A 72089-nucleotide genomic window follows, 5' to 3' on the forward strand; every position below is an offset into this window, starting at 1 on the left:
CGAAAATAAAATAACGAAAGATGAACTTCATGGTCACTATCTAAAAAAATTTATCTTTCCCTACTTTATCTACCCATATTTGGAATTTCGATATACCAATTCATCATTCCAAATATTGATCCTTTCAGGTTTTGAACCCAACCCCACAAAACTCGCGATCGGAGTATCGAGTCATGCGCAATAAAGCTTCGGGCCTTCGGGGTCCCCCTACCCCCCCGGAAATGGGAATTTTCGATGGTTATCCCGAATCGAGACGCGCTGCAGGTCGGCCGATAACCGACGCCATGGGGTGCAGGGCGCGTAACGGGCTCCCGAGGGTGTCGAGTCGCGCATGAGGGCAGACTTATGGCGAGGCGTAGCCGCGGTTTGGCAATCGGCGGTGCTCGCGGTCGCAGTAAACCCACGCTTACAATCTCCGCCGCCATGTGTCAGGCTAATCTTTTGCTGGCGCTGCGCCGCCACCCCGAAACGATCCAGGGTTCTGGACCCGGAGACCTCGTCGAGGTCCCCCGTGTTTCCCACCCTCCTCGAGGGTGTCAACCTCGGATTCAATAAGCGCTGCAACTTCACGTTACCGAGAAAAATGCAATCGATATTTTCCATTTTTACGATAGTTGAAAAATTTTTGGGTAGAGTATAAAATGAAAATTTTGAAATAATCATACTGTCAACTATTTGCCTCTATTTGACGATATGAAACTTGTAAATTGAAAATACAATTAATGCAAATTAGTTGTCTACCCGAGTGAATATATATATATATATATATATATATATAGAAGATCTTTTCGCTAGAAAATCCAATCACCAAAAATCAAGAAACAAAATTAAAGAAGGACGAATAAGGTTTGCCCGATAAGCGCAGTTGAGCGAAAGTTGGAAAAAATTTTGGTAATACTTGAAGTTGTGGGTTAGCGGTTGATGCTGGGGGTGGGGGTGGGGGGTGGTAAGTTTTCTTAAAGAAAAGAGCAAACTTTTCCCCAGGGGTGGTGGGCTGAGGGGAGGACATAACGCTAGATTTACATTTCGCCGAAGGATTAACCCAGGAAGAGATCCAGCCTCGAGAAAGTTTGTATTTAATCTTAAAGGAGGTTTAAATCTTTGAATACGGTTCGCCGGTTCCTGCGCAGCATATAACCCGTTAAAGAGGCAGTCGTTCGGCAATCGTTTCCCCCTTCACCCGGTTTCCATAAATGTTACGCTCGCGAAACTCCGCGGAAAGAACTTGGAATTATTCAAAGCTCTGTCCCACTCTTGGTTCACCGGATTTCCTCGCTCCCTTCGCAGAGAAATTTTTATCGTTGTACAGGCTGCTACGCACTCCTTGACTATTTTCATTTTCTGTGTAACCTTTGTTTTAAGGATAATATGTAGGAACCTATTCATTTTACTGAAATTTTCGAGTAACCCTTACAAATCAGGCTTTTCTTAGTGTGACAGACTTCGCAGTTTCGACTTCTGTATACCCGTACAAAAATATTTCTTTTCACAACTCGTCACGTATTGCGAATGCCCCGAGGATTTCGTGCCGCATCGCGGAAACCATGATTGGACGACGGTTCAAAGCTTTTCCCCGATATTAATGCTTCTTCAAAGTCATTGTCGGTGGAGACCAAAGAAAACAATGCGAAATAGGAACTCGCATGGGCTTGTAGGGTCGTCCGATTGTCTTGGAATAGGAATCGCCATTTCCTCCGTCGAACCCTCCTTTCCTCGGGAACGCCAATGAACGTCGGTGGGATCAAAGGACTCCGACCCCGTCTTTGCAAGACCTCAACACGAACGCCTAACCCCTTTTCCACATCCAGACGCTGGTATTACCGCTTTTTACACGCCAGAAAAAACTGGGTACCTAATCATTATCTGCAGTAACAATTAGGGCTTTGACTTTTAAGTCAAGTTTCAATATTTGTTATCGATACGAGAAGGTTTGCAAACCACCAACCGCAAGTAACCAATGATCATACATTTTTTGTTTCAAACTTTGAGATTTTTAAAATTGTCTCTCGCATGCTTTTCACATAGTAACGAAAGACATAAAATTTTGTAAACATTCTATTCTGATACGGATAATAGGCTTTCAAGTTGATTTTAAAATCATACCCAAGGGGATGACTTGCAGCTAAAGGTTGAGTTGGTGATCAACGTTAAATACACGGAAGAAAAGGAGAAGCTTTCGCCAAACAACATATCCAAGCACGTCTATAATGCCGATAAAGAAAAGACCGAAAACGTCGGTCAAACATTGGGGAGCAACGCTCTATTTGTGAGTCGGCTCTACCCGCATTTCAGGGTTAAAGGAACAAAAATGATTGCTCGGGTAAGCGAGGGATCGGCTTAGACCCTGCAGCAGATATACGGGTGACTTGTTCTTTGACTTTGGGAAAATTCTTTGGGGAGAATTCGGGACCAGGAAGAATCGACCTGTTCCATAGCTGAGAGCCTGCAGGGAGCGGATAAATTCGACGGTTGTTTTACCGCCTTATCGGACTTGACGCAGTCGTGTTTGCGGCAGCCGCAAATCCGCAAACCAACACAACTTCGATCCGAGCAATTGCAGGTACGAATCGACGCCCCTCTTTTTCGCTCTTCCCAATCATGTTTTCAGATTTTATTTTAAAAAATTCCGATTGTTTGTCAAATCTCGATCGATTTCTTTTTTTTTACCACCCGGTAAGCATTATATTGAGAAATCGATGATCTTGTTTGTTGAATACGTGATTCTAGAAATTTCCGACGAATAATTTGTTCTTCGCGAGATGAAATATTATCTTTTAGATTGTTTTTTTTTTTCAGGTTTAGAAAAATTTTTAATATCTCTTCAATAAATTCGATTAACTATATAACGGAGTGTAGAAGATATGCCGTTTCTCATGCAGGCGACGGTCGAACGAAAAACGCTTATTGGAAAGACTAGAAATGAAAACAATATCGTGTGAATCACAGCAGAGCGTTCGTTGATGAATACCGTAATCAACGGGCGAGAAGACGCGCATGAATTGTCTGAAAGACGTGAACGTGCGGATAGCGCGAATCCAATTTTCTGTCGTTTTTGTCTCAGCTAATTGGAAGGTTAACCGTTTGTAACTGATCCATGGAATATCGAAGCCGCGAGTCAGAGATGCGTTGAAGTATCGTTATTATACCGGGGCAGATATCTATAATTATATAGGCTGGTTCGAAGCTCGTTTCTTGTTGTATAACCGATGATTTGGCGCAAGAGAGCAGACTGAAGTCTCATAGTTTTTGCGGTAATCCTCTATACAGCGGTGCATGATTCTCGCTTCGGTTGGACACACGAAAGGAACGATTATTCGTGGAAAAAACGACCCGTCTCTCGAATCATCTCCACGGCGACAAGTGCAACGGATCGAGCCGAGTGATCGTTGATCGTTGATCGTTGATCGCCCCTTTGCCCTTTCGCCGAAATCCCTCGCGGCGCATAAATTATAACTGAAATCTTAAATCTTCCATAAGATTTTTTTAATTCGCGTTCCGACCGCTCGCTGATCCGAAATTCAGGCTACCGACATCTGAAATACCGCAGTTGTGTAACCAGCTCGAGGATATTTAGTCTCCATTAACAATTCAATTATTATCGAAACTCCAGTTATCACGGAACTTGACGCACAGCGAGAGGGAGAATTAATTCTCATGCTAATCGACCAAAATCATCTTTAATACATACGTACAAGCGCATCGAACTTTTTCGGGACGAATCGCTGCAGGCTTTGGAACAAATTTATCGCACACCCACACAACCGATTTAATCATTATTCATCAAGCTCCGAACCGCCTGATAATAATTCCCAAAAAATCGAATCAACGTTTTGCTAATTAATTTATTCGTTTGATCATTATCGCGATTTTATTCTAATCAAAATCTCGTACAGCATTGAAATTTACGAGTGAGATAGCCATCTTATACCTACCGAGAAATATTTCCGGTTGTGGTTACTTATACAAAGTCCTTGCGAATTTTTATTTGTACGAGTTTCCTTGTTATTGGAACTCGAAACGATACTCATACGTTATACACAACCACACACGGATGATGTTTTCTAGCGAGCCAAAGTCAATAGAAGGTTAATTTAGGGTCAAGGGTTATTCCCGTTTCGAAGAAGGACTGCATGTAGAATCGACGCCGCCACTGTGCGGTTACAATATATTTCACCATAAGAATTTCAACAGTTATAGATGATGCTTCGGATGATCACTATAATCAACCTTTGCCATGTTGTGTTTCAGTGAGCTATGCGTTTCCCTTCGAAGAGGCTTTTCAACTCCGACGGTCCGTTGGAATCGAATCACGTGTCAAATAACCCCCATTCGGAGGTTTTGACGAGACGTGTGTCGTGCCAAAGGGGACGGAACCGATCCGTCAATTGCGTAAGCAGAAACATGTCGTGAGATGGTGTCTCGGCCGTATTCCGTGGGGATCGTTGCTTCTGGCTGGGTTGGAATGGAACGGAACGGAATGGAAAGGAATAAATCGGAACGGAACGGAACAGAACGGAACGGAACGGAACGGAACGGAACGGAACGGAACGGAACGGAATGAAATGGAATGCAATGGAACGGAATGGAATGGAATGGAATGGAATGCAATGGAACGGAACGAAATGGAACAGAACGGAATGGAATGAAATGGAATGGAATAGAATGAAATGGAATGCAGTGAAATGGAATGGAACGGACTGGAACGGAACAGAACGGATCGGAACGGATCGGAACGGACCGAAATGAAATGAAATGGGCGTGGGCATCCAAGGTTTCGAATTTCGATTGCAGCGAAGCGGCGGGCCAATCAGCGGAGAAGAATGTCCCAATGAAGGAAGGAAGGTTGAACGCGTTTGGCCGAATAGGAAAAAGAGGAACCGGCTGAGTCACGTTCATATACCTTGTACGTTACACTGACGAGGGATCTCGCGTTTAAAATTGCAAATTGACCGGTTTAAAATGCCAGGCTAATCTCAACAGTTAATGTCCAGAGTTAAACGGCTGTTAATACCTATAAAACTTTTGCCTCGATCAGCTTCTCTGACAGCCTTTAAAATATCTAATTACTATTTTTCGAACGGATCATTCCTCGTCTACCGGACCACCTTCGTAACCTCGAAAGCCGGCGTGTCTCCCCATTATATACCGGGTGTCGATCTACTTCACGGATATATATTCAAAATTCATACGAAAAAAAAATATGATACGTGATCCGGACAAGAGAACTCGAACGAATTCCGCAGAGTAATCTCGTCGAGTCGCTTCGACGATAGGCAGAAAGTGCATCTTTATCTTGGCGAGTTTATGAGAACCGAAGACTGTACGCAGAGACGCTCTGTAAAATACAGGCCTCGGTCTATGTTGCCAATATGTATATGTGTATATATGTATATACATGTGTGTACGCAATATGTGTAACTGCACCGACACGCGTAATTAAAGGCTCGGTTTCGTTTCAAATTACAAGCTCGAGTCTCGCGTCTGGAGCCGTGCAAAACGGCCGGCTAATATAAACATCGTGTATTTATATCAATAAGTTATCTGGCGGACGTCGATCCACGGCCGAGTCGAAGCACCGGCTATGAAACAACAAAAACCATTTAGCAGAATTGTGAATTACACATATAAGCTCTTCCAACATTATGATGATAGATAAAAGTGAACGCGGACTGACAAGCGGAGGAGGAAGGTTGCACATATCTGCGATACCTTTTTTCCCCTTTTTCGCCCCGATTCCCAGCCACCACGGCATATATACATATAACGAGTATAACGTACCTTTTTTACCGTGCCGCGTTTCGACGCCTATCTCTCTTATTTTTTGACTTCGCGGAATTATGTTTATTCGGTGTGTATGCAAGCGTGTACACATGTAACCTGTACCTTTGTGTACCCGCGGCTTTCGAGGCTAAATTCGCGAGGAGAGTCCTCCTCCCGCCTAGCTATGCCTTCCGAGAACTTTGTCTGACTTAATTAGGTTCGCGTACAGCTCTTGTATTTGTCACTGTTTTTCTCTTTGTCGGCACGGAAACCGGCTACACGGATGAATTAAAGGCCAGACCCGATCTGACCAATAACCTTTAATTTATTGATTTAGCATCGATTTTGGGCCACGGAATTGCGATTCCAAATTCCTATTCTCAACGGCATCAGGCCACCGTGGGAGCCAAACTTCACACGACAGACTTCGGACGTCTCAAAGCGGGTCGTTTCATCTCGAAATCCCCCCAAGGCTGGCCTCGACTTACGATTCTCTTATCCGAGTGAAAGTCCGTCGTCTTCTCGTCGTTTCTTACCTGTAATCAAAAATTGTATTGCTATTTAATCAATCATCTCCCAAATTCTTATCAGAAAATTACCGAGAAGAATAATTGTTGGCAATTATTTTTTTTTTTTTTTTTTTTTTCCCTTCAAATATGTATGATTATGCATAAAATATTTCATTTTTCGACCAAAATTGTTTTAAAGAAGCCACGAAGTTGAATCGATAAACTAGTTTCAAAGATTGGGTCAAAATTTCAAGTCGATCGGATGAAATATTGATCGATGGTGGCGCCACCGGATTCAAAACGTTGTCGTTGGCTACTTATATACCTGATACCGTTATTATTTTTATTAATGTCAGTGAAAAAATTCCAAAAGATTCTTCAAACTATAAATAATAAAATCCTCAAAGTCAAATTACTCCAAGTATTTTCATTCTCTTGAGAGAAAAGAAACTCCTGATGAAAAATGATTATGATTTTAGACCTGATGACAAGACGTGGATGATGATCAGGTGTCGTTGATACAGCAACAGACGGCGAAAGGCGTGTAAACGGTAAATGATGAATTGCATTGAGGATAAGCGACGTGCCGCCAAGGGATCCCCAGGGGAAATAATTTCGCATTGGTATAAAGTCTAATTACAGGCGCGGCAGACCGCGGCAGAAGTCCAGGTACATAAAGGTAATAAATGACGGTGTATCGATGATACGTGATCTCTCAATTAAACTTAATTAATCACAATATACGGTCAATTAGCGCTGCTGCGGCAGTTGGTCGGTGGGCATTTTCTGCCGTACGAAGTCGTCTCGCAAGCAACGCGAAGCGGCAACCGGAACCCGGGTTTCTTGGCACCTTGACAGCCACGAAAGGAAGTCCTCGAGGCTGTCGCGACGCTCGTCAGCCTTTGAATTCCATATAGGTATAGGAGGCCCCCGATTAACGGCCACAGAAGCCGGTACCATACTCGATTTTCCTAGAGATATATAACCATAAAATTTTTCTCACACACGAGTTCTCAGCATTTTTATATATAATCCTGTCAACTTCCTGAAGATAACGAACCGATTCACGCTGCATCACGGTGATCGCGTCGAAACTCGATGGGTAATTTGTTGTTGCATTTATTATACGACAAGTGCAGTCTCCAAGGTCAAGATTTTAATCTCCTTGATCGTCGGGAAAGTCTGCGAATATCCGAAGCTCCGTTTCCTCAAATGGAAGAGCCATTATAGTCAACGTATCAACACTTACGACTATGTTTTATTCACATGTATGTACACGTTAGAACGGTTGATGCGTAACTTATTTCAAGGAATTACCGCTGATAAATAACTTCGTTTGATACGTTTACTGTATTACAGTACAGCTGTATTATGTAGGAATATACGTAGTTACAACGTCAACGAACTGCGCATCTTTCCGCTGATAAAATATTTATTCCTCGTTATGTTTTATTATTCCGGGAACATATAACACATGTGCTACTGCAGCGTGGCAGGATGTGTTCACAACATCCGCAGAAATTGTCTCATTTGCTTTTTTTCCTTTAACCTTTTTTTTTTCCCCCACTGCAGATAATCTGTGGCCTTGAGTAAACGTTACAAGGTAGAATGATAACGTCGTAATGTTCTTTCGGAAAAGTAGTTTAAAGTTCATTCAAATCTTTTAAATTTTTACAAAGTCTTGTAAATGGAAACCGAAAAATTTCGGTGTCAGCTTGATCGCATGACGGAAACACTTCTTTTTCTATTTCTTCTATTCCTTAATTGCATTGCAGAAATACCAACTCGATGTATAATGAATTGCTTCCAACAACGGAGAGTAAAGTGGATCAAAGTATTGCACTATCGCATGACAGCAACCACTCAACAGCCGACGTAAGTTCTCACGAATAAATGAAATACTAGCATAAAATTTTAACGAACTTGCAAAGCAACCGTGTCGGCAGATATCGCGACGCTATAAACGTGGCCGATGTGTCTGATCATGGTTAACATAAGTTCAGAACATGATATTTCATCGGTATAAAATTGCTCTCTAAGTGTGTATTGAGATTTTCGAAACGATTCGTCCCCTCTTCCAAACCTTAATGGATTCCAAAGGTGAGACCGACTCGTCGACAAATTTTTTTCGACCACTTGTCCACTCCGTCCGATCATCCACCCTCCTCGAAACGTCGTGGGTCAGTGTCAGACCCACAGCCTCGCTATCTTCCCTACGCGTGTTTACAAGATATTTATGTGCGCGGCGGGTCCGCAGCGTATTAATTAGCACCTCGAGAGTCCCAATCCGACTTACACCTCCAGACGGTGCTCAAGAGGCCCAGACAAGACCCGCAGCGGTGGCTCGACCTGTCATTTCGGTAACCACAAATAAAACCGTACGGCTAAATGCTGGAGCAGAACTCCGGAGTCTCGGGTCTCGGGTATCAAATGTCTGCGATCCAGCCTCCCCCCCTTCCCTTCCTCTCTCGACCTGTTTTACGGGGTCCAATCTCTTCGGCATATTTAGCATCGATTATGAGACGACAATAGACCTACCGGATTGTCCCGGGTCTCGTAGCCCCTCGAAAAACTCACCGGTTTCGTGTTACCCGCACGGTGGGCCTGCCACGCGGGTGGACCTGCCAAAATCACTCAGGCACACCTCGGGAGCCACGAATTCGTTGGTCCCGAGTCCGTCTCTTGAACATGAACCATTTATCCACAGCTTTTGGTCAGTTGCACCGAATAATATGGATACACGACACCTGGAAGAACGATCGGATCGTTGCTGCTGATGTTGTCACGGTTTCTGATGTCATCCAACTATAGCTGCTAGCTGCTCTATAGTCTTCGATCATTACACATATACGGCTTTCGAAAGTCTCGATAGACTTTACGATAAGCTTTTTAATGCATGAGGGAAGGCGACGTTCTTATCTAAAAGCGTTGAATTTGTTAGGCCACTCGTTTAACAAGTGCGTCAAGTGCCAAGCCGAATGTTTTCAGAATGATATTATCGACTTTCAGACAATCTTTTTTACACCTTGATATATTCTTTGGTTGTTGTAGCTCGTTTTCCGCTCTCCTTTGCAGCGAGACTTGCAATTATCTCTTTACTATGTGTAACCTTATCAGTTCCTGCAGCTGCAGAACAAGAGTCTTCTTGCGACGCGAAGAAATCGAACCTGAATTCAGTTGCATAATCACCGTTTACACTCGTGCCCATCTGATCTCGAGGCGAAAAAGGAAAAGAAAATTGTTTTCACAGAAGATGATCAATCGGGAACCGCGGCTCGGTTATCGAACAGTCGATATTCCATGTGGCGGCTGTTCATGGCTCCAGGTATCGACCGATATTGTGAGAGCTTGAATAAAGATATCCACTCGGGTATTTATCAGCTGCTGGCCTTTCCGTTACGACATCAAAGACCTCTGCCGCCTCTTCCTGCCGTAATATACCTTCATCTTTGAATCATTTATAATTGTGCGGCACTTGTGAACTGCAGGTATACAAAAACCCATTCCGATTTTTCGGGTTAGACATTACTTACGCTTTTTCTTCTCTCTCTCTCTCTCTTTCTCTTTTTGTATTCCTTAATCATTATTATTCATACCATCCATATATCGGTGAAATTTTTTATTCTCCTTTACGTCGAAAATATTTGCAGAAAAAAAAAAACGAATCACAGATCGATTCTTGCGATAAGAATTCTTCATTCGTATACCCGGAATAGCAATATTTCATCACTCGCTAATTGTCTTTCGGTGAACATATTTTTTCATATCCGCAATTCCATGAAACAGCTTGTCGGAATCAGATGAAAGTCTGATAAGCAATTACGTCAAATTTTTCTTCCACTCAATATTTCCGGTCTTTATAGCAATTTTGTCTGCAGTTTGTTGACTATATCTGGTCAATCTTGAAGTTATTCGGAAGATGAGGTCTTCCGAATGTTTTCATAATAAAAAGATTCCTCTTTCACGTTTATATACCTAACAACGGACCAGGATAACAACTGTCGTAAATCCCTGCGGATAAAACGAGAGGCCACTCACTCAAGAAAGTCATAAATTTAACCGTTGGAAATGGAATTGTAAATCAAATAAATTCAAACTGAAATATATCGAGGAATCAATCTAGATAACTGAAATCGTTGGAAACGATTCCGAATCACTCGAAAACGTTGAATGATAGCGTTGAAGAAATATTGTTGGGAGAAGCCTTACGGCAATCATGAAAATCATTGTAACTTCTCTCACCTCATTAGTAGAATTTCAAAATGTGGAATATTGAAGTACAGAAAATTGAAAACATGGAAATTCGAAATACAGAAAGACAAAACATACAAAGATCACGACATGGAACAACAAACTCAAGAATCTGTATACGATTCTATATTATCTAGAAGAATTCTGACGATTCTACAATTTCACATTCACAATTTTTGACCCTTCCATTTTTCGACTTTCAAAAATTTTCCAATTTCTAAACTATATCGAGTTTTTGTTTCTTCAAGGATTCGATATTGTGGCCCTTCGATTTTCGATCTTTCTATATTTTATTTCACCCCCACCCTCGCCGAAGTATAACGATCATCGGTGTGCAGCATGCAGCGTGTAAGGCTTGCGGGTATAAGGTAGGTACACACAATGCGTGTTTATTGACGCGTGCAGGTATCAGCTGGCGGCATGCGGCGAAGAAAGCACACCGCACGCGTGAATTACGCACACGCAGGCACGCAGGCACGCACGCAACGAAACCTGCGCTCCCAGCTACATCGCTATCTCGGCCGATAGGCAGCGACGCGATTACTTCGTCGTTCGTTTCTCGTTCCTATCCTCCTTCATCCTGCAGGCGGCCGAGACCAGACCTCAAATATTACTACGCCTTGGCACAACCTCTTCGTGTCCTCCGCAGAGCTCTTTAAACTCACCGCAACGGCTCCTCCTCCTCCTCCTCCTCCTCCTCCTCCTCCACCTCCACCATCTGTTTAACCTTATTTTCTATTTCTCAGGGCGACCGGTGTGAACTTGTCGAAGAATAAACAAAGTCGGATGCGACGGGATGGAGAATTCTCTTGCGCCACTCGAACCGCGAGCATGCATGCTTATAGTGTGTGTAAACGGCATTACGCGTGCCAAGTAAAAGAGCTTTTCGAACTCCGTTTTTTTTTTTTTTATTTTTTTTTTTTTTTTGTTGGTTGATTGATTTTTTTTTAGGTCATATACTATATGCAGCGTCCAAAAGTTTTTCATTTTTTTCTGCTTTTATGGAGGTTTGAATATATCCAAATATGTTTGTTTATACTTTGTCCATTTCTTACGGTTCTCAAAAAAGTTTCAACCGTTCGACATTTCAATCATTTGAAAAAGGCATCAAAGTATGAGAAACAAAATATAATTTCGTTGCAAAAGCAATCTCGAAATTATCGGGATTAAGAAAAATTCTTTTTATAAGTAATTTATTTCAAAATTTACAAAATTATTGATAAACTATGTGTGACAATCGTTTGAATGTTTCTGTCTCAAAGACCTTTGCATGGAATAAAATAACTTGATGAAAAAAACTCGCGATGGTTCAGGCGTGTTTAATCTAATAATCCAAAATATTAAATCGGTTCTTCAAAAATCGGTTATTCGGCATTGAATTCCCAGTAATCAGAACTCAACAGTAGTTTCACGGTGCGTTTGATACGCTTTTTTAACGAAACATCGTTTAATGCTGTTCGATTGATATGAATTTGAAAATTTGGGATCGATGGTAGCCAATATATAATATTCAATATTTGACGATTTCAAGCAATTGTTGTATCAATGTTTTCCAACGTCATACATACATATATATGTATATATAACGTATCCAAGCAGAGTGTAAACAACTAATCCTTTCGGATATCATGGAAATCATACGAGTTTTTTACTGACGGATCGAATGCTCCGGGTTTCATTTTAATCGAACGGCATATAATTCTCTCTCTTTTTAGCCTTACATAATTGTTATTTACCGCTTTTATTATTCAGGGCTGATACTCGAGCAGGATTGGACCCTGCCTCAGACGCAGGAACGAGTGCAACACACGTTCATGATGAATGCGTTGAGTAACTGCATCGCAGCGACCTTCCAGCCTAACTTGAGCTCTTTGTGCCGTGAGTAATAACGCAACTGAACACGTTCGAAACGCGGCGTTTTGTTCTTTCGAGCGCAGCTGCTTTTATTTTTCTCGTTTATGCTTCTGTTCCTTTTTTCTCAACTCCGTATCGTTCTTGATTTAATTACGTGTCGGTGCAACGTGAAAGAAAAACTGTTGCTACCTACTTCGCGAGAAATCGGAGACGACGAGATCGGTGATTCGGCTTTGCGGAAAGTTACGCGTGATTTTTAAACTCGAAATTGGAGAAAAAAATATGAGACTAACAAAAAAGCTTCAAAGACCGTAACGAACTCGAGACACGAGTAAAATGTCCCTGAGTTATTCGAGAACGAGTGACATGACGCAGGTAAAATTCATAAACAGATGATAACGAGAAGAGAGAAACGATATAGAAGAAGAAAAAAACGAAGAAGAAAAAGTGGCAGCAGAGAAATAAAGTTAAAATGATGTACGATAATAATAGGGTGAAAATATTTTTCTCAACTATATATACAAAGACGAAAAGAAAAAGTAGGAAAAATCAGGTCGTATAAACACGAGGCACGATAATATATAACCTCTTCGAAAAAAGTTGCCGCTTTTCTACGGTGAGGAAATCTTCACCTGCGTACGATGGTTTCAGGGACCGAAGACTTGGCGTCCAATTGTCACTCCGCAGGTAACTTAAGTGCAGGCTATGGAAAACGTTGCGAGAGAAGAAGAGAAGGCAAATAAAAGAAAGAAAAACGGTTCAACTATAACGGCCCTAGTCGAGTTTTACGATTGCCATTTCGTTCCACCACGGTATGTTACGGCGACATTTCTGGAGGGTTTCCCTTAGTCGAAGGGACGACGATAATTACCGCACAAATGATTCTTCCTTCCTTTCTTTCTTTCTTTCGTTCGTTCGTTCTTTCATTCTTTCTTGCCTTTCAGACCCTCCAGGATCTTCTTTACTCCAGCTTCATGGCTCGAGCTACGGAATTTCAAACCTGGCAACCACCGATCAACCGACAAACGGATAGCTATTATATCCGTGCAACTAACAGCAGCGGTAACGCACTGACGTCCAGCTTTCACGAAACACGTGTCGGATTACATATCTCACGCTACACGTGCTCGAATTCTAGCTGCAGTTGCACCATGTGCTCTCCAAAGAGGAGTATGGTGGCTTATGGTTATAAGCATACGACACGAAGACCAAGAGAAGGAACAAGCCGCGGCTGCTTGGCTACGGAATCCCTACCCGGGATCTGGGTCAAGTCGAATTATTATTCTACAGAGAGAAACTCCTTTCGGTAAATCGTATCCGTTCGCAAGAGCTTTGCACTCAACTTTGAGGCTTTGATTTTTATAGTCAAAAACGTCTTTTTACATATGGTTTGCCATCTTTGGGTTCCATTGAAATCATCAAACGCTGGGACCATGAGAAATCATGCAATTTCTAATGGAACGAATCAGTACCGAATCAAATTCAAACGAAATGTTAGATTCATCAAACTTTCAAGTTTCGATCAGCCAAAACTGTGGAAAGAATCTATCGATGCATGTGATTTTTTCCAAAGTTGTGCATAATTTCATAAGCTTTTAGAAAAATCCAGTTTTATCAAGATTGTGAGAAAGACAGGTTAAATTTAGGTAAGAAGAAAAACTGAAATTTTTTAAAAGATTGAAATTGAATTGCTTAACATTATCGTAAATATCTGCACTGATTATAAACCAATATTTTTGAAAAAAATTGTATACATATTTTCAAAGCTTATGAAATATCGTATACCTTGTGAAAAAAGTCACAGGGAATCCGTGATGTTCTTCCTTAGTTGAGACCGATCGAAATAAAAAACTTGTATATCCGGTGAAAAATTTGAACACTAGATCTGTTCAACGTTTCCAATTTTGTGCGTATGCAGCCTGTAACTACTCAGAATCCACGAACGTCAAGTAAGCTGGTAAGAAACCGGCGTGTGGATCGCGTGAGACGTGATTCGCAGAGTGAAAAACGCGCTTTGAAAGACAGTCGGTCCAATTGGCGATGGAAAAGGGTCGTGGAAAAGAGGCAAGTGTAAGTACACGCTTGTGAAATAGCGTAACAAGCGTATACGGATGCGCACCTTGACGTTGAGGATAGTGTGAACGGCTTCCTCGACGCGGGCGAAGTTCCCCTTGCCAAGGACCCTGAGCATCTGATACCTGCCGACGCTGATCAGCGACTTTTTGCTCGAGGGATGAACGGGGCCCGACTCGGATCTCGTCATCGCTGCCGACGCCGACGAAGGACGTAAGCCGGTCGCAGGTGCGGATCAGAGGCGTTCAAACTGGCAGGTGATATCCTTGGAGAGACGAGGAATGAAGACGAGGAGGAGGAAGGAGGGGAGAAGATGCCGAGCGATGATTTCCTCTCAACGGTCTAACGAAGCCGGAGAAACGATGCCGAAGATCTGCAAACGCGGGGCGCGAACGAAAAACGAAGTTAACCGGGACTTTGACATTTTATCGCTTCTAGACGGTAAGGATCAATGGCCGATATCGGGGGAGGTACTTTTTCTACCCACCACGAAACAAAAGAGAGCGTTTGCTTTGGGGAACAGTTGAGTTCTTTCTGAATTTCGACGGGTCCTCATCAACTTTTATTCCCCTAGTTTTCAAGCAATACGATTAACGAAAACCTAGGGAACACGCTGCACTGAGTGCATAGAGTTAAGAACTCTAGATCAGTAGCGATCATTAATGATTCCCTACCTTACCGACGGTGCTGCGGCTAGCGGCTAAAAATCGAACTATTGTCCTTATTAAACTTCTTGTGGCCATGACGCCTGGGCTCTTCAACTCGTGACTCTCGCTTTTCACGCTTTCCACTCTGGCAGCTCCTATTTTCGTTTCTTCTTCTTCTTCTTCTTCTTCGTCGTCGTTAATCGTCTTCCTCTTTTTGCCTGGCAAACATGCATGTACACCATTAATAATATTGGCCAAGAACGCGAGGAAGCTGGCCTCTTCTCGAGGCAGTGAAACACACGTGCGAAGCACATGTCCGCCATCGGTTCGCAGCTTCAGAGAGCCGAAGCTTCTTGCTCCGCAACTACGACGACGACGACGACGACGACGACGACGACGAGCTCGTTTTCCACAGGCCATCTCTACTGTGCCTTCTTCGCAGCATCCAATGATCCTATCTACGCGTTCCTCTCGATGCTCACGGACGCTAACGCGACGTCAGTGTTTGAGTGTATATCAAAGGGCAGTCGGGCTCGGAAATGTCATCGTGTATGCTGCGTCGACAGAGTGGCGCTTGAAACGAAACGAAACGAAACGAAACAAGAAGAGGGAAAAACCAACCCGGGACGAAAAATATACGAGATGAAAAACGCCGAGGAGCATAAGTAATAATAAGCAGAACGCGCCTCATTCTCGACAACGTTGCATCTTGATCCACGAATCGTATGTCGTTTGAGGTGCTGCGCGAATTGTAGATCAAGTTTCCACTTGCAGGATATCGTGCGGTGATTGGCATCCCTGTAGAAACTTTAGGGAATCTGAAACGATCTGCGGTTCTCCCGACGTCGTCAAAGTCAAAGGCGTTCCGAAGTTCGACGTAGAATCGAAAATCAATGCGGGCAGGATGCAATCCTTGTCAAACTAACTTAGTTCGAATCTCCGAGAGAGATTTGAAATCAAACATGGTGGTCTTCCACAGGTAGAAGAACGCTCTAAACTGTACAAATAATACGACAGGACGAGGAGGAGGGAAAAAATATGTCGACACAACTGAAGGTGAAGAAATATCTGTGACTCGTCACATTGCGTGTAATTTACAATGAATAAGGACTCGTTAAATCCACACCGGATAATGAATTTGGTCTGAGAGAGAAAAACAAAAACAAAAAAAACAGTCATCATTTGCCTCAAATATTTTTCAGTCAAATCAAACAATTATCACCTCGTTTCGTGGAAAACGAAAATTGTTGCTCGTACCGCTGTTTTTACTTTCAAGGTATATGTTTATTTTATTTCATTCTTTTCCCTTTCTTTTGGTAAACCGTGTTTTTCCCAAGCAAGGAAACACCCGTTTCGTCATGTTTGATCAGTAACCGGGTAAACATCGGTTGCCTCAGAAAACCTCTTCGTTCTCCGTACGCTTAGGCGTGGGTGCAGCTTAGTATGTATTTACAAGAAACAGTGCGACCGATGCATGGTGACATAAACCACCGATAAAAGTGATTAGACAATTGGCAATGGAAACACGTAGGCCTAAATAGACTGAAAAGAGAAAAAAAAATAAAAAATAAGAAGACAGAAAAAAAGAAATTTCCAAAACATGTTTTTCCCAATTACAATCCAATTTGGTAAAAAAAAACTTTTAAAACTCCCAATAAACCGTAACTACGCTGCGTCTAATCGTGCAAAGTCGCATAATCCCTTCATCATCGTAAAACTATGAGATGTAGAAGAAGATAAGGAGGAGAATCCCGACAAAGTCAGTAGGTATCGCTGGGCTTGGCTTCCACGTATCGCAATATAATAATATTAACAAATTATACACTTTATGTACTTATAATACTTTCCAAGCGTTCTCCAACCTCTCTTCCATACGGATCGTGCGAGGTTTTTAAAAAGCATGGTCAAGCAGCGCGATGACAGACGGACGGACAGACAGACAAGCGGGCGACAGCGGCAACGACTCTCGAGGTCACCAGGAAGCTGCTATCTAATGTACAACTCAGATAGCGTATTCGCTCGCATTCGCTCGCGTTCGCGCATGTACGCGCAGAGAGACACGCGCACCTCGCGTTGAACAGCTGTTCTCCGGTCCCAAAGAGGGACGTGGGCCTTCGGCCCATGAGGGGGAAAGAGGGGGAGGGGGGCGGAGTCAGGCCCAGAACGCGGCCTTGATGGAGCCGTGCGAGAAGATTGACTAGAGTTTTGCATCGCGGCTTGTAATTTATATTATACATATATATGTATAGATGTGAGTGTGTGTGATGTGTTAATATATACATTTAACATTATACCTACACACAGAGATTGGAACAAGTGTGCGGAGTATGCGTATTAAATATATGTATATTATAGCCAACTTGTACGTGCAATGTATCATTACCAATCCTTAAGTGTGGCTGGAGATAAAATTTATCTCGCAAACTGAATCGCTCTGCACGTGCAGTGCAGCCAACCCCGTGCATGTGAAATTTTAAAGGCTGTAACTTATATGTTGTATTATGTATGCAGGAATACGTTTTTTACATAATTAATATTTTCTTTTTAGTACTTTGACATAAGTTTTCTGTACGATTTTGCGAAAGTAATAATCAAATTCTAAACTATAGATGAAATATTGGTTTGTTTATTTTTTTTAATTTTTATTGAATATTTGTTGATTCGTAGTGTTTAGTGTTACATGCGATGGTTTGTTTTGATGAGAATATAAATTTTCACAAATTTACTGAAACAGATTTTTGTCAAACAGTGAATTTAATACTGATTATTTATTGATCAAAATCGTTATTGATCAGTGCAATACTAAACTATTTAATATTTGACAATGATTTAGCGATGCGATGTATCAATTTAATCACAAATCAGAATTTCAAAAACTGTATAATTCTCGGTGAACTTTTAATATTTGTCGAAGATGTGACTCAGTGTCAGAAATAATGAGAAACAGACGATCAAATTGGCTGATCAATTTACATAACTTTACGAAATGAGTGAAAAAATTACAGAGAAATTCATCGTCATAATTAATTCGTCAATTTGACACCGATTTGCAATTGCAAATAATTAAAATTATTATCCAGGAGTGCAATTGAATGCACAACTTGTCACCCATGTTTGTGTTTGTAGCAAAAGCGACCGCGATGCATGCATTTCCAGCCAGGTACTAAAAAGAGACGCACTTTTTATTACCGCAGGTACGGTTCAAGTACAAGGCCAGGCAAGCAGCAGTCAGCGCGCTGTGTGCATGGCGATTACATTTCGCAACACGGCGGCAAAGTCAGTCGTAACTGTTCGCGATTTCTCAAGGTGTGTGGAAATCGCCGTGAATTTTATATATTCGCAAGGTCACTCTTGCGGTTTTCACATTGACTATAGATATATGTATAACGCATTTACCACCTGGCGATAATGATTCACGGATTGAAAAAAGCAAGGAAAAAAATAAATAAACAAACTCGATAAATATACATGATACATTCCCTGGACCAGAGAACGGAGTGCGAATATGCATATCCGTTTTGCTAGACACACGATTTCGCGGTTGCGGTTAAAAGCGATGGGATTCTTGGGCGAATTGATTGGCAAATAGTTATACTGGATTCGCAAAATCTTTACAAGTCCGGGGAAGATAATCCCAATTAATCATGCTCGAGTGCGCGAATATTGACGGTGAATTGCATTTACTCACTTCAACTTACGTGTTGAGAGAATTTGTCAGCGGGACGCTTAAACGATCTTGAAAACATTGTTTACGGAAAAAAAAAATATATATATAACACGTGATACAAGTTTTACGAGGCTGCAACTCTCGCAGATCTCTGCGATACCGAGCATTTCCTCATTGCCTAAATTGTCCAAATCCACGCGGATTGCTTACGTAACAATATCATAACACTGACAATGACATAACACGTGGATTCGGATGAACCGTCGACAAGGTTATGCGGGAATTCGCTTCGGTATTAAATTGCCGAGAGGTTTTACAATGACCCTGTCAAAATCGAATTGAATCTCGCCGAGTAAAGCTGTAACGTTTCATTCGGGCATTGGATAGGTAGATATCAGAAGCCCGAATGTAAGGAAGGACCATCAATCCATTGAAATAAAAATGTCGAACGTAAAGAGTTCCATTTTTTTTCTCTCTCTCTCTCTCTCTCTTTCTCTTGTGTTATCGCTTAAATTCTTACTCGCCCGTCTGTCTGTGTATTAACGAATGGTAGACTTTTACATTTCTTTACACTGAACGTCTGATTACGAATTGACACTGGTTTGCGTCGACCATAGAAGTTTTGTTGTATAGAGAGGACGTTCGTACACACATGTGTCTAACTTGTCGGACCTTAGCCTAACTACTTTGCATTGAGCTTCTCATTACGAACTAACGCCGTCTGCGGTCAGCCATAGAAGATTTGTTACTGTGAAAGAACGTTTCATATTGTAAATTTTTTTTTCATTGCCAATCAAACAATTTTTATATCCAAAAGAGTATAAATTATAAACCATTTTGGCATGAGCACCGCGATGAGTGTCTGTCTAACTTGTCCATCGGACCTTAGCCTAACTATTTTAAACACTCTCTCTCTGTCTCTCTTTTTTTTCTTTTTGTCCGATGTGTTTGATTTCGTTGACACGCACACTGCACAGCGGAACTGAGGATCGTATTTTGACACGTTTCGATAGGGTTTCGGACACGCGGCTGACACGTTTCGTGAACAATGAGCGTTTTGTGATAGGGCCAAACGGCGATGAGGCGTCGCGGAAGAAATCACATCGCGTCGTAATCATCTCTCGGCATTATCGAGGGTATCGCGCATCGACGGGACAACGTGAGCCTTGTTTCTTTCCGAGCTTTTGCTTCTGGCCTTGGCGCTTTGGCCTCTCCTCTTCCTCCTCTGGGCGGCCTCCTCTTCCTCGACTACGTCGTCGCCGTGCGGGGGGCAGAGTCTCTCAGGGTTCCGGGAATCGTGACACTGGAAACCCTTGATTCCCCGGCTCTCCTCGAAAATAACGCTCTTTCACCTCGTGGCTTTAATACGCACACGTGCGTCGATCGTAAATTATTTTCATCGTAAAGAATCGGGACGATTTTCAACTCGCTTTAGAACTCCTCGCACCGAGGGTTATTGTACCTTTTACTTTTACATTTACCCTTTATGCAGGGGCGACGAGAACGCATCCCTAATTCCTCATCGTCAAATCTCTTGGATTTTATGTCTCCAACTATTTTAGCCAACCTATGGAATCAAAAAACGAAAAAATTTACTTGAGAAACAGAAGCTTACAATTAGAATTGATTCAGACTGAATATAAACTTTATATAAATTTGATGTAAAAAAAAAAAAAAACTATACCTATAACGTTATCGTAGTGAAAAAGAAATTTCAATTTGCAATGCAAGGTGACATTGGATCGTATATAAATTGTCCATTTTCAATGACTGACAGCTACTTTTTTTGGTATTTAATAAACAAATACCTCGTAATTCGATTCAGCATCTGAATCGATACATTATACATATCATAACATCGTTAAGTCACGAAGGACCGTCGTAGAAAGAGCCAATGATCCGAGTAAAACTATTAACAATTAGTCCCTTTGTAGTTCTAGCTAACCTAATTAATAAGTTAAGGAAGTGTTGATATATCGATCAAAGTTCGTATAACGTGTGGTTATAAGTTTCACACGCGCGGTATTATGAAATATTATGAAATAATAATACAATGGTGAACCGACCAACCAACCAGCGGCAGGGGGGGGGGGGGAGGGGGGGTTGTTTCTTCGAATAGAGCTTATCACTGCGGTATAATAAGCGATAATTGAAAAAATTTGGTTTCCGGGAAACGAAGCTGATATAAAGTGACACGAAAAAGAAATGAAAATATTTGAAAGAACAATACATATAAATTCATATGTAATATATATTATATCCATAATATTATAACGCGTGTGTGTGTGTGTGTGTAGAAATGATACAAATTATTCCCATCAAATGCGCGCCTCTGTAATATGCATATTATCTGCGTACATGCACTTGTGCAGAGTGATTAGCACGGTTAACTGCGTATTTAAAGGAGAGTTCGTTCTTTGCTCGTGTGCATGCAAATAATATATATATATGTGTATATAAATATATACGCGAACTGCACATCCGTGAAGTATACATGAGACTACTAGCGAAAAGTATTATTATTCGCGATAAGCACTCTTGGCGTTAATTTGCATTAGTATGTATATACATACATATACGTTTGTGCAGGTATACGATGTGTAAATGCACGCACGTAGATTTGATATTGGTAGTTTTATTTTGTAATAACAATATGGCCAGTGATACGATAAGATTTATTAGTGCGGCGCATTAAACAACCGTTTCACACTGTGCAGATGTTCTCTGCGGTTAATTTTCTCATTTATTATCAACCCGCACTACACGCGGAGCTTTAACTTAGATTAGAAATTACGTCGTCTTCGTCCTCGTCTTCATAGCCGCAAAGAATCAATCGACCGATGTATGTACATATATGTAGCTACGGTATAAAATAATAACAATATGATATGTGCCTGCGTGTGAGCAAACGGGTTGCACAACCTGCGAATGATCGTCGTTTGATTTTTACCGCAAACTGCATATCGTCTTATGGATGTGCGCACGTGCGGATATTACTGGATTATCAATTAATCGTTCGATTGCGCAATGCTGAGGGAGAGGGTAAAGAAAATACGATAAAAAGACTCACATACGGAGATCGTAATAATAATTAGAAAACAGAGCGAGCCTGATTACGTTATATTATGCATTAATACGACGTCGATGAAAAGCTAGGCATAAAATTTTTATTTTCAACAATAACATTTGCGCATTTAATCTCGATTCAGGTTAAATTCAATCAGCTAAATCGCCCGGCGTGGCGCAATTTATAATCCGTCGCATCATGCGTCTGCTACAAGTACACGCACAAGTAGCGAGGTCGCGACGATGCTAATTAAGCGAATATATTATATATGACGCAGTATCTGAATATATATATACATATATATATTCATATATATATATATATGTATGCCGCGTGCGGTCGAGAAGTGTGTGACACACTCCTACGTCCCGTATCGCGCTTATCACTTATCGCAATTTCTTAACATTTTTATTTCGCATTATTCTTTTCTTCTCTCCTTCGTACGCATTTAATATACATATATAGGTGTATGTATGTATATACAATCGCACCGTATCGCGAATTTTTATTTCGATTCTAAACGTGCGCGACGCACGCATCGCACTTCCAGACAGCTTGGCAACGCTCCAGCAATATTGTAACGTAACCATGCAACGTTCAACGTCCGGGTGTAATATCGAGGCAGCTGCGATGCCGTTCGATGCATCGTTCGAAAATTTATCATTCAATTGCAGTATGTGTACTTGGCGTGGTTAAAGTGATCCAATTTCAGCTAAACGAGACCGAATTCTACTTACAGACGGAAGTAGCTTGTATGTGTATTTTTTACATTATTTAAATAATTGCGAATCGTATTCTATAGGTTATATTAAAGGAATCGATAAAAATTATCCCCCGAATTGAGGCCGAAATTTCACAACATTTCTCTCTCAAATCTATATACACGGCGTACGCATATCGATCGATAAAAAAAAGATCGTTTGAACCGATTTGCTTGACCTCAATACCAAATCGCTGATCGAATTGATCGGTATAATTGTTTAGAATGAACAAAAAAGTATGCGTGGTTATATTTATCGACACAAGATTTGGGAATGAATGAAAAAAAAAAAGAAAATAAAAACAATAATTTAATCGTAGATACGATGCAAAATTCCAAAAACTCCGGATGAAATCATCGGTGTTGAACGTGCGCATAATCTGATCAGTCCCAGCTAAATATCCCGTCGATAAAACAAGGCGATAAGATTCTCGGCCTTTCGATAAATCATTGCCTCAAAGATAGGTCGGTTAGTAACGAGGCGTCAGTGCCACGGGTTGTGTAGTCTTGCATCGAGACCGATACGCCGATATATAAAACTGTATAAATACCATACTAATTGCATTGATATTATAATAAATACTGCGAACAAATTAATACTCGTACTCGTACCAAGTTGAAAGAGAAATTAATCACGCGATAAAAGGTACGGAGATAGGAAAAAGAAAACAAAACTCAACGGTCATGGATCATCTGCTTCGCGGCATCGCTCACGCCCTCATCAGGCCACCGCCCCCACCCCCCGGGCATCACTGGCCCCCACCCCCACCCCCACCGCCCCACCACGTCCACCACGGATGGGCCCCACCGCCCCCACCCCCGCCCTATGAAATGGGCCCATCCGGCTGGCCCGGGCCGCCGCCCCACCACGTTCAACAGCCCGGTTGGGCCTACGTTCCTCCACCGCAGCCGCAACCTTGCCAGCCGATTTTGCAGCCCTGCAGTCAGGGGCCCAACCAGCCACCCTCGGAACCCGGAAACAGCTATGGTGCCCCCTCGGCACCCCCGGCAAATGCGGTTCCCGCCCATGTCATCAGGAACTGAGGCGATGAGTTGAAAATTTTTATGGATAAACTCTGGTTAGTTTTAAATGCACATATGTATGATTGGTCCAAAGTGCTTTTTTAGAATTTTATTATACTCGTATTTTTGATTGTGAGAGAAAAACAGTGAACTATAATGGATAAGATTTTGTCAATATAGGTATAGAATAAGTCGTACATTTGATAGTTGTTAATTACAGTCTCGAAAACAGTTCTAATATTGTTGAAATTTTTTTTACCCCCGTATACATTTTATCGGTAATTTTACTATAAAAATGTGTTGAACATTTGTGTCATAAAATATTTTAGATCTATTTAGTGACTGTATGTCTTTTTTAGCTGTAAAATTATTCTCGTTGTAGAAAAATGACATTTTATCTGTATTATTATAAACTTAAAACACCGAAGGGATAACATTCATCCAACAATGTTAATTCTTTGAGAACTTATCGACTGTTCTTTCTACATGTATTTTTTCCACATATATACATGTATAATACTCGTTTAGTTATGTCTTTGTTTATATTATTGCAACGTAGGTATCGTCATCCGCGCCGTACTGTCAACGTTTGACAGATAAGGATGGCGTGGATTTTTATTATTGTTATTGTAAGATACACATATATTATATGCTGTACGATGGAGATAATACGATCGCGTATACCCGGTTGGCCTTTGTTCTTTATATTAAGACACTGAATCATTATAGTCGACCACAACGCAGGTAGGTATATATTAATTGCGTCTTATAATGAGGTATATTTGCGTTATAAATTTCTTTCGAAACTTGTATAACGAATCTGACGTTTCCGATTATTCATGGAAGAATATTATGTCGAATGCAAATGCTGAGGAAAATTACTTACTCTAATATACATATAGATACGATGTTTTTGCATAGTTGAGAAATTGATCGCCGATTTTAATTAATGCACGTAATAACTTCGAAGAACAAAGGTTCAACAACGGAAATGATGATTTTGAAATGGTTTAATATTAGCCGGGTAAACCCTCCGGTACAAATTTCCTGTTTAGAAGTTGAAAGCTAGTGGGAACATAGATAATTCGAATAACAGTTATAAAAATATGAGTTCATGCTAGCGATTTAGGTTGATAATCACGTCCCTTTATTCCGGTGACTCTCGTTGTGTAACTAATGGCGAGGCTCCTGGCTTCTCCTGAAACCGCGTGCCGAGCAGACATTGCGTATTATAACTCAAACTCGAAGCATTTTTACACAATTATCCAGTTTACTTTGGCATAACGACAAAATCGAGACATCGTGCCTTTGTACTTCGACAAATGTCAAAGTAAATACTTCCCCGGTATTTGTACATAGGAAGCGTTAGATACGAACAGGTAGAAAAAACGTCTTGATGTAGAAATAATTATCATTCTGTAAGGTATAACAGTAACAATTTCATACCGATGTACAAGGACCGCAATTTCTATCGCAAATTGTCTCCCGTATAACAATCGCGATCGCCTTTCCTGATCCAACATTCGCCAATCGAGTGACCATCTTTTTTTTTCTCCAAGACTGGATGTGTCTCTTATTTTCGATTCATTCGCTCGCCTATATTTGCTTGCAGTAAACTAAGGAGCTTGTGACAGGCTTGGAGGTCTTTTCAAAATACCGTATAACCCACTGACCTCCTTAATAGTGTTTTACTATCCTGTTATGCAAACATAGTGCGCAAACCTATAACTCGAAATCCTTGAATACTGAATTTATATATTTTTTTTTTCTTGCGAACGACGGGAGAAACGAGCGAATCGACATTCCAAGATCAATATTTTATCAACCCTGATAATATAACCGCTTTGGTGATAAGATTACCGAATTTTGGTTTGCCACACCTAGATGTCCAAACTTTTCTCAATGCGTCATGTCGGTGTGATAATCGATCAAAACATCTTCAAAGCCGATCGAATATAAAAGTACGAATATCAACAACAAAGCTACGCAAAAAATGGCAGTATATTTTCTTGTCAGCCGTTAGGAGTGCACAGAATGTGATATTCTAAACGTATAACAGGTATGTGTTCACGGGGAAAACTTGAGATCACACTCCCAATTCATCCGGAGGATTCCAGATTGAAATCGGGCGTGTAAGCGGCGCGTTTTCATCGCCATCCTGGGCCTCCAGGTCCCGAATTTGGCGGGCCTTCCGGTCCTCCTGGTCCTTCCGGTCCTCCGTGTCCATTAGGTCCTGGAGGAGACGGGCCAGCCGAATTTCTGGCCGGCGTGACAGTCGGCTCGGAATCACTGCAGCAGCCCGAAGAGCACAAGCCTCCCATTTCTGAAGGGTATAAATAGAATTGAAAATTACGGGTTATCAAAGAAAGAAATTTGCGGTGAAAACGGTAAATGGTAGCGGAATAAAAGATGAATGATATGAATTTGTTGTAATTGAATGTAGGGGATGAGGAACGATAGATGAGGGTCGAACCTTGAAAGGATCAATATCTGGAATGGATGATACGTCGAGATTTTAAACATGTGAAAATGAAATGACGGAAGATGGATTGTCCGAAATTTTGGCTTTCGAAAGTGTCGCTGATTAGAATGATATTACTATATATCGACAATTCCAAATATTGATCCTTCCAAGTTTTGAGTCCCACCCAAAAACGATCACTTGCCTGAATTTTGAGGAGAACAAATTTTCACAGAGTCAAACTTTTCGGTACTGAGTAGAACTGCGTTCTATTCTGAAATTTAAATGACGGGCAAGCAGAGGTCGATCTTATAACACCCCACTTTGGGCGCATCGATGAAATATTGGGCGGGGTCTTGTACCAAAAAATCTAGTTCTGGCTAAAGATACCAGAGAAAATTCCTTCTAATCTTAAATTACTCATATTTACTGCTCAATCCTATTAAATCGAAGGATGATTGCATGGATGAATTTAGAATTCGGTTGGTGGTGGAAGGCCAATCTTATCGGCACGTTATTGCGGGCAGAGATATCGATTCGGTATAAAACTGTTGACCGCTGACAGTTGGGCTAATCCAAAAGCCAACTCTGCGGCGTTTAAACCCATCAGCGACCCAAAAACGAGTGAGTAAAATTTACCCAATCGCGGATAAATTGTTAACCAACTTTTCGATACGTAAAAGACTCGCAAGCTTTACGCTAAGTCTCTACCCTTTTCCTCAGATAATACGAAAATGGTGCAACCAGCTGGACCCCCACATGGTGGACCTGGTGGACCTGGTGGACCTCATGATGGTCCTGGAGGTCCCGGAGGGCACGGAGGCCCTGGAGGACATGGAGGTCCTGGCGGACACGGAGGTCCTGGAGGAGAGCACGGAGGCCCAGGAGGACCCCATGGTGGCCCAGGAGGACACGGAGGTCCTGGCGGACACGGCGGTCCCCCCCATTAAAGAGTTTAGAATTGAAAACTAAACGCCTCTCTTTCTTGTCAATATAACGATAATATGTCTAAATTGTTAATTTTGAACTCTGTTATGTAAGACGTGATAAAATAGTCAAATAAATGTATTGCATTTTATACGTAAAAATTATGATATCCTTGTCTCGGAATTTTTTTCTCAATCATTCAACATCATTTTTCTAAGTGATCGAGAACTCGAGCGTCTTATAAATATATATTTATATATCTATATGTATATATGTATACTGTTATGACTACTAGCGGGTGTAACAGCTCGTCGACATTTGACGCCGTGTCCTTGACCGGTTTAATACGAGAGTGCAAATTTCTCACTCGTTTCCAAATTCAATAACTAAAAATAAATCCAAGTTGAAAGCGCGCTTTACGAATTGCGAAAAAACTCGCCTCCACTATCGAAGGTCTGTTCAGAGTCATCGAAGTCCAGCAACTCCGCATATCAATGTTTTCCGAAAATTCTATCCGTCTTATCGATCAATCAATTTAACGGTTCCACTTCATTCAATCTTCTTTCTGTTCGATATCTGTTTCTCATAATCCACGCAAGGTGACAAAAAGAGTGACATAAGCCGTTCCATATTTGGTGCCATGAGGTGTGATAATCAAGCATCGCGCGATAAAATATCGATTACAAAAGCCTAATCTAGTTTAAAATGATACGACAGTTTCCATATCTATCCGTGCTGTCGACGGCCGGTGAAACGAAGGACGAGAAGGAAAAAAATACTTGGACAACAAAATTGGCGTCAAATACACTGTTTTATTCAAAATATGTAACATATAAGGGCCACTGGATGAATCTCACAAAAAAACTAGGATGATGCTCCAGGGCAGTGACATTCGAGGCGGTTATAAACAAGTCGTGAACATAGTATAGCTCAAACAATTTTCTCGGCACTAGTATAAATAAGCATGACGTAAAATACGTGAAGACATCACGCGGTTTTCGTGCTTCTCAACGCCCTCCTGGACCTCCTCCAGGTCCACCTCCTCCAGGACCACCTCCTCTGGGACCTCCTGGTCCCCCGAAGCCACCTGGTCCACCTCGACCACCTGGTCCGCCTGGTCCTCCTCGAGGTGGGCCCCAACTACCCGCTCCTCTGGGCCCCGGACAACAGGGTCCGAAACAACAGCCAGGACAGACAGCTCCCATCTTGAAAGGTTCGAATAAGGAAATGAATGAAGCAAGCACTGATTACGAGCTCTGGAATAATCGCAGAAAGATTCGAGGTAAGTGGTTTAACCGTGAAATGAATATCCAGATAATTTCTTACCTGGACTTTGAGGTTGATAAGTAAATTTACAACAGCACACCAACGGACTGTCCAACACTGAGGTTATTCTGAAATTCGTGAAGCCGGCAGCTAAAGATAGAAATTTATTTATTTTTTTTGCTACGTGTAATCGCTTCCCCCACCCGCGACTACGACCAAATAGTGCGCATAGTCATAAACCATGAATTCCAAGTAGAGATATTGACCGAAATTCATCACAACCTTGAGTGACTAATCAGACGCCGGATCGTTTCGGGCAGGGCGTGAACGTCGAAAACACGTACGATCGGTATAACGCAGTTTGTGGTGGGAGGATAATCTTATCAAGCATATTCCCCGGCACAGATATCGAGCTGGCATAAAGCTGTGGTCCGGACACCTCACTGGAATAACCCAAAACCAGCGCCCCAACATTTCGCATCGTCTGGAAACCAATCAATCGGTCAGTGAAAAAATTCGATAATCCCATAATAAGAGTTGCAGTTTCTGATGGTAGAATACAGCTGCCAGGACTCTATAAATTGAAGCACCACTAAACTCACTCAACACTTTTTTTTGTTCAGATAAAATAACAATAATGGGACAACCGACTGGACCCCCCCATGGCGGACACCACGGAGGTCCTGGGGGACCTCATGGCGGTCCTGGAGGACCCGGAGGACCTGGAGGACCTCATGGCGGCCATGGTGGTCCAGGTGGACCTCATGGTGGCTTTGGAGGACCGGGAGGACCGGGTGGACCCCACGGTGGGCCCGGAGGACCGGGGGGACCAGGGGGACCCCATGGTGGCCCAGGAGGACCAGGAGGACCCGGATTTCATCACGGACCTCCTCCACACCGCCACTAATCACCTTGTTACGAAATATTCTATGTCTATCACTCTGTATAATCTTATATGTATATCCATATTGGAATTCTAAGATAATGTATAATTAATAATGATTACTACAACGGGTTTTTTAATTTTCACTTGGTAATAATAAAAAATTATGTTTCTAATCACGGTGCGATGTTTACTCTTTTTACCGTTATTGCATTACGTACAATATATATGATATGAGATGAGAAATCAGAGCCAGAACCGGAATGAATGAGTCAGAAGACCATGTCTGTTTGTCTGGCAATGAGTATGTACATATTCATTTAAAATCTCAAGTGTGGATATGATTCAACAATTATGCTGTTAGTAATCAGATTTAACTTCTATAATTACCACTCGAAATTATCACATATGATTACGTGTTCGAGGAATGTTGAATGTAAATTCAGATAAGCAAACAACCGTCATGTCTGATATTCCGGAATTTTTAATTGAAAAACATCCAGTCTAATCGATAAGCAATACCAAATCCAAATCCGAGGTTTCATTTGCCAAATGCAGTTGCTATAATTTTTTCGGTCGCCAAAGCATGCTCGTATGTGTAACATTAACACTCGTAACAATGGTTTAAAACGAAGAAGAGAGGTTAATTGCAGGTAGGAATTAATAAAATATGAGGTACAAAAAGAATGCCAGAAATGATTTTCAAGTTTTTTATTCTTATTCAGCAGACTAAATTAAGGAACTAACAGAGTTGTGATTATCATAAATAAGTAGATCTGACTACTACCTGATGTATAAATAGATTTAGACGTAATGATTTCATATTATACATTCAAAGTGAATATTCCTTGCAATTTATGCGGCACTACTCGAACGCAGGTTTAATCAAGCCTCCGGAAGGCTTTTCCGGTGGCGTCATCTTCACCGTCCCCAGCCTCCGGGTCCCGGCCCTCCCCAGCCTGGACCTCCTGGACCTCCGGGACCTCCTGGTCCTGGGGGATGCGGTCCCCATCCTCCATGATGAGGGGGACCAGGGTCACAGCAGCAGAGGCATCCTGGACCGCAGCAGCCAGGACAGGGCTCTGTTTTAGCGATAGAAAATGAGTCAAGTTTGTTTGAAAAGTAAATTGTTATTAGTTTTCGGAGGAATATCCAAAGTTCTGAAGATTCCAAGCAGTAAAATTTTTCGAATTTCACATGTGGAAATGAAAAACTGATTACAAAGATGACCGTTTCGTATGGCATTAAATGGCGTTAAAAATTGTGCGTGGAAGGAGGAAGGGGGATGTGATAAAAATTCTACAGCAGGAAAAAAATAAAAAAAAATATAAAAATAGAACAAACACATCACTTCTGGAGTTCGAGTCCAATCTTAAAACAATGATTGTCGATAAATGGAATAAATTTCTTACCAGGTCCGGGACAACAAATTATCGTTGGGCAACACTGTCCCATTTTTAGTTGAGCCGACGCGTAACAAAAGTTGAAAACGCCAAAAGCTTTGATGGCCGGAGGTAAAATTAATCCTCCGTCTAATCGACGTCAGCCTCTATGAGAAACTTGCACTGCGCGACTAAGACATGCGTTTAAATAATGTAGGTTAATATTATTGAGACGTCAATCAAGATGGTTTGACGAAATAAGTAATAAACTTGACTCATTCGGTTAGAGCTCGATCACTACAGGGCGTGGAAGTGAACTAGATATAAATTCGACAAGTGGTGGAAAGCTAATCTTATCAGCGATTATTAGCGAACGACGGGCAGCTAGATAACGGTTTGGTATAAAATACCGAGCCGGGTGACTGATAGGCAAACCGAACTAGTCAAGTTTTTCACTTTTCTCCAGAAATCCGCAGAGTAAGTATCGAATTATATTTCATCACTGTTTCTTAGAAGCCTTTTCACCGTGCCTCAATACTCAAGAATTTATCCTCAATCAGGCTTTATTCATCCGTGGCAATGAAGAATGTACTAGAATCTTACATACGTTTTTGTTACCTCATTCATCATACGCGTAAAAATTTTTCTATGGATTTCATACTTTCCCATACATGCAACTGAAATATTAACCCAAGTATATCAAAGTTATATCGTTAATTTTATTCATAAACTGGTCAACAGCACAGTTTTCGATCCTTTTGAGTTTTTTCTGGTAACCACTCACAATTAGCCTTTTCTGCATGTGAGAATTTGATAAATGAGTGTATCTAAAGCTACAGAATTGAAACCTAGGTTCACCCTGGTCATAATCTAACCAAAAACAAGTCACAATCCTTCAATCGCAACGCATTTCAGATAACAGAAAGAGAAATGGGAGCACCAGGTGGACCACCCGATGGACCCGATGGAAAGGGAGGACAGCATGGTGGACCAAATGACGGTCCCGGAGGCCAGGGAGGCCAGGGAGGTCCTGGAGGCCACGGAGGTCATGGAGGACCTAACGATGGTCCTGGAGGACAGGGAGGACACGGTGGCCCACACTAACGAGTCCGTGAAAGAATGGCTGAAGCATCGTCTCGCTGCTTGAATATAAAAGTTGGGCACATTTGACATTGTTGTTGTGCGATATGCACATTTCTGATAAATAAACTTTTTTTTATTGTACAGAATATAGTACAATAGTGTATTACGATGAATCCTCCAACTAATTTTACTGCGATGTACTGTTAAGGCTACTCCTTTACTCTCCTCTCTTACGCACGATATGATCCATGAATATCGATGATTTATAAGGCAGCTGATAAGTTTAACGACTCTTTTACATGTACATTAATGAGTCATGTTCAAAGATTTAGTCACTGTAATTAATCACGCAATTTTTCGGTATCTGAATACTCGGTATCAGTTTATATGGCCTATAAATTGTAACATGTGATCCAGACAGTGATCCCGTATCCAGGAATGAAATGACTATTAATTTTCAATCAATTTTACGTCAAATGGTTCTATTTCACGTATCTTCAGGTTCTGAATTTTACCAAAAAATTTAATAGACCTAAGAACTCCTGCGTTCGAGTGGAATTTTTTCAACCGCTTCTGACAGCTTGGCAGAGAGTAAATAATCACTGACTTGCCCGATTTGAATCGATCGTAGAATCCGCAGTTAGCAACGAGACGTGCGATTGACGCAATAATCAGTAGGATTATATACAAAGAAAGATTTTTCGAAACAGTGCGACAAACAAATGGAATCAATCAACGGTTGAAGGGTTATAAAAATCTGCACACTTGGACCAGTTATCTCTCAGTCTGCACGGTTTTCTCTCTCGCCGGGGTCGCAAGAGCAAATAGCACAAGTATACATAATATTCATGGCAAACAGTCGTTCATCTTGCTGCGCTAATTATTCTGTGATTCGCAGAGCTTCCGGTCGTTAATCTCGACGATCTTGAAATTAAAAGCACTCACAACAACTCGGTTGTTGAGAGTTTGGCATGTTTTTATTCTCGGACCATTCACGGTGACGTGTAAACATACGCTTGATTGTTTACTATTTACCATCGTTGCTATCGTTATTAACCTTATCTATACCTCCTTACATCGATCCTCCGTAGTGATGTCGGAGCAAACATACCGCGTTACATATCTATATTGAAATGATATACAGCTTTGATATTTACCTATACTGAACCTTTATTGTTACATGTTATGTAAGTGTTCACTCTTGTCTTTTTTGATTTATAGTGCTCGATCAATCTAATCATGAGTTGCTCAACGTTAGATAAGAAATGTTATAGTTGGTCAAGTGTTTGATGTTGCACGGTCAAATTCACAGGCTACTTCTTCTTTCTCTTCACCTGTTTTCAGCTAAAATCCTCCTCCTCCCCCGCCACCGCCGCCACCACCCCCAAACCCTCCACCTCCACCCCCGAATCCACCGCCTCCCATGTCTCCACCAAATCCTCCACCAGGACCTCCAAATCCTCCCCCCGGACCCCCAAATCCTCCACCCGGTCCCCCGAAACCTCCACCCGGACCCCCGAATCCTCCACCTGGACCGCCAAATCCTCCTCCAGGACCACCAAATCCGCCATGTCCCCCAAATCCTGGTCCGCCGAATCCTGCAAGAGTGAGAAGTCCTTTTATCATGATACAAGTGCACTCAACCCTCGTGCGGATCATCGATTTTGGTTATACAATTATTTAAAAAGTTTTTGGATTTCTCTAGGCAGCTGCATTTCTATGAAGACACATTGAATTGTCAACACATCTAAAAATTACTAAAAAGCGTTGTTTGTGAAATCCAGGTCACTCGATTCATAGGACAGCGTCAAACATATTTGATGGATTACTGGATCAGACTTCGGACCATCTGTTATTTGAGGGTCGAGAAATCGCGATCACTTTCAAATTTGACTGTCAAAGAGTTGATTTACACGGTTACTGAAAACCAGAGATTGAAAATGTCGTCAATGTTTACCTGGATGGCCGAAGTGAGGGCCCATGAAACCCGGACCCATCATCGGCGGGGGTGGCGGTGGTCCTGGACCACCGAAGCACCAACCTATTCCCATGCTATCGAATCTCCACCGGAAGTGAGTCTTGAGGTATAACTAATTGCTCGATTCGCGGCTCTGCAAAATGAATTCGCGACTACTGTAGCCACTCACCGTAGCCAATTCATTGAAGCGTTTCGAGCCACCGACAGCCGAAAACTGGTGACTCAACCATCGGGTTTGGAATTATGATCCGCTATCAGTATGATAACGGTCCTTATTCAGACGCGGAAAATAGAACGTCAACGTTCCCATATCGATTACTTGACGAATTCGCGACTTCCGCGCTTCCAGTCAGCGTTTCGTCGTATTGTCGAACGCCTGTACAAAGATTGCACGCTTCCGAGAGCCGCCTGATTTGTGACTGACTCAGACCGCGTGACGCTGTTTTTTTTTTCTGCCTCTTTTCATTCCGCCGAATCGCAGGGCGTCAACACTGTGAGGTGATAAAAAACGCCAACATCGAATTATCCACGGGTGAAAACGCATTAAATCCGCGGAGGAATGTCAGAGGATAATTATAGCGCAAAACAATGAAGCGTGAAGTTGAAAATGTGTAAGTATTGAAAATATGACTGATTGTAAGAAGGTAATAAACAATTAGTATTCGTTACTCTATCCGGACTTGTGGGTAGACGAGAATGGCAGAATTGCTTCAGCAAAATGTCACTGTCGGCAAAGTTGTTTTCGCGGATATTTGATAAGTTTAGCTTTCACCCGATAGTCGCTTGTGATACTTGTAAACGGTCATCGGCGAAAAATTGCACCGTATTACGAAACAGTACCAGAGCAATTGCGCATCGCGGGAAATGAGTCATCGGACGAGTCGAAACATGTCCAGGGGGCTTTTGACGCGCTGACGCATGCCCAGAAATAGACCGATAACTCACGGGAATTTTCAAATGATTCGCGGAACCGGCAATGAGTTTAGCCAATGAGGAGCGAGGCCTAAGCCACACTCTGAAACCGTGATTAGATATGCTGGGACTATAAGAGCTGAGTGCTTTCCAGTGATGAGCAGTACTACGTGAACCGTCGTTCAGTCAACTAGTCAAGGTAAGTAAGTAACAACAAGAGCTAAATTACGACTGTCATATTGCATTGCCTTTTGCGGGATATTGCATCCAACTACACCTCAAACAACAGCGATTCCGCTGCGGATAAACAGCTTCCTCATTTTCATCCATTTACTAAATTTACGGCAAGGGTGGATATTTTCTAGCATGTATCCCCACCACCCACCGCACGGTCCACCACCTCCGGGTCCGCCTCACCATGGGCCCCCGCATCATCCACATGGACCACCGCCACCACCACACCATGGTCCACCACCGCCTCACCACGGCCCACCGCCGCATCACCATGGCCCTCCTCCGCCGCATCATGGTCCCCCACCACCACCACCCCATGGACCACCCCATCACCATCATCACCCCCATTTTTAGTTATACTAACTGGTAATTCTAACTCCGCTAACTGAAAACTGTCCGCTAATCCTCTAACGAATTTGATAGCTAGTTATTCTTCTTTTTTTATTCTCTTAATTTTGACAAGTTTCTAAACCGTATTTGTATTTCTAGAGTGCAGGCAAGGCTCGTGTCCGTCCCAGATGGCGTAAGGTGTCAGGATAGGACCTACTACTTATATCGATTAGGGGAACCAAAGAATTAGATTAGTGGCTCGATTTTCATTGTATTGATCTCTTTGTATCACATCTCATTGTTAATATTGTTACATTGTTATTAATACCACTGTTATCACTATTATTGTTGTTATGAATATCAATTATTCTGAACACTATAAATTGTATAATATGATATGTCGCAAAGTTTATGAAAATAAAATATTTATACTGTATATCATTTTACTTTCGATCACTACTTTCATACGGCTGGTAGTATTTATCATTATGTATGAAAATAATGAGAGACTTCGATCAAGAATAGCGTTGAAAGGCAACGAGACGGCGTGAATCTTGTGTTATTCGGTCCTCCGAGTCTACAGTAGAATAGAACAAGAAGCGAGGCGTGTAAGAGATTTTTTATCCGTCCATATTTAACTCCCTGATCCGTTACGAAATCGTGTTTTCACGTGCCGGTGATTTTATACGTTGCTTTTAGACGCTCGCAAAGAAGAGTCAAATATAAATGAGCTGAAGGATCACTTGACGTGTAATTGAGAGAGGAAGAGAAACAACATTCCGAATTGTTTTCAAAATTAATGTACATGCGTCAATAATCAGCATTTATTCATTACCCGCTTACAACTACATGCCGACAGTTCATTCGTCGTACGCTATCGAGACTTGTAAAGATAAGATTAACGAATCGGCTAGTGTTATCCGCAGCAGTCTCGATTCGCCTCTCGATCATGATAGCATTGTGTTGTTCTCTAAGCTAACCTCGAATGTAATCCAAGTTCAATATCCTGCTACAAAAGGCAAGCAACCCTATAAGCACCCTAATCACGCATACGTGATGCAGGTGAACAAGTGTCTTATATTCGTGTCATTACAGGCTCTGCTCGGTACTTTTTGGCATTCTCCAAGTGACGTCGCACGCTTCTACATCGCACGTGAACCACTGCAGAGTGATTATCGAGACATCACATTCGTTCCATATCCCGTTCGACATCGTCGAGATGGTGATGGTCGTTGCACCGCGCATTGAGCAGCCTGCGTCGGAGGGCGCACCAGCTGAGAGCTGGGCAAAGAAGTTCCAACACCACGTAGATCAAGCCCAACAGCGAGAAGGGAATCAATCCGACTCTTTCTCTGGCTTCAACATGACCTGTGACCGGTCTTTTCACGCTTCGAGACTTCCGGAGGGGAACGTTTCAAATCTGGAAACTCCACCTCGTCCCCCAGGTCCCGTAGAGTCTGCAGAAAATTACGACGAATCTCGTCGTCAGGAACAATATGGGCCACACTCCACATGGCGGCAGGAAACTGCAAATGAAGATGACGCTAGCTCATCCTCGTCCTGGTGCTCGTCATCGTCGTCATTCTGTTCTGACGATGAGTACGCCGAGTGCAGAGAACTTCCCAGAGCACAGGGCAGTCATCCACCTCCGGAACATTTACCTCCGCCGTCATATCTGCCTCCCCCACCTCATCACGGACATCCGCCACCTCCGCCACCCGTTCATCACGGATTCCATGGACCTCCACCCCCTCCCCATCACTACGGCCACTATGGACCACCTCTATCACCTCATCACGGACACTTTGGACCACCCGGTCATCCGCCACCTCCACCGCCCGGTCACCACGGATTCTACGGGCCGCCAACCCCACCTCCCCCACCGCATCATTACCGTCATCATAAACCACCTCCATCACCTCATCAGAGACATTTCGGACCACCAGGACATCCGCCACCTCCACCTCCGGGTCACCATGGATTCCGCGGACCCCCACCTCCACCTCTTCCACCGCATTACTACCAGCATCATGGACCACCTCATCATCCTCCACCCCCACCTCCTCCCGGTCATCATGGTCACCATGGACCAGCTCATCCTCCACCTCCTCCAGGTCACCATGATCATCATGGGCCAGCTCATCCTCCACCTCCTCCCGGTCATCATGGTCACCATGGACCACCTCATCATCCTCCACCCCCACCTCCTCCCGGTCATCATGGTCACCATGGACCGCCTCTTCATTCTCCACCCCCACCTCCTCCCGGTCATCATGGTCACCATGGACCAGCTCATCCTCCACCTCCTCCTGGTCATCATGATCACCATGGACCAGCTCATCCTCCACCTCCTCCCGGTCACCATGGACCAGCCCATCCTCCACCCCCTCCCGGTCACCATGATCACCACGGACCAGCTCATGCTCCACCACCTCCCGGTCATCATGGTCACCATGGACCAGCTGTTCCTCCACCTCCTCCTGGTCATCATGGTCACCACGGACCAGCTCATCCTCCACCTCCTCCCGGTCATCATGATCACCATGGTCATCATGGGAAAGGCAATTCTCCACCTCCACCTTCACCTCCACCTAGCTATCATGATCGCGATGGACCAGCTCATCCCCCTCCTCCGCCTTCTTCCCCTCATCACCGTGATCACCATGGAGTACCGCATCATCCACCAGCACCAGCTCGTCGTCATCGCCGTCACAGTCATCATGGACATCACGAAAACAACGGGCATGAAGGTCACCATGATCATCACGGACCACCAAGGCCAAGACATCGTCTTTCCTCAGGGCAGCATCCGCCATACGGTCGTCACGAGGATTCGAACGGACCACCACGCGATCGCAAAGGCGATAAGAACGGAGGTCATCACGGGCATCGCCGTAACCATGGTCATCGGAAGAATACCGAAGACTTCGGGGAATCAAGATACCGTACGGAATAAGAATCGTTCGGTTGTAGGAAAGGCTAAGGGCCTTTCCAGCAATGGCGAGATATATTGTTACGTGATCGGAACTGCGAGCCATTGCATATATACTATCCTATATCCTCTTATATTCATAGATGTACTCCGTTAATCTGATTCTCAAAGGAGGAGGCATGTTTCCCTTTGGAGAATACAGCTGCTGTTATTAATATAGCGTCAAAGGATACCCCGGCGACTGCAACTCCAGCATTACAGCATTATTTACATATATATTCAACTTGGCATACGATATATACTCAATGTTTATTAATCCTGTTTCTCGTGCATCGAGCAGAGATAACATATTATATTAAACGTACGTGCACATATGCGTATGTTTCTGACAATTATTATACTTACTTAATACGTTCATCGTTGTTATACTATATGGGATATGGATCAATAAAGGTTAAATAAAATTAAACAAACTTGAATCGTCACTGATCTTTATTATTACCCACACAATCCACCAAATACCTTTTCGTTATCCTACCTTAACTTTACGTCGAATTAATACGTTTATAATATTAAACTATGCTATACTATTATACAATAAAGTGATTCAGAAAATATTAACTATGGCATGACTCCATCCTTAGCTTTCTAACCTGATTTGAGAATCGTTCGATTCAGAAGGTTGAAAATCAAAATAAAGTAGGGAGGCCAGGTGAATACTCGTACATACATGTGTACATGCATAAGTTTAATCTTGCGCCAGGTTACCGACCGACCGAGTTGATCCGGTTGTTGGCTAGCAGGCGTATCGTCGATATCTGTGGCGGGAATTTTGATTCACACAAAAGTGATCATTGCACCTATAAGACTTGCCAGATAAAAATCACACCCTTGATTAACGGCACAGTGTAAAGAAAGCGATAAAGAGAAAGAGAGAGCGCAAGCCATAACTAAAAAAAATAATTGTAAAGTGTTTCGCCGAGCTACTAGCTGCCGTTGCGTTGGTCGCTGGTAAAATGATCGAATAGAAAAAGTGAATTTACGAAGACGTTGTAAATGCGGGCCGCTCAAGTCTCTCAGAGGCTGCAGTGCAACAACAGTTTACGATCGCTTTACGCGGTGAATCGTATATACATACATATACATAAGCTGTTGCGGCGGCGTAGCCACAGCATTGGGAGAAAGAGAGAGAGAGAGAGAGAGAGAAGAAAAAGCGAGAAAACGGGAAGGGAGGGAGAAAAATAGAGTGGGAGAATAACAAGCAATGAGAGCGAACACCGGAGAGAGCGAGAGTGCAGCGCCGTCGGAGGAAGGATGAAGAGGGGATAGGACGACGGGCAAGAGGCAGGAGGCAGTAGGAGAGGGCGATGGCAGGGCGGAATGGAAGGGGTAGGGGCGAAGGGGGAGGGAGAAAGAGCAAGGTAATTACTCTGGCGACATTGACCCGGCGTCGACCCGCCACCCGCCGCCTGGAACGACGACGCCGAGAACCAACACGCGTTCGTACGTGCGCTCAAGTTTACCAACACGCGTCGGCGCGCTGCGCTTGTGAGAGAACGTACGCTGGCGCACACCAAAGCGCACCGAGCCGTACAGACGCGGTACAGTCGGGATGGTTCATCCGAGTTCACCGTTCGAGCGCCGAACCCGGGGCGACCCGAGGCCCCCGCACGCAGCCGTCGGCCGGAGTGCTCGGAGTCCGTCACACTCCCCAACTCCTCTCCACTCCTCTCCTCTCCTCTCCTCTCCCATCCACTCTGGAGGTGAACCCAGACGAGCGAGTTCGGGGCGAATTAAATCCGGCTAATTAAAGTTATTGTTCTAACAACTTGAACTAACGGAAATCACTTTTTGACGATGACGAGGAGAGGGCGTCGGTCCCGCAAGGTCAGAACCACCGCGTCTTCCACTCGGTCCTCGGTTCACTTGGTTGAATCCAACGCTCCACTTTAACTTTAGTACCCTTTTCACATAGCGATAACCGTCGCACTCGGCGTTTTTCAACCCAGTCGTGATCTAAGAGGATGGATCCTAATCCACCGACCAAATACAAATCTGTGTATGTCGCAACTTTTAGGACGATGGTATAGTAATGGTTACATTTTTTTTTACGAAAACGATCATCTTCCCGATAGAGTCCAATTTTGATGTAATCATCTTGTCAAAAAAAACTTTGGATCATATTTAAACTATTTCCTTCACCACCGTCATCAGATATTGAATCGCTCAGTCGAGTTCCGAGTTGTGTACCACACTAGAATCGTTCCGTAAACCCTGCGAGAAGGCCTCATCGGTCCACGGTGCATCTCTGGAAGGATAATCCTGATTCAATCAACTGTTATATTGATCATAATCGGTTGTTATAATCCCCCGTCGTCCGCGTTGTTGGCGTCGAGTTTACGATGACCAGACTCCAGAAGAGTGGAGACCATCTCTTTAAAGAAGCGCGGGCGCGTGTCCGTAGCTCTACGGTCTCATATTCCCCGAGAAACGACGCACCGGGTGTCTCGGCTAAATTGCCTGAAAACGAATCGACGACCATGGTACCAAGCCATAAACCACGTGGTCCATTTCCCCCGACCGCCATTTGGGTGCACATCGATCCACGGACGCTTTCAGCCGGAGTTGAATCACACCAGAACTAGTCCGTGGCACTGTGGCCTCGGGACACCCGGTATATCGTACAACTCGAGCGAGCTGAGATTAAAGGGCTCGGTGGGATCGGAGAGGACTGGTCTTGGGTTCACGAGGCAACCAGGTACGGCTGGTTGTCATTATGTGTGTGTCATGCGTGTTGGCACAGGGCCGATGTGGAAGAGCGGATGGCAGCCTCCCGCGGTGCAGCCAACCTGTTTTCTCTCCGGCCCCGACGGGACGGGTTTATTTTGATTTATTGTGTCGTCGCTAAAGAGATTGTATTGTTGTGACGTTGTCCGGCCGGCTGCCCCCCCGGAGAAGGTCTCGGTTCTCGTCCCCGGCGAAGGTACGCCGTATTCTCCGAGTCCTGCTCCTCGGTCCTCCGCCAGTGAATCAGGATTGGACCGATCCAACTCCGGACGAATGTATCTCTTCATTTTTCCGGAACCCAGACAAGCGGCCCCCTTTTCGTATCTGCATGAGGCTTCGCCGGTTATTATTCCGGCAGATGATTCAGGATCGTCCAAACACGCCTGCCCGTCATCATCGAAAACGACACTCACTCTACACGCCCCGTTACCTTTATTGGTGCTAACACACGCTGACGGTCTCATGGCAGCCCTTCGCACTCAGCAATCGACGAAGGATAGCTAAAAAGATAACACCATTGCTTATTGTTCAACATAAATGGGGAATCTGGAAGACATGTTGTGAACTGCGATGTCTTCCATGGTTGGATTACGCGCTTCACTTGACGAATGACTAAAATTGCAATTAAGGGTCTTGCATCCTTGCGTAAGACCTTGTGTCAAAGGATGATCTAGTTCTGGGTGAACGATGAAGTGAGGTGAGGATATGCGTGACAAATTCTGCGGGAATTTCGTATTTGGTATAACTGACAGCCTTGAAGTCATGATGATGTTAATAGCATTATTGTCGTATCAAGTTATGTTTATTTTTACATTAAAGTATAAATGAAACAGCGAGTAACGCATAACGGAAGTTACAACTAAACGGCATGTCCCTTTCAGTATTCTTTCCTCGCAAGTAAACGTTCCAGCTCTCGTATATTATGCAGAGCATCGAGCCGGCCGCAAAAAGCGACTGCCTCTTCCGTCACGTATCGCCCATTGGGGCTGGAGATAATTTCCGAGATACGACGGGGTGCCCCTGGCTGCAGAAGACCCGGGGCGACGAAGTGGAAACGTTTGAATATTGACTTGCCCGTTGAAACCGTCGGCTCTGAAGCCTTGGAAAGGACCCCAAGCAAAAAAATGACGGAAGGACACAATAACGGATGGTCAATAACCGAAAGGTAACCTCTTGATTAAAATACAAAGCAGAAAGTTAGTCTCCAGCTAGATTGTTTTACAGTTATCGAATAAAGTTATTTCATTTTACACAGGAGGGTGAGGTACAACAAACTTGTGCCAGTATTTGAAAGGATGCAGATGTACGAGGTTAAGGATTTGTAGGCGACACTCAATAACAGTGAAAATCACAAGTGAATATTCCATTCAAGTGTATGATAAGCCTGAAGATTACTAAACGATTATAATTGCTGAATTAATGGCACCGAATGAATGACAAGACTGAAATGTGCTGACTCAAAAATCGCAGAAAAAGAAAGGTTTGCTCCTTTGCATTTTTTCAGTCGGAAATTCACCAATTTTGAAATATGATATACTTGATGGTTTGATACCCCATATATCGACGTAAATTTGCGGAAGGAATCGATTGCGCGCAGCTAAGAGTCGCTGCAAGCAACGGATCAAGAGGTTCATAGAAAAAAAAATATTTGCATCAGCAATTCCAGTAAAAGGGTAGAATAATTCACAAACACATACGTACAACGTTTCAGTGTCAGTTTATTCAATATGCCTTATTAATAGTACAAGTGTTCTGGTGTCAGTGTATAGTACCTTAACAAGTTGCCAAAGAGTATTAGAATGGTAAACACACAGAAATGCAATATAATAATTGAAAATCATGTGGAAAATCCAACTATTGTATTATGAAAAAGGGCGCAATATACGTGAGGCAGAATATGAGAAATGTTACATGATATATTCATCATTGTAGTTTCTAAGCAAAGTTTAGGTTCTGGCCTGCAAACAGATGCAATATCTCTCTGCAGATAACGATATGTATGATATTGCGCTGTAACCATTTGATGTAACCTGTAAGATTAAATGAATGAAAAGGTCAATTCCTTTGCATTTTCCTCGAATTTTCTAAGCTATTGCTCCTACAAGGTCTTGAACTTTTTTGGTTCCCTTGAGGTCCACTTAGTCTAGGAAAGGTCATCCAAATCGATTTCAGGACAAAAAGTTTCGGACTCAAAAGGCGCAGAAGAAGGAAGGTTAGCCCCTTTGGATTTTTTCGGTCGAAAATTCACCAATTTAAAAAAATGATATACTTGATGTTTTGATACCCTATATCCACGTAATTTTGCGCGAGGAATCGATTGAGCATGGTTTTGAATAGCTACGAGCAGCGGCTCAAAAGTTACGGCCAGAAAACAAGAAATTTTCTCCGTATCTCTTCAACTGTTGCTCCTACGAGGTCTTGAACGTCTTTTTTGGTTTCCTTGGGGTCCAATTAGTCTGGAAAAGGTCATCCAAATCGATTCCAAGACAAAAAGTTTCAGACTCAAAAATCGCAGAAAAAGGAAGGTTAACCCCTTTGGATTTTTTCGGTCGAAAATTCACCAATTTTTAAAAATGATATACTTGATGTTTTGATACCCTATATCGACGTAATTTTGCGCGAGGAATCGATTGGGCATGGTTTTGAAGAGCTACGAGCAGCGGCTCAAAAGTTACGGCCAGAAAACAAGAAATTTTCTCCGTATCTCTTCAACTGTTGCTCCTACGAGGTCTTGAACGTCTTTTTTGGTTTCCTTGGGGTCCAATTAGTCTAGAAAAGGTCATCCAAATCGATTCCAAGACAAAAAGTTTCAGACTCAAAAATCGCAGAAAAAGGAAGGTTAACCCCTTTGGATTTTTTCGGTCGAAAATTCACAAATTTTTAAAAATGATATACTTGATGTTTTGATACCCTATATCGACGTAATTTTGCGCGAGGAATCGATTGGGCATGGTTTTGAATAGCTACGAGCAGCGGCTCAAAAGTTACGGCCAGAAAACAAGAAATCTTCTCCGTATCTCTTCAACTGTTGCTCCTACGAGGTCTTGGACGTCTTTTTTGGTTTCCTTGGGGTCCAATTAGTCTGGAAAAGGTCATCCAAATCGATTCCAAGACAAAAAGTTTTAGACTCAAAAATCGCAGAAAAAGGAAGGTTAACCCCTTTGGATTTTTTCGGTCGAAAATTCACCAATTTTGAAAAATGATATACTTGATGTTTTGATACCCTATATCGACGTAATTTTGCGCGAGGAATCGATTGGGCATGGTTTTGAATAGCTACGAGCAGCGGCTCAAAAGTTACGGCCAGAAAACAAGAAATTTTCTCCGTATCTCTTCAACTGTTGCTCCTACGAGGTCTTGAACGTCTTTTTTGGTTTCCTTGGGGTCCAATTAGTCTGGAAAAGGTCATCCAAATCGATTCCAAGACAAAAAGTTTTAGACTCAAAAATCGCAGAAAAAGGAAGGTTAACCCCTTTGGATTTTTTCGGTCGAAAATTCACCAATTTTGAAAAATGATATACTTGATGTTTTGATACCCTATATCGACGTAATTTTGCGCAAGGAATCGATTGGGCATGGTTTTGAATAGCTACGAGCAGCGGCTCAAAAGTTACGGCCAGAAAACAAGAAATTTTCTCCGTATCTCTTCAACTGTTGCTCCTACGAGGTCTTGAACGTCTTTTTTGGTTTCCTTGGGGTCCAATTAGTCTGGAAAAGGTCATCCAAATCGATTCCAAGACAAAAAGTTTTAGACTCAAAAATCGCAGAAAAAGGAAGGTTAACCCCTTTGGATTTTTTCGGTCGAAAATTCACCAATTTTGAAAAATGATATACTTGATGTTTTGATACCCTATATCGACGTAATTTTGCGCGAGGAATCGATTGGGCATGGTTTTGAATAGCTACGAGCAGCGGCTCAAAAGTTACGGCCAGAAAACAAGAAATTTTCTCCGTATCTCTTCAACTGTTGCTCCTACGAGGTCTTGAACGTCTTTTTTGGTTTCCTTGGGGTCCAATTAGTCTGGAAAAGGTCATCCAAATCGATTCCAAGACAAAAAGTTTTAGACTCAAAAATCGCAGAAAAAGGAAGGTTAACCCCTTTGGATTTTTTCGGTCGAAAATTCACCAATTTTGAAAAATGATATACTTGATGTTTTGATACCCTATATCGACGTAATTTTGCGCAAGGAATCGATTGGGCATGGTTTTGAATAGCTACGAGCAGCGGCTCAAAAGTTACGGCCAGAAAACAAGAAATTTTCTCCGTATCTCTTCAACTGTTGCTCCTACGAGGTCTTGAACGTCTTTTTTGGTTTCCTTGGGGTCCAATTAGTCTGGAAAAGGTCATCCAAATCGATTCCAAGACAAAAAGTTTTAGACTCAAAAATCGCAGAAAAAGGAAGGTTAACCCCTTTGGATTTTTTCGGTCGAAAATTCACCAATTTTTAAAAATGATATACTTGATGTTTTGATACCCTATATCGACGTAATTTTGCGCAAGGAATCGATTGGGCATGGTTTTGAATAGCTACGAGCAGCGGCTCAAAAGTTACGGCCAGAAAACAAGAAATTTTCTCCGTATCTCTTCAACTGTTGCTCCTACGAGGTCTTGAACGTCTTTTTTGGTTTCCTTGGGGTCCAATTAGTCTGGAAAAGGTCATCCAAATCGATTCCAAGACAAAAAGTTTTAGACTCAAAAATCGCAGAAAAAGGAAGGTTAACCCCTTTGGATTTTTTCGGTCGAAAATTCACCAATTTTGAAAAATGATATACTTGATGTTTTGATACCCTATATCGACGTAATTTTGCGCGAGGAATCGATTGGGCATGGTTTTGAATAGCTACGAGCAGCGGCTCAAAAGTTACGGCCAGAAAACAAGAAATTTTCTCCGTATCTCTTCAACTGTTGCTCCTACGAGGTCTTGAACGTCTTTTTTGGTTTCCTTGGGGTCCAATTAGTCTAGAAAAGGTCATCCAAATCGATTCCAAGACAAAAAGTTTCAGACTCAAAAATCGCAGAAAAAGGAAGGTTAACCCCTTTGGATTTTTTCGGTCGAAAATTCACCAATTTTTAAAAATGATATACTTGATGTTTTGATACCCTATATCGACGTAATTTTGCGCGAGGAATCGATTGGGCATGGTTTTGAATAGCTACGAGCAGCGGCTCAAAAGTTACGGCCAGAAAACAAGAAATTTTCTCCGTATCTCTTCAACTGTTGCTCCTACGAGGTCTTGAACGTCTTTTTTGGTTTCCTTGGGGTCCAATTAGTCTAGAAAAGGTCATCCGAATCGATTCCAAGACAAAAAGTTTCAGACTTAAAAATCGCAGAAAAAGGAAGGTTAACCCCTTTGGATTTTTTCGGTCGAAAATTCACCAATTTTGAAAAATGATATACTTGATGTTTTGATACCCTATATCGACGTAATTTTGCGCGAGGAATCGATTAGGCATGGTTTTGAATAGCTACGAGCAGCGGCTCAAAAGTTACGGCCAGAAAACAAGAAATTTTCTCCGTATCTCTTCAACTGTTGCTCCTACGAGGTCTTGAACGTCTTTTTTGGTTTCCTTGGGGTCCAATTAGTCTAGAAAAGGTCATCCAAATCGATTCCAAGACAAAAAGTTTCAGACTCAAAAATCGCAGAAAAAGGAAGGTTAACCCCTTTGGATTTTTTCGGTCGAAAATTCACCAATTTTTAAAAATGATATACTTGATGTTTTGATACCCTATATCGACGTAATTTTGCGCGAGGAATCGATTGGGCATGGTTTTGAATAGCTACGAGCAGTGGCTCAAAAGTTACGGCCAGAAAACAAGAAATTTTCTCCGTATCTCTTCAACTGTTGCTCCTACGAGGTCTTGAACGTCTTTTTTGGTTTCCTTGGGGTCCAATTAGTCTAGAAAAGGTCATCCAAATCGATTCCAAGACAAAAAGTTTCAGACTCAAAAATCGCAGAAAAAGGAAGGTTAACCCCTTTGGATTTTTTCGGTCGAAAATTCACCAATTTTGAAAAATGATATACTTGATGTTTTGATACCCTATATCGACGTAATTTTGCGCGAGGAATCGATTGGGCATGGTTTTGAATAGCTACGAGCAGCGGCTCAAAAGTTACGGCCAGAAAACAAGAAATTTTCTCCGTATCTCTTCAACTGTTGCTCCTACGAGGTCTTGAACGTCTTTTTTGGTTTCCTTGGGGTCCAATTAGTCTAGAAAAGGTCATCCAAATCGATTCCAAGACAAAAAGTTTCAGACTCAAAAATCGCAGAAAAAGGAAGGTTAACCCCTTTGGATTTTTTCGGTCGAAAATTCACCAATTTTTAAAAATGATATACTTGATGTTTTGATACCCTATATCGACGTAATTTTGCGCGAGGAATCGATTGGGCATGGTTTTGAATAGCTACGAGCAGCGGCTCAAAAGTTACGGCCAGAAAACAAGAAATTTTCTCCGTATCTCTTCAACTGTTGCTCCTACGAGGTCTTGAACGTCTTTTTTGGTTTCCTTGGGGTCCAATTAGTCTGGAAAAGGTCATCCAAATCGATTCCAAGACAAAAAGTTTTAGACTCAAAAATCGCAGAAAAAGGAAGGTTAACCCCTTTGGATTTTTTCGGTCGAAAATTCACCAATTTTGAAAAATGATATACTTGATGTTTTGATACCCTATATCGACGTAATTTTGCGCGAGGAATCGATTGGGCATGGTTTTGAATAGCTACGAGCAGCGGCTCAAAAGTTACGGCCAGAAAACAAGAAATTTTCTCCGTATCTCTTCAACTGTTGCTCCTACGAGGTCTTGAACGTCTTTTTTGGTTTCCTTGGGGTCCAATTAGTCTGGAAAAGGTCATCCGAATCGATTCCAAGACAAAAAGTTTCAGACTCAAAAATCGCAGAAAAAGGAAGGTTAACCCCTTTGGATTTTTTCGGTCGAAAATTCACCAATTTTGAAAAATGATATACTTGATGTTTTGATACCCTATATCGACGTAATTTTGCGCGAGGAATCGATTGGGCATGGTTTTGAATAGCTACGAGCAGCGGCTCAAAAGTTACGGCCAGAAAACAAGAAATTTTCTCCGTATCTCTTCAACTGTTGCTCCTACGAGGTCTTGAACGTCTTTTTTGGTTTCCTTGGGGTCCAATTAGTCTAGAAAAGGTCATCCAAATCGATTCCAAGACAAAAAGTTTCAGACTCAAAAATCGCAGAAAAAGGAAGGTTAACCCCTTTGGATTTTTTCGGTCGAAAATTCACCAATTTTGAAAAAAGATATACTTGATGTTTTGATACCCTATATCGACGTAATTTTGCGCGAGGAATCGATTGGGCATGGTTTTGAATAGCTACGAGCAGCGGCTCAAAAGTTACGGCCAGAAAACAAAAAATTTTCTCCGTATCTCTTCAACTGTTGCTCCTACGAGGTCTTGAACGTCTTTTTTGGTTTCCTTGGGGTCCAATTAGTCTAGAAAAGGTCATCCAAATCGATTCCAAGACAAAAAGTTTCAGACTCAAAAATCGCAGAAAAAGGAAGGTTAACCCCTTTGGATTTTTTCGGTCGAAAATTCACCAATTTTTAAAAATGATATACTTGATGTTTTGATACCCTATATCGACGTAATTTTGCGCGAGGAATCGATTGGGCATGGTTTTGAATAGCTACGAGCAGCGGCTCAAAAGTTACGACCAGAAAACAAGAAATTTTCTCCGTATCTCTTCAACTGTTGCTCCTACGAGGTCTTGGACGTCTTTTTTGGTTTCCTTGGGGTCCAATTAGTCTGGAAAAGGTCATCCAAATCGATTCCAAGACAAAAAGTTTTAGACTCAAAAATCGCAGAAAAAGGAAGGTTAACCCCTTTGGATTTTTTCGGTCGAAAATTCACCAATTTTGAAAAATGATATACTTGATGTTTTGATACCCTATATCGACGTAATTTTGCGCGAGGAATCGATTGGGCATGGTTTTGAATAGCTACGAGCAGCGGCTCAAAAGTTACGGCCAGAAAACAAGAAATTTTCTCCGTATCTCTTCAACTGTTGCTCCTACGAGGTCTTGAACGTCTTTTTTGGTTTCCTTGGGGTCCAATTAGTCTAGAAAAGGTCATCCAAATCGATTCCAAGACAAAAAGTTTCAGACTCAAAAATCGCAGAAAAAGGAAGGTTAACCCCTTTGGATTTTTTCGGTCGAAAATTCACCAATTTTTAAAAATGATATACTTGATGTTTTGATACCCTATATCGACGTAATTTTGCGCGAGGAATCGATTGGGCATGGTTTTGAATAGCCACGAGCAGCGGCTCAAAAGTTACGGCCAGAAAACAAGAAATTTTCTCCGTATCTCTTCAACTGTTGCTCCTACGAGGTCTTGAACGTCTTTTTTGGTTTCCTTGGGGTCCAATTAGTCTAGAAAAGGTCATCCGAATCGATTCCAAGACAAAAAGTTTCAGACTTAAAAATCGCAGAAAAAGGAAGGTTAACCCCTTTGGATTTTTTCGGTCGAAAATTCACCAATTTTGAAAAATGATATACTTGATGTTTTGATACCCTATATCGACGTAATTTTGCGCGAGGAATCGATTAGGCATGGTTTTGAATAGCTACGAGCAGCGGCTCAAAAGTTACGGCCAGAAAACAAGAAATTTTCTCCGTATCTCTTCAACTGTTGCTCCTACGAGGTCTTGAACGTCTTTTTTGGTTTCCTTGGGGTCCAATTAGTCTAGAAAAGGTCATCCAAATCGATTCCAAGACAAAAAGTTTCAGACTCAAAAATCGCAGAAAAAGGAAGGTTAACCCCTTTGGATTTTTTCGGTCGAAAATTCACCAATTTTTAAAAATGATATACTTGATGTTTTGATACCCTATATCGACGTAATTTTGCGCGAGGAATCGATTGGGCATGGTTTTGAATAGCTACGAGCAGCGGCTCAAAAGTTACGGCCAGAAAACAAGAAATTTTCTCCGTATCTCTTCAACTGTTGCTCCTACGAGGTCTTGAACGTCTTTTTTGGTTTCCTTGGGGTCCAATTAGTCTAGAAAAGGTCATCCAAATCGATTCCAAGACAAAAAGTTTCAGACTCAAAAATCGCAGAAAAAGGAAGGTTAACCCCTTTGGATTTTTTCGGTCGAAAATTCACCAATTTTGAAAAATGATATACTTGATGTTTTGATACCCTATATCGACGTAATTTTGCGCGAGGAATCGATTGGGCATGGTTTTGAATAGCTACGAGCAGCGGCTCAAAAGTTACGGCCAGAAAACAAGAAATTTTCTCCGTATCTCTTCAACTGTTGCTCCTACGAGGTCTTGAACGTCTTTTTTGGTTTCCTTGGGGTCCAATTAGTCTAGAAAAGGTCATCCAAATCGATTCCAAGACAAAAAGTTTCAGACTCAAAAATCGCAGAAAAAGGAAGGTTAACCCCTTTGGATTTTTTCGGTCGAAAATTCACCAATTTTTAAAAATGATATACTTGATGTTTTGATACCCTATATCGACGTAATTTTGCGCGAGGAATCGATTGGGCATGGTTTTGAATAGCTACGAGCAGCGGCTCAAAAGTTACGGCCAGAAAACAAGAAATTTTCTCCGTATCTCTTCAACTGTTGCTCCTACGAGGTCTTGAACGTCTTTTTTGGTTTCCTTGGGGTCCAATTAGTCTAGAAAAGGTCATCCGAATCGATTCCAAGACAAAAAGTTTCAGACTCAAAAATCGCAGAAAAAGGAAGGTTAACCCCTTTGGATTTTTTCGGTCGAAAATTCACCAATTTTTAAAAATGATATACTTGATGTTTTGATACCCTATATCGACGTAATTTTGCGCGAGGAATCGATTGGGCATGGTTTTGAATAGCCACGAGCAGCGGCTCAAAAGTTACGGCCAGAAAACAAGAAATTTTCTCCGTATCTCTTCAACTGTTGCTCCTACGAGGTCTTGAACGTCTTTTTTGGTTTCCTTGGGGTCCAATTAGTCTAGAAAAGGTCATCCGAATCGATTCCAAGACAAAAAGTTTCAGACTTAAAAATCGCAGAAAAAGGAAGGTTAACCCCTTTGGATTTTTTCGGTCGAAAATTCACCAATTTTGAAAAATGATATACTTGATGTTTTGATACCCTATATCGACGTAATTTTGCGCGAGGAATCGATTAGGCATGGTTTTGAATAGCTACGAGCAGCGGCTCAAAAGTTACGGCCAGAAAACAAGAAATTTTCTCCGTATCTCTTCAACTGTTGCTCCTACGAGGTCTTGAACGTCTTTTTTGGTTTCCTTGGGGTCCAATTAGTCTAGAAAAGGTCATCCAAATCGATTCCAAGACAAAAAGTTTCAGACTCAAAAATCGCAGAAAAAGGAAGGTTAACCCCTTTGGATTTTTTCGGTCGAAAATTCACCAATTTTTAAAAATGATATACTTGATGTTTTGATACCCTATATCGACGTAATTTTGCGCGAGGAATCGATTGGGCATGGTTTTGAATAGCTACGAGCAGCGGCTCAAAAGTTACGGCCAGAAAACAAGAAATTTTCTCCGTATCTCTTCAACTGTTGCTCCTACGAGGTCTTGAACGTCTTTTTTGGTTTCCTTGGGGTCCAATTAGTCTAGAAAAGGTCATCCAAATCGATTCCAAGACAAAAAGTTTCAGACTCAAAAATCGCAGAAAAAGGAAGGTTAACCCCTTTGGATTTTTTCGGTCGAAAATTCACCAATTTTTAAAAATGATATACTTGATGTTTTGATACCCTATATCGACGTAATTTTGCGCGAGGAATCGATTGGGCATGGTTTTGAATAGCCACGAGCAGCGGCTCAAAAGTTACGGCCAGAAAACAAGAAATTTTCTCCGTATCTCTTCAACTGTTGCTCCTACGAGGTCTTGAACGTCTTTTTTGGTTTCCTTGGGGTCCAATTAGTCTAGAAAAGGTCATCCGAATCGATTCCAAGACAAAAAGTTTCAGACTTAAAAATCGCAGAAAAAGGAAGGTTAACCCCTTTGGATTTTTTCGGTCGAAAATTCACCAATTTTGAAAAATGATATACTTGATGTTTTGATACCCTATATCGACGTAATTTTGCGCGAGGAATCGATTAGGCATGGTTTTGAATAGCTACGAGCAGCGGCTCAAAAGTTACGGCCAGAAAACAAGAAATTTTCTCCGTATCTCTTCAACTGTTGCTCCTACGAGGTCTTGAACGTCTTTTTTGGTTTCCTTGGGGTCCAATTAGTCTAGAAAAGGTCATCCAAATCGATTCCAAGACAAAAAGTTTCAGACTCAAAAATCGCAGAAAAAGGAAGGTTAACCCCTTTGGATTTTTTCGGTCGAAAATTCACCAATTTTTAAAAATGATATACTTGATGTTTTGATACCCTATATCGACGTAATTTTGCGCGAGGAATCGATTGGGCATGGTTTTGAATAGCTACGAGCAGTGGCTCAAAAGTTACGGCCAGAAAACAAGAAATTTTCTCCGTATCTCTTCAACTGTTGCTCCTACGAGGTCTTGAACGTCTTTTTTGGTTTCCTTGGGGTCCAATTAGTCGAGAAAAGGTCATCCAAATCGATTCCAAGACAAAAAGTTTCAGACTCAAAAATCGCAGAAAAAGGAAGGTTAACCCCTTTGGATTTTTTCGGTCGAAAATTCACCAATTTTGAAAAATGATATACTTGATGTTTTGATACCCTATATCGACGTAATTTTGCGCGAGGAATCGATTGGGCATGGTTTTGAATAGCTACGAGCAGCGGCTCAAAAGTTACGGCCAGAAAACAAGAAATTTTCTCCGTATCTCTTCAACTGTTGCTCCTACGAGGTCTTGAACGTCTTTTTTGGTTTCCTTGGGGTCCAATTAGTCTAGAAAAGGTCATCCAAATCGATTCCAAGACAAAAAGTTTCAGACTCAAAAATCGCAGAAAAAGGAAGGTTAACCCCTTTGGATTTTTTCGGTCGAAAATTCACCAATTTTTAAAAATGATATACTTGATGTTTTGATACCCTATATCGACGTAATTTTGCGCGAGGAATCGATTGGGCATGGTTTTGAATAGCTACGAGCAGCGGCTCAAAAGTTACGGCCAGAAAACAAGAAATTTTCTCCGTATCTCTTCAACTGTTGCTCCTACGAGGTCTTGAACGTCTTTTTTGGTTTCCTTGGGGTCCAATTAGTCTAGAAAAGGTCATCCGAATCGATTCCAAGACAAAAAGTTTCAGACTCAAAAATCGCAGAAAAAGGAAGGTTAACCCCTTTGGATTTTTTCGGTCGAAAATTCACCAATTTTGAAAAATGATATACTTGATGTTTTGATACCCTATATCGACGTAATTTTGCGCGAGGAATCGATTGGGCATGGTTTTGAATAGCTACGAGCAGCGGCTCAAAAGTTACGGCCAGAAAACAAGAAATTTTCTCCGTATCTCTTCAACTGTTGCTCCTACGAGGTCTTGAACGTCTTTTTTGGTTTCCTTGGGGTCCAATTAGTCTAGAAAAGGTCATCCAAATCGATTCCAAGACAAAAAGTTTCAGACTCAAAAATCGCAGAAAAAGGAAGGTTAACCCCTTTGGATTTTTTCGGTCGAAAATTCACCAATTTTGAAAAAAGATATACTTGATGTTTTGATACCCTATATCGACGTAATTTTGCGCGAGGAATCGATTGGGCATGGTTTTGAATAGCTACGAGCAGCGGCTCAAAAGTTACGGCCAGAAAACAAAAAATTTTCTCCGTATCTCTTCAACTGTTGCTCCTACGAGGTCTTGAACGTCTTTTTTGGTTTCCTTGGGGTCCAATTAGTCTAGAAAAGGTCATCCAAATCGATTCCAAGACAAAAAGTTTCAGACTCAAAAATCGCAGAAAAAGGAAGGTTAACCCCTTTGGATTTTTTCGGTCGAAAATTCACCAATTTTGAAAAATGATATACTTGATGTTTTGATACCCTATATCGACGTAATTTTGCGCGAGGAATCGATTGGGCATGGTTTTGAATAGCTACGAGCAGCGGCTCAAAAGTTACGGCCAGAAAACAAGAAATTTTCTCCGTATCTCTTCAACTGTTGCTCCTACGAGGTCTTGAACGTCTTTTTTGGTTTCCTTGGGGTCCAATTAGTCTAGAAAAGGTCATCCAAATCGATTCCAAGACAAAAAGTTTCAGACTCAAAAATCGCAGAAAAAGGAAGGTTAACCCCTTTGGATTTTTTCGGTCGAAAATTCACCAATTTTGAAAAATGATATACTTGATGTTTTGATACCCTATATCGACGTAATTTTGCGCGAGGAATCGATTGGGCATGGTTTTGAATAGCTACGAGCAGCGGCTCAAAAGTTACGGCCAGAAAACAAGAAATTTGCTCCGTATCTCTTCAACTGTTGCTCCTACGAGGTCTTGAACGTCTTTTTTGGTTTCCTTGGGGTCCAATTAGTCTGGAAAAGGTCATCCAAATCGATTCCAAGACAAAAAGTTTTAGACTCAAAAATCGCAGAAAAAGGAAGGTTAACCCCTTTGGATTTTTTCGGTCGAAAATTCACCAATTTTGAAAAATGATATACTTGATGTTTTGATACCCTATATCGACGTAATTTTGCGCGAGGAATCGATTGGGCATGGTTTTGAATAGCTACGAGCAGCGGCTCAAAAGTTACGGCCAGAAAACAAGAAATTTTCTCCGTATCTCTTCAACTGTTGCTCCTACGAGGTCTTGAACGTCTTTTTCGGTTTCCTTGGGGTCCAATTAGTCTAGAAAAGGTCATCCGAATCGATTCCAAGACAAAAAGTTTCAGACTTAAAAATCGCAGAAAAAGGAAGGTTAACCCCTTTGGATTTTTTCGGTCGAAAATTCACCAATTTTGAAAAATGATATACTTGATGTTTTGATACCCTATATCGACGTAATTTTGCGCGAGGAATCGATTGGGCATGGTTTTGAATAGCTACGAGCAGCGGCTCAAAAGTTACGGCCAGAAAACAAGAAATTTTCTCCGTATCTCTTCAACTGTTGCTCCTACGAGGTCTTGAACGTCTTTTTTGGTTTCCTTGGGGTCCAATTAGTCTAGAAAAGGTCATCCAAATCGATTCCAAGACAAAAAGTTTCAGACTCAAAAATCGCAGAAAAAGGAAGGTTAACCCCTTTGGATTTTTTCGGTCGAAAATTCACCAATTTTGAAAAAAGATATACTTGATGTTTTGATACCCTATATCGACGTAATTTCGCGCGAGGAATCGATTGGGCATGGTTTTGAATAGCTACGAGCAGCGGCTCAAAAGTTACGGCCAGAAAACAAAAAATTTTCTCCGTATCTCTTCAACTGTTGCTCCTACGAGGTCTTGAACGTCTTTTTTGGTTTCCTTGGGGTCCAATTAGTCTAGAAAAGGTCATTCAAATCGATTCCAAGACAAAAAGTTTCAGACTCAAAAATCGCAGAAAAAGGAAGGTTAACCCCTTTGGATTTTTTCGGTCGAAAATTCACCAATTTTTAAAAATGATATACTTGATGTTTTGATACCCTATATCGACGTAATTTTGCGCGAGGAATCGATTGGGCATGGTTTTGAATAGCTACGAGCAGCGGCTCAAAAGTTACGGCCAGAAAACAAGAAATTTTCTCCGTATCTCTTCAACTGTTGCTCCTACGAGGTCTTGAACGTCTTTTTTGGTTTCCTTGGGGTCCAATTAGTCTAGAAAAGGTCATCCAAATCGATTCCAAGACAAAAAGTTTCAGACTCAAAAATCGCAGAAAAAGGAAGGTTAACCCCTTTGGATTTTTTCGGTCGAAAATTCACCAATTTTTAAAAATGATATACTTGATGTTTTGATACCCTATATCGACGTAATTTTGCGCGAGGAATCGATTGGGCATGGTTTTGAATAGCTACGAGCAGCGGCTCAAAAGTTACGGCCAGAAAACAAGAAATTTGCTCCGTATCTCTTCAACTGTTGCTCCTACGAGGTCTTGAACGTCTTTTTTGGTTTCCTTGGGGTCCAATTAGTCTGGAAAAGGTCATCCAAATCGATTCCAAGACAAAAAGTTTTAGACTCAAAAATCGCAGAAAAAGGAAGGTTAACCCCTTTGGATTTTTTCGGTCGAAAATTCACCAATTTTTAAAAATGATATACTTGATGTTTTGATACCCTATATCGACGTAATTTTGCGCGAGGAATCGATTGGGCATGGGTTTGAATAGCTACGAGCAGCGGCTCAAAAGTTACGGCCAGAAAACAAGAAATTTTCTCCGTATCTCTTCAACTGTTGCTCCTACGAGGTCTTGAACGTCTTTTTTGGTTTCCTTGGGGTCCAATTAGTCTAGAAAAGGTCATCCGAATCGATTCCAAGACAAAAAGTCTCAGACTTAAAAATCGCAGAAAAAGGAAGGTTAACCCCTTTGGATTTTTTCGGTCAAAAATTCACCAATTTTGAAAAATGATATACTTGATGTTTTGATACCCTATATCGACGTAATTTTGCGCGAGGAATCGATTGGGCATGGTTTTGAATAGCTACGAGCAGCGGCTCAAAAGTTACGGCCAGAAAACAAGAAATTTTCTCCGTATCTCTTCAACTGTTGCTCCTACGAGGTCTTGAACGTCTTTTTTGGTTTCCTTGGGGTCCAATTAGTCTAGAAAAGGTCATCCAAATCGATTCCAAGACAAAAAGTTTCAGACTCAAAAATCGCAGAAAAAGGAAGGTTAACCCCTTTGGATTTTTTCGGTCGAAAATTCACCAATTTTGAAAAATGATATACTTGATGTTTTGATACCCTATATCGACGTAATTTTGCGCGAGGAATCGATTGGGCATGGTTTTGAATAGCTACGAGCAGCGGCTCAAAAGTTACGGCCAGAAAACAAGAAATTTTCTCCGTATCTCTTCAACTGTTGCTCCTACGAGGTCTTGAACGTCTTTTTTGGTTTCCTTGGGGTCCAATTAGTCTGGAAAAGGTCATCCAAATCGATTCCAAGACAAAAAGTTTTAGACTCAAAAATCGCAGAAAAAGGAAGGTTAACCCCTTTGGATTTTTTCGGTCGAAAATTCACCAATTTTGAAAAATGATATACTTGATGTTTTGATACCCTATATCGACGTAATTTTGCGCGAGGAATCGATTGGGCATGGTTTTGAATAGCTACGAGCAGCGGCTCAAAAGTTACGGCCAGAAAACAAGAAATTTTCTCCGTATCTCTTCAACTGTTGCTCCTACGAGGTCTTGAACGTCTTTTTTGGTTTCCTAGGGGTCCAATTAGTCTAGAAAAGGTCATCCGAATCGATTCCAAGACAAAAAGTTTTAGACTCAAAAATCGCAGAAAAAGGAAGGTTAACCCCTTTGGATTTTTTCGGTCGAAAATTCACCAATTTTGAAAAATGATATACTTGATGTTTTGATACCCTATATCGACGTAATTTTGCGCGAGGAATCGATTGGGCATGGTTTTGAATAGCTACGAGCAGCGGCTCAAAAGTTACGGCCAGAAAACAAGAAATTTTCTCCGTATCTCTTCAACTGTTGCTCCTACGAGGTCTTGAACGTCTTTTTTGGTTTCCTTGGGGTCCAATTAGTCTAGAAAAGGTCATCCAAATCGATTCCAAGACAAAAAGTTTCAGACTCAAAAATCGCAGAAAAAGGAAGGTTAACCCCTTTGGATTTTTTCGGTCGAAAATTCACCAATTTTGAAAAATGATATACTTGATGTTTTGATACCCTATATCGACGTAATTTTGCGCGAGGAATCGATTGGGCATGGTTTTGAATAGCTACGAGCAGCGGCTCAAAAGTTACGGCCAGAAAACAAGAAATTTTCTCCGTATCTCTTCAACTGTTGCTCCTACGAGGTCTTGAACGTCTTTTTTGTTTTCTTGGGGTCCAATTAGTCTAGAAATGGTCATCCAAATCGATTCCAAGACAAAAAGTTTCAGACTCAAAAATCGTAGAAAAAGGAAGGTTAACCCCTTTGGATTTTTTCGGTCGAAAATTCACCAATTTTGAAAAATGATATACTTGATGTTTTGATACCCTATATCGACGTAATTTTGCGCGAGGAATCGATTGGGCATGGTTTTGAATAGCTACGAGCAGCGGCTCAAAAGTTACGGCCAGAAAACAAAAAATTTTCTCCGTATCTCTTCAACTGTTGCTCCCACGAGGTCTTGAACGTCTTTTTTGGTTTCCTTGGGGTCCAATTAGTCTAGAAAAGGTCATCCAAATCGATTCCAAGACAAAAAGTTTCAGACTCAAAAATCGCAGAAAAAGGAAGGTTAACCCCTTTGGATTTTTTCGGTCGAAAATTCACAAATTTTTAAAAATGATATACTTGATGTTTTGATACCCTATATCGACGTAATTTTGCGCGAGGAATCGATTGGGCATGGTTTTGAATAGCTACGAGCAGCGGCTCAAAAGTTACGGCCAGAAAACAAGAAATTTTCTCCGTATCTCTTCAACTGTTGCTCCTACGAGGTCTTGAACGTCTTTTTTGGTTTCCTTGGGGTCCAATTAGTCCAGAAAAGGTCATCCAAATCGATTCCAAGACAAAAAGTTTCAGACTCAAAAATCGCAGAAAAAGGAAGGTTAACCCCTTTGGATTTTTTCGGTCGAAAATTCACAAATTTTTAAAAATGATATACTTGATGTTTTGATACCCTATATCGACGTAATTTTGCGCGAGGAATCGATTGGGCATGGTTTTGAATAGCTACGAGCAGCGGCTCAAAAGTTACGGCCAGAAAACAAGAAATTTTCTCCGTATCTCTTCAACTGTTGCTCCTACGAGGTCTTGAACGTCTTTTTTGGTTTCCTTGGGGTCCAATTAGTCCAGAAAAGGTCATCCAAATCGATTCCAAGACAAAAAGTTTCAGACTCAAAAATCGCAGAAAAAGGAAGGTTAACCCCTTTGGATTTTTTCGGTCGAAAATTCACCAATTTTTAAAAATGATATACTTGATGTTTTGATACCCTATATCGACGTAATTTTGCGCGAGGAATCGATTGGGCATGGTTTTGAATAGCTACGAGCAGCGGCTCAAAAGTTACGGCCAGAAAACAAGAAATTTTCTCCGTATCTCTTCAACTGTTGCTCCTACGAGGTCTTGAACGTCTTTTTTGTTTTCTTGGGGTCCAATTAGTCTAGAAATGGTCATCCAAATCGATTCCAAGACAAAAAGTTTCAGACTCAAAAATCGTAGAAAAAGGAAGGTTAACCCCTTTGGATTTTTTCGGTCGAAAATTCACCAATTTTGAAAAATGATATACTTGATGTTTTGATACCCTATATCGACGTAATTTTGCGCGAGGAATCGATTGGGCATGGTTTTGAATAGCTACGAGCAGCGGCTCAAAAGTTACGGCCAGAAAACAAAAAATTTTCTCCGTATCACTTCAACTGTTGCTCCCACGAGGTCTTGAACGTCTTTTTTGGTTTCCTTGGGGTCCAATTAGTCTAGAAAAGGTCATCCAAATCGATTCCAAGACAAAAAGTTTCAGACTCAAAAATCGCAGAAAAAGGAAGGTTAACCCCTTTGGATTTTTTCGGTCGAAAATTCACCAATTTTTAAAAATGATATACTTGATGTTTTGATACCCTATATCGACGTAATTTTGCGCGAGGAATCGATTGGGCATGGTTTTGAATAGCTACGAGCAGCGGCTCAAAAGTTACGGCCAGAAAACAAGAAATTTTCTCCGTATCTCTTCAACTGTTGCTCCTACGAGGTCTTGAACGTCTTTTTTGTTTTCTTGGGGTCCAATTAGTCTAGAAATGGTCATCCAAATCGATTCCAAGACAAAAAGTTTCAGACTCAAAAATCGTAGAAAAAGGAAGGTTAACCCCTTTGGATTTTTTCGGTCGAAAATTCACCAATTTTGAAAAATGATATACTTGATGTTTTGATACCCTATATCGACGTAATTTTGCGCGAGGAATCGATTGGGCATGGTTTTGAATAGCTACGAGCAGCGGCTCAAAAGTTACGGCCACAAAACAAGAAATTTTCTCCGTATCTCTTCAACTGTTGCTCCTACGAGGTCTTGAACGTCTTTTTTGGTTTCCTTGGGGTCCAATTAGTCTAGAAAAGGTCATCCAAATCGATTCCAAGACAAAAAGTTTCAGACTCGAAAATCGCAGAAAAAGGAAGGTTAACCCCTTTGGATTTTTTCGGTCGAAAATTCACTTATTTTTAAAAATGATATACTCGATGTTTTGATACCCTATATTGACGTAATTTTGCGCGAGGAATCGATCGAGCATGGTTTTGAATAGCTACGAGCAGCGGCTCAAGAGTTCGAGCCTCAAAACGAGAACTTTCCTTCGTATCCTTCTAGCTGTTGCTCCTACGAAGTTTTGATCGCACATGTTGTGCTCCATGGGATCCAATCAGCCTGAAAAGAGCCATCCGAATGGATTTTGAGACGAAAAACTTACGATGCAAAAATGAAGGGTCTGTTCTTCTGTATTTTCTCAGTTCAATTTCGTTGAACTTCGAAATATGCTAGAATCGATTTACTCAGTCACTGTTCCAATGAAATTTCGCAAGAGAAAATCTGTTGCGGGATTAACAAATAGATGGTTTTTTATTCATACATCATATAGAATCATATCACAGAATAAATTTAACTTACAATCCAATATTATAATCTACATAATAATATTTCAGGCATCATATACATAATTTGTCAGGCTGAATTATAAATCTTTCGTCATACTTCATCCGAATCATGCAATATATTGTATATATTCTCAAATAGTTCAGGTCAAGCTTGAAATCGTAATGATCTCATGAACACAGATCATGGTGTTTAAAAATGTGGGTTCAGGGCAACCTAAGTGAGCAGTTCAGTTCATCTGCTTCCTGTTATTAAACATCTCATTGTTTATTTCGCACAATTGCATCACTAAGTCAGTAACGATGTAAGTATAACTCAATGTTGAAATATCTTACCACTTTATCACTGTTAACATATAAGGTACAAGTATAATACGCATCCAAGTACTTAATCATGATGCTAGTAGCCCTAAACTCTCGATAAGTAAAGTTACCGATCCATTTTACGGTCAGAGAATGTTCGCAAATGTTTTCTTTCCAGCTTCTGTTCTTGCCTATGAAATCACGAAAGGCTAGCACGTACAATAATGTTTTTCAGTGAGCAGAGCGTCTCTGCGGGTTACATAATCGCAGGTAGGATAATGGTTTCATTAAGTTTGCGCGATAACTGTGCATCCTCAGATGTGGCAGCAGGTTAGGCGGCTGCGGGTGCGGCGTGTATGTAGAGTGGTAACTGCAGTTTCTCAGGGAAGTGACCGCGTTTAGCGGTTCGTTCTTTATCCAGCAATTAGCTTTAGGTACGTAGTTATACGTGTGTCGAGGCGGCCTGCTCCGCTTCGAGCGTCTAGCAGATTGAAGTTTCCATCATTTCGAGTCCGGGCCCGAAGTTAACGGTACTAAACGCGCCGATTATTACACGCAGACGCAGAGGTCGCACGCGGAAGGCTCGGTGTTCCTACCAGGCGAGGCTGGTACCTCCGTCAGCGTGGGAAATCGGTCCGACCGAGTCACAAGAGGCCCAACTTTCGATGCCGGAAGCCTGCAAGCAGGAAGAAGTATTCATTTCCGAGAAATCCCAACATGTATCAGGATTATGACAATGTGAGAAAGCCGGAGGAATCGCGAAAATTGACGGCGTGGACACTTGGGATTTCGTATTTAGTATTTTTCTTTACAACAGGTATTAAAAAAATTACGGTTTAGACACTTTTGGTCATCTCTTAAGCAGGTATCGGATATACGGTCCATTAAAACCAATGTTTCACCAAAAGAATGACGAAATAATTAATCAACAGGTGAAACTAAGAATCATCAAATTGAATTAGGTCAAAGAAGTGTCACCACAACATGCAGAAGTAGACAATTCTAACGGATTTCTCACGTAAAAAGGTCAGTCATCAGTTACTTTCGAGAGGTGACAAAATTCTATCTGTTGTATAAATGCAAAAACTGTACCGTATATTCGATTTCTATCAATCAGATCTAAGTTGAAAAAACAATTCAGATAAACCCAATACAAGTCGAACTTAATGAACTAGCACTTCACTCCAAAACAGATTCTTATAAGAAACTTTTTGCCCTTTTAACACAATTCAGAAATGCTATCGCAAAACCAACACGCGATACTTCAAGTGTTGCAGGTTCTCTGTTCCTGCTTTGCCCTTGGTACCAGCTGCTTCACTTCAACAGCTAGAAGTTTATTATTACAGAACTCCGAATTACCTATACGTACAGTACCAAGTAGGCTGAACCAGGGTTACAAATCAGGTTCGAGATCGAGTAGCATCTACTTTGGCGTCGTGTGGCCGGAGAGCACGAGATGATCGTTAGAAAAATCGGCTGACGATCTCGATCGGTGATCTGAACGAGGAGCGCCGCGCCAGATCGGGACGTGGTCTGAATACGAGGACTGCAGCATATCCGATGGAAATCGCAGCCGCCCGGGATTCCGCCCACCGGGGCCGACCGCAAAAGTCCAGAACCCGACCCGAATCACCCGAAGCGGAGTCCAGGACCCGAGGAACCGATCCTTGACGATAATCCCCCCCCCCTCCCCCCTCCCAACTCCACCATTCTCGCCCAGGTAAATCCTTGTCCCGTTTTCCCCTCGCCCTCGCAGCCCTTCACCTCCTCATCGACAAACTACCAAGTTATACGACCGTGTGACATCCCTGTCATGTCTCCCCCAGATGCAAGGACCAACGGACTAGAGCCAAACGTGTGTTCGCTGTCCTTCTCTGATGAAAAGGTCTCATGTGTTGAGTTTTATTACTGTGGCCCCTTCAGAGACTAGCGACGACGTTTGACTGCATTTGAAAAGGACTCAACGGCGCGTGGAGGGCGGAATTATCGTCCTTGGATGAAACTGCAGGGTCTTGCTTTCGTCGATTGATATTGTAACTTGATGCTCACGGTGTAAGACTTGGGGTGCAGTTATTGAGTAGAACTGGATTATATTTAACTGATTGGCGAAACGTTGAAGAGAATCACTGTGACAGGAAATCACTAGTAGTAATACGTTTATGCTAATAGTTCTCACGTTCAGATTTAAGTTGAAGTTCGGTGAACGAGAAATTGAAGAAACCCAGAGCCAGCGGCGATTTCAATTTACTATTTTGACCTGCGAGTTGACTCTTTCATTCCCCAATCTCTTCTGATAGATATTATGCAGAAATAGCTCTGGTTGAACGAAACATTTTCAGTAAGTGAAATGTGTCTACGAACCGTTGCACGTCCCACGATAAATCGTAACGAACGCCGGGACATTCAACCTCCAAAGTCTACCCTGTGCACCGATGATACCCGCGGGTTGCCCACGCCAGAAGATATACAATTTTTATGCATACATATTTATACGAGTAGCTATATAAATTGTACACACGCGGTGTGACACATAGCTGGAAGTATATGATATCGCACAACGCGATCCATTGGTTACGATCACGAAGAGCTGCAGATAACCGATCGGAGGAATCGAAAGTCGAAACGCATGACCAATAAATATTGGATAATTTATTAGCAAGGCCACGGATACCGGCGTGGTCGGTCGGTCGGTGGCCGGCGAGTGTCTCTTTCCTTTGCTCTTTCTCTCTTTCTCTCTCTCTCTCTGTCTTTCTCGTTGTCGTATTCAGCCGAGTCGCGGTATCAAAGCGATTCGGATGTTGTCAAGGACCGGCAGAAAACCTCAAAGAAAACCGACCTGCTGCTGATGCTGATGCCGTCGGGACCGTTTTACCAAACTGCGCAGCCGCGTGGCAGGCACCTCGCCTCGCCTCGCATCTCCTATACCTGGAAACCAAAGGGACGAACGCTGAGTTCACCTCCTACTGGTCCCGTCTAGATTCCAATCAACGAGTTTTTGCCAGATTCCGCACCCAAAACCAGAGGCATCATCACCGAAGAAAACCTCTCGTCTCTTCGTCTACGCCTGTGGGTCGATCTTTACTGCGAAACATGAGATCGTCTCCCCCTTTAATCGTCCCAACGCTCTAATCTACTTCTCAGAGCTCCTAATCGTCAATTAGTCGCCGATTAATTAACATAACGGCTGCCATACCTTTCAATTCCAGCCGTCTCTTCCTTATCTCCTTCTCTCTCAGGTAGCTGTTGGGAGTGGAGACCATCAGACACTTCTCTTCGTACCTCCAATGAACCATCCAATTTAATCCTGTAACGATGCTGTAATACATACTTTTGTACATATAGGAGATTAGTCAACAACGGCGCATTTCATTTATTTCATCATTTTTTTGCTGTTCGGTTTACTGCAGATAAATCATTATCAGGTTTTGCGCTCTGCATTTTATTCTCGTACAAGACATGTGGCGATTGAACTTCATTCCATTCTTTTCTCCTCCTCTCGTTTCTCCTTCTCTTCGACAGGTCTCGCGATGAGATTCGAGGACACTGGCACTCGACCCGTGTTAAGGTCACTTTTTGCCTGGATTTTTTCTGAACCTACGAAATTTTGAATGACAATTGACAAGCGAGGATAAGTAGATACGCATATACTCGTGAGGCGCGAGTAGGTACGTTGTGACTGACTTCAGAAGTTCAATGAACGGTTATTAAAAGTTTGCGAAAAACACCTAATAACTTATTGTTAGCCATAGGCAAATAATAGCTATTTATGTGGCAGGCCCGTAAACCACCTGTTTTTTTGGTAAGGATAAAGATTTCAGGACGAGCTGAAGGCGAGCCGGAAGCGAGCCGGAAGCGAGTACTGAAATTATCTGAGCCAAAAAACGGTTTACGGGCATGCCACATACAATATTTTTTACGGTATGGGCATTGAAAAGCAAAACGAAGAGTGAGGTTATGTCGCGATCTGTTCAACGAAGATACTTTATTCGTCAGTTTGGGATGCGCACTTCGAACTGCGCATCAAAACTGCGGAATAAAGACTTTATTCCGCAATATTGTTCGCTGCCGTATAAAGCGTCACTTTACGGAACGAAAACTGCCACAAAAAGTGGACTTTTCAATGTCCATGCCGTAAAATGTAATTTTTCCACGACGCGTCCAATTGATTTGAAAATAGACAACACGGTACCTACCAGCCACCCAATATCTAATCGTCAACTATGCCTACCTGTGGCAGCAACGCGTGTTTACCACGAGATAAACCTGTGGTGGAGGGAATTTTTCCTTCAGTTGATTGCGATGCTGGGAGCTCGGGAAATGGTCGAGGAACCAACGGGACGCGAGGTACATGGCCTGAACATCGTGTACAGGACGAAAAAAGGCGGTTTAAAATAATTATAAACGCATTACTCGGGCGGCTGATCGTGAGTCGAGCGAAGTTGGTATGCCGTGCGGCAGGCGGTCGGTCAGACCGCGAGGTCCAGGAGCTAGTCGCTCAGATGAAGATGCTAATCTCGATGATTTGTTACGCCATTGTTGACGCCTAATGAGCCGGTTATGCTGGTCCTGGATTTTGTCCCAAATCGATAGATGCAAGAAACTCATCCTTCCTTTCACGGGCTCGCGTTATACCGCACACATTATGCCAGCATTAAAACACCCAGCATACATTGCGTATCATGTGCCTCGTCCCTTCTGTCCAAGGGTTTTACATTTGCAGTAAAAGCTGATGCATTGTTGTTCCGAGAATGCGGAAAAATTCTGTTTGTTATACTGAGCTGAGCTGAAGCTGGAACTGGGCAGCCTGAACGAAAAGATGAAGACAGAATTTGCGCATGTGCAAGTGAATGCTTGATTTGCCAAGTTTTTTGCAATATCGAATATGTTGCTGGGTTGCGTGTAATTAACTACCGATTGTCAGATAGATCGTTTGATGGAGAGATAATAATGAGAGCGATTCTTATTTGAAACAGTTTTTCCAATCTTGATAATTCCATGGAAGGAAAGAAAAAATACACGTGAATAATACACCGGCCCGTTAGGTCCAAAATGCCTTTGTAATATTGCAGGAGGAGTTCGTACCGTATAACCAGAGGCCATTAAGGTTGTTATTATATACACACTACACAACGCGACTGATAACGGTTTGCCAATAAAAGAATAAACGAGACGCGTGCGGTGTAAAATTTTTTTAATGGATTTTATGATCGTCGAAGAAGCCTTGAGCTCGTTACCCGATCCTTGCTTTTGCAGCGTCAGCATCGCACGGTAGTCGTTTGTGTTCAGATATAAGAAGCGCTCTATTATTCTCATCGTAACCGATATACGACGATAGTCGAGAATTGTTTGGGTATAACTGTTTATTGATAACACCGGAAATCGATATTAATAGGAATATAAACAAAAGTGTCAAATGATCTTTATTTAAATTCAGTTCTTTCTAGATTTAATCGAGTCATCGATCATGATTAGAGCTTTCAATTTAACAAACTTTCAACGAGGGTATAATTGGGGGACAAATGAAGCGATAATCTCATCTTCCTCAGATTGCCAGAGTGCAGATGCCCACCTGGCTGACCCCACTGCGCGGTAGGAATGAAAAGAGAAAAAGAGAGAAAGACAGAACAAGAGAAAGAGATGCGCGAACGTGAGAGACGCCCACGAAACGGCGCGGAATTCTTCGTTTCACTTTCCATTTCAATTTGCATTTTAATTTCAATCCGCATATTCCACCGCGGGCGTGCATACACGGCGTGAGATTCGCTTCCTCGAGAGTGTGCTATTAATTCATAGACTAATTGCCGTTTCTTCGTAGCCAACTCTTACATCGTCCTATTTCCTTGTGAAGGTACGTGTAGAATTTTAATGCGCGTGTTCAGATTCTTGTGCAAAGTGATCCCGGTTTTTAAACTGTGGTAAATTCCTGCATGATTCAGTAAACTGGTATTTAAAAATCTACTCATCGCTCAATTTTAATAGAAATCAAGAAATTTGAAAATCGCATCCGATTTTTAGCGAGAAAATTAATTTCTTAAATGTACAAAATTAACTAAGACTGCTCACCGATCACACCAGGTGCGCCAATTTTGCTGTCAGAAGTCAGTAGCCAAGCCTGGGAAGCTGACGGTCCTCGGAGTATCCCAAGAGCCGCCTAGTTCGCAGCCCCGGAAGTTGCTGATCTCCTGGAGCCGCAGGCATTAATAGTAAGGAGGAACAGGCGCTCCGTTATTGGAGGCCAGGTCGACGCTGTCGTACTACTGAGTTATTTATACGTAAGAGTGTCTCTCTTCCTCGATGCCTGATTAGTAATCGCAAGAGTATAACATGCGCAAGAGAGCGCCGAAGCTGGAATCAGCTCTACGGGTCATGCCGCCAAGGATCTACATATACCTGTGCGAGATAGATGCGCTGCGCTACGGCGGAGGCGAGCGCATTCGATCTTGAAAATCTTTACCTACAGCCAGCATGCGAAAAGTTCTTTACCGCGGTTGCGTAATTTCTTCAAAATACAAGATCCGAAGGACTTAACTTCTTGTCATTTTTCAAATAGGTACAAAATCATGACAAAAATGCTTCGCATCTGAAGTGCGACCATTGATACGAACTGTTACGAGCAAGGGCGAAAGGAGGCGTGAATTGTATTATACTGCACAGATGCAATCGAGCTGGACCAACGACGTAAGACTCGTTGGTAGCGCCACGGGTCACGGTGATCAAATCGACGCAATGAACTTGTCCATTTTACACCAACTTGACCCTCGGCTTGCTAACGTGCCCAGAGGTCAATCCGCTCGAATTACTCTTCGATTTATCCACAGTGGAGCTTCCGTGCTCTTCGCAAACGTTCAATTGAACACAAACCTGTTATGCATTGGGACGACTGTTGGAATGAAACACAAAATTGAACTGCGTTATAACGAAGAGAAAAACAAGTACTTAGTTGCGATTAGTGCCATTACCAGAAACCACGAAGAGAACGGTTAACATCGTGGAAATTACTTGGATTAACTGATGAGGTCAGAAGCACTTACGGTACCAGTACAGCATCAAGTGATTCGCTCCAGCTTCCAAACTTGATGCTTCTTTCACAGAGGTTTAAGTATTTTTGAAAAAGGGTGCCGAACGCGCGATGGGCATAACATGCACGTGTAAAATATCACGGTAAATACGTTTGCCGTGCGCTTATTTCTGTTAAGAGGAATCCGCAGCGAGAGACTAGTTCTCGGTATAAAGTGGGTCACGCCGTCGAAGTCCGGACTTGGGCTGCTCGCTCATGCAGGACGCCTTCTTGCATACAGGAGGGTGTCGCAAGCTGCAACAGCAACAGCAGCAACGGCAGCAGCAGTGACTAAGAGCCTCCATTTTTCCTAGTGAAACTAGTTGGCCCGCCATGCAATGCAATGCAATGCCATGCCATGCCATGGCATAGGTGAGATAGGTAAGACACGTGGCTGAGTGTATGGGTAGTGGAGGTTGAATTGTCTTTCGATTCTCAGCCAGCCACACGACCGACTTACCCCGGTATATTGCAACGCGACACCCACACCTCGATTAGATACCACTCTCGACGCAGCGCATGGATGTGGCACTATCATCCAAGCTCGCAATCGCTGCGTAGGTACTCGATAAGCAGTCTTCATCCTTGTCGAAGACTCAAAGTCCTGGATTCTGGAGTCCTCACTTCTCAGAGTGGTCTTCATTATTAAGAAACTACGGAGAAGTGTCTCATATTTCACATCGACAGGATCAACAACAGCATCGGTTACTGAAATACATAACGACCGTGAAATTCGAAAGCTTTACGCACAATCTTCTGAAAAACTTACTTTGGAAAGTTCTTTAAGCACCTCGATCCTTGGATAGTGTTACTGCGGTCTTCTCTTTGCTTCTTCTTTTCTTGTTGATTCTATCGATTTTTTCAATTTCAGGCACTCGACTATCGCTATTACTCCAATGTTTGTTGATTTATGACTTTACTCCAAGGTGGAAAAGGTACTATTACTCATACCATTTACACGGTCAAGTTTTTACTCCCGTTCTTTGCTAAGCTCCATCTGATTGTTGAAATATTGATCGAAGATTCTTCAGACCTATAATATTATTTAATACTCTGTAAGCAGTATAGTATAATCCCACCATCAATAGTGACCATGAACAAATACAAGCACAGCTACAGAAGTGATAAATCAGATCCTCAAATCTTTAATTTTCACGTACCTAATCATTTATTTTTACCTCAGTATGGATCTGTCAATGTATCTTTCATCCATCGACTACAAGATTGTTTTAACGCTTGTTTGTTTCCTTAATTATGGCTAAATATAGATGATACATGTGTATAGCATGGGGTAAAAACAGAAGAAGAGAAACTAAGCAGTTAAAATGAATAACAAGAACATTAAGCAGAAGTACGAGTGGTACATACTCAACTGGTGGACGAGGCGCGAGGAAATCTTTTAATTGCCCAATTTGAATTTCAAACGGAGTTGAGAGTGGTGCGCCACAGCGCGTAGCACCGCATCGCAACGCATCGCGTCGTGCAGCCGCCACCGTCGCCGCACCGTCTCAGGGTCAATCGAATTCTTCAGTTTTACCACTTCCGATGATTCACCGTCGTGTCTTTTCTAAGATCTTAATGTCGACGACCCGATGCCCATGCCTTTACACGTTTACCTCGTGATCCGCGGCCAACTTTGTCCTCGGCTGACTGCAGTCACACGCCATTTTTATCGGACGGCGCCACGTTCGTGAACGGGTCAATAGCGAGGCTGGGATAAAATCTGACCAGTTTAGCAAAATTCATCACAGTTTTATCACACGAGAACATCAATACCGGTCTTGGTTTCTCTCTGAGTATCAAATGATAGTTGCCTGAAGATCCGAGGTGGAAAGATGGCGCTGCAATCAAAAGCCGAGCTGCGCAATCAGCCCGTTTCGCGCCATCTGCACATGCTCGTTCATTTTTATACACCATAACCGATAATGTACAAGCTCCTGCACTTTCGCAAGGCGCGGTGCGTTTTGCGTTGCACAATGCACTCGCCGAGCTGAGAGGTGACCCACGTGGGTCCGGGTCGTGGAGACTGCAGTATAAACTCATATGCGAACGAAGGCACTGATTGTGACTCGGCGACGACGAAGACTTGCAATGCGACATAGCTTATACTCGCTGTACTAATCGTGCATTCATCCGTGTATTTTTAGGCGAACGTCAACTGCACCATATTTCGAGAGTAAAGGGAAAAGAAATGAGCCCCATGTGATTCGTCATATTTTTTTTCAACCCGTCTGAGCGAAATGGGAATATATGAAGCCGGCAGAGTGTTTATTTCCTGCGACCTTACAATGAAGCTTGCACTTGGAGGGCAAGAGAGCTTTTCCGAGAATTTTTTCTTCTGAAGCTCTAGCTAGAAACCTTATTGTGTGATGTCTGAGAGTGGAAATTATATACAAATATACACATATTTTTATATGTGCATATTGATAAGTTGAAAAGCCGCAGTGTGACACCTCGGATTTTACGAAACTCGCGTCAACCTCGATTCTTCGATGAAAATCCATGCTTCTTCAACCGAAGCAGCAGCCCGCAAATGGGCAAAATTTTACACCCTTCGGTATCAGTAAAAAGTACATCATTCGTCATCCGTCCCTGAGTTTATACCTGGAAACAAACATGGCCTCACGGCATCACTTCCCTTGATCCTTTGCCTTATGTACCTACGTTCCGGAACGTCCTATCAAGAGTCTAACCAGCCATTGCAACAGTTTACACTATTATTTCCTAGTATTAACCACTAGTCCAACAGCTTTGAATGACGTGGAAAATCGTAAACCTGCGCGGAAGTTACTAACTACTCTGAGAATTGCTTGCCGATTTCACTTTCCGATTTATCGCCATTCAAGTAATGGGATAATTTTAATGAAGTTCAAACACGAGATTCTTTGTAACGTCACTGATTGACAAACCAACGCAATACCAAAGGGCTTTAGAATGGTAGGAGCTTGCGAAAAAAATTTCAATTATAATTACGTTTGTTCAATCACGTGCGAATACTATAAACACGTGTCAAATTCACAATAAAAATTAAAAACTGCACAAGTTGAACAGAAAAATACATTAACCTTGATCCGTTCTACAGGACAGTCGTTAGAATTGCAGGATAATAAAATTAAAACGAAGTGGAGAATAAAGAAAACGTCTGCAGGGTGGAAGGTAGAGAGAGAGAGAGAGAGAGAGAGAGAGAGAGAGAGAGAGAGAAAGAGAAAAGTAAAAAGGCAAATAAAGTTTAGTCGTTGCACCAGCATCAGCACATGATACGAAAACGAATATACTATAGCTGCGTGTATGTACGTACGTGTATATATATATATATACTCATACATATATGTTATATACATATACGAACGAGAGTGAGAAAAGCGATCGTTCCCGTTATTTTTAGGGATCTAAGGACGTTCACTTTCGGGTTTTTGGCGCAACGACAAATTTCTCGCGGTGTGCGATGCAGCGGGCTGCATCGGTCGGTATACATTAGGTATACATACACACGTCCAGTCTCTATATAGATGTATGCGTTTCTGTATAATACATGGTATAAGCGATTCTTTTTAAAAATATACGCGTGCCTGAGAGACGGGACAAGGTGATGGGCGCGAGAGATGCACTTTGATAAATTATCCCATGCACCCCGCCTCGGCATCGCATCGCATCGCCTGCACATCACCTTCGTCAGATGCAAGCGCGGTTAATTCAAACTGACGCGAAATCCAAGTGATTTACGCTGCCGGGCCGCGCCGGGCTGCTTTTCAACAAACGAACCTCTCCTGACTTTCTACCCTTGGTAATTACAACAACCTTTCACGGTGGGAGGAAAAGAGAATTGAACATGGCGATATTGACAAAAATAAGTAACAATCAGATTTGTCATACGATAATCATAGTGAATTATAAATTTTGAAACTCTCTGTGTTGATCGCTGACATGGTTTTTTTTTTATTTACTCTTTTTTCTTGGCATTATTCTATACCGACGGTCGTAAACTTTTTTACAACACCGAACTAGAATTTTACAGATGTTCTTGCGTTAAGTTGTGCAATGCGATTACATATACCTATACCTACGCTATGCATCGTACAGTGAAACGTTTTCTAGTCGAACTAAACGCTTCACAATGTTGCCCAAGTACCGCCAGCTTCCAAGAAACTCGATCATTCGAGTAATAGGCAAATGTGACTTTTATCGCGAATGAAAATTAGCCAGTAACCAAACATTGTGAAAAGAAATATAAATATCAAACGTCTTTCAAATTCAAATAGTAAGAATCTCGTCCAGTGTGACCAATTCTAATGTACACGCATTTCTATTTTTAAATCATGTCTCTTCTAACATGTGTGAAACTTACAACCAAAGCCCCGACTAAC

The 72089-nt window shown here is 42.1% G+C and overlaps 2 protein-coding genes and 2 long non-coding RNA genes across 6 annotated transcripts; 3 read left to right on the forward strand and 1 right to left on the reverse strand.

Moving 5' to 3' along the window:
* The first annotated feature begins 30792 nt into the window (after positions 1-30792).
* Positions 30793-31759, forward strand: LOC124415954. The gene is made up of 2 exons (XR_006930745.1): positions 30793-31007; positions 31446-31759. It is a non-coding gene; the product is annotated as an uncharacterized LOC124415954 (long non-coding RNA).
* A 1198-nt stretch (positions 31760-32957) lies between these two features.
* Positions 32958-33881, reverse strand: LOC124416320 (glycine-rich cell wall structural protein-like). Its single transcript, XM_046897252.1, has 2 exons — positions 33571-33881; positions 32958-33136 (listed from the first exon to the last, which is right to left on the reverse strand). Exons 1-2 carry the CDS (start codon positions 33662-33664, stop codon positions 32958-32960), a joined length of 273 nt encoding a protein of 90 aa, XP_046753208.1. The 5' UTR covers positions 33665-33881.
* Positions 33882-33966: 85 nt separating this feature from the next.
* Positions 33967-38472, forward strand: LOC124411988 (extensin-3-like). The gene is made up of 2 exons (XM_046891615.1): positions 33967-34202; positions 36163-38472. The coding sequence occupies exons 1-2, from the start codon at positions 34180-34182 to the stop codon at positions 38021-38023; spliced, it is 1884 nt and encodes a 627-aa protein (XP_046747571.1). The 5' UTR covers positions 33967-34179; the 3' UTR covers positions 38024-38472.
* Positions 34581-35503, forward strand: LOC124412002. 3 transcript variants are annotated; one of them, XR_006929734.1, is made up of 3 exons: positions 34581-34702; positions 34869-35103; positions 35227-35503. It is a non-coding gene; the product is annotated as an uncharacterized LOC124412002 (long non-coding RNA). The 3 variants fall into 3 exon arrangements; XR_006929733.1 differs by having other exon boundaries at positions 34688-34702; positions 34853-35103; XR_006929732.1 differs by lacking the exon at positions 34581-34702 and having other exon boundaries at positions 34709-35103.
* Positions 38473-72089: the final 33617 nt, after the last annotated feature.

This window comes from Diprion similis, chromosome 2, assembly GCF_021155765.1.
Source record: "Diprion similis isolate iyDipSimi1 chromosome 2, iyDipSimi1.1, whole genome shotgun sequence".
Classification (NCBI taxonomy): Eukaryota; Metazoa; Arthropoda; class Insecta; order Hymenoptera; family Diprionidae; genus Diprion; species Diprion similis.

Bases quoted from the DNA above. Each gene is read 5' to 3' on its own strand.
- LOC124416320 (XM_046897252.1), bottom strand. From the start codon at position 33,664: ATGGGAATAGGTTGGTGCTTCGGTGGTCCAGGACCACCGCCACCCCCG. The intron at 33,137-33,570 runs GTAAACATTGAC...GTCCAGGTGGAG, and splicing joins CCCTCACTTCGGCCATCCAG to GATTCGGGGGTCCGGGTGGA.
- LOC124411988 (XM_046891615.1), top strand. From the start codon at position 34,180: ATGAAGCGTGAAGTTGAAAATGT. The intron at 34,203-36,162 runs GTAAGTATTGAA...GTGTCATTACAG, and splicing joins AAGCGTGAAGTTGAAAATGT to GCTCTGCTCGGTACTTTTTG.